The sequence below is a fragment of the Arvicanthis niloticus genome, chromosome 3, assembly GCF_011762505.2.
Source record: "Arvicanthis niloticus isolate mArvNil1 chromosome 3, mArvNil1.pat.X, whole genome shotgun sequence".
NCBI classification, from domain to species: Eukaryota; Metazoa; Chordata; class Mammalia; order Rodentia; family Muridae; genus Arvicanthis; species Arvicanthis niloticus.
Genome location: NC_047660.1, coordinates 51,785,332 through 51,857,420, shown reverse-complemented (window position 1 = coordinate 51,857,420; position 72,089 = coordinate 51,785,332). Strand labels below are relative to the sequence as shown.

The window sequence follows — 72,089 nt, the reverse complement described above, 5'->3', positions numbered from 1 at the left end:
ACTATAAACACTGTCGAAAATCCATAGCTAGGGAAGTCATAGGCCTTAGGGGAGAGCCTATTGATACAATTTTCTTTCTTTCTTTCTTTTTTTTTTTTTTTTTTTTTTTTGTTTTTTCGAGACAGGGTTTCTCTGTGTAGTCTTGGCTGTCCTGGAACTCACTCTGTAGACCAGGCTGGCCTCAAACTCAGAAATCCACCTGCCTCTGCCTCCCAAGTGCTGGGATTAAAGGTGTGTGCCACCAACGCCCGGCCGATACAATTTTCTAAATAGTCATTTTGTCAAACTGCCTTCTAAATATATATGCTTATATCCCTAGATATGTGCTATTCTCAAGCCTGGTCAGAGAATTGTCTCCGTCAGAGAAAAAGTCACTGAGAATGTTCAGACCTGAATGAGACTTCCACAACAACCCCACCCCCACCCCACCTCCAAAAGGCTGAGGAAAATTTGCAGAAGAGGAGGAAGGAAACATGTAAGAGCCAGAGGATGGGGAAGAATGTTATGAAATACTGTTCATCGGTGAGAGTATGACTATTGCACACATGAACTCAGAGCAGCTGTGGTTACATACACAAGCCTGAATAAAGTCAAAGAAATTACAAATTCCACTATGGAGATCAAAGAGGCCCCTTAGGCTCTACCCCTAGCCCGGAAGACTCTGGCTGTTGTAGGCTGCTTGTGGAGAGAGTCACATTTTATTTTAAAACTAAGCAGTCTTTAATGAAAGTCGTATATGAAATACCTCTGCTCCTGCATCTTCTCCATCATTTCTTCCCAGTATTTGTCCTTCTCCTTTCCTATTTGTCGGGACTTGGCTTTCCTTTCCAGGATCTTCTTGTGTTCCTTGTCTAGCTTTAGCCTGGTGGTACCCACCTTGCTGGGGTGGATGCCCACGTGGAGAGTTGCGCCATTAACCCTTTTCTCACTGGGCTCGTTTAATGTAGATGATCTATTTCTTCCTGGACACTTGGGCCACTTTGCCATTTGCTGGCCTTTGTAGTGTTCTCGGACAACATGAACGTCATCATCCTTTTGAATGAGCACAGACTGGACATTATACTTTAGTCTCAGCTCTTTGAAAACAGGAAGACGTGATCTTCCTCTGAATGTGTGGAGGTGCACTGAAATGCCGTTTGGCATTCTTGCTTTGGCCAGAAGTCACAGAGGGACTGAATTTCATTTTGGCAGCTGTGATCCAGCAATGGCTGCATAAGGAAAGACGAGAGTCACATTTCTTTAAGAATGTGTCCACTGGTAGGTTGAGTATACCCCAGTGGATGAGCTCATGCTCTTGTGCATATAAAAAGCATATAAACTGAATCCAGTGGGTTAAAAAGAAAACAGGGGGAAACGAATTTGGGAGGAGTTGGAGGTGGGAAATGAGGGATGGATACAATCAAGATACATTGTATATATGTACGAAAACTTCAAATGATAAATATTGTTTTAAAAATGACTATGAAGCTTGCCACATTAATGGACTCTTCTTATCAGGAAAGATTATTTCTCTGGTATGCCACGCTATTTGAGAGCAATTTCCTCACAGAATTTCTTTCAGAGTTGGGGGCACTTCCCTCAAACCCTGTCTAAGTATGTAATGTTCTACATCTCTTGCTGTCATGTCAACCAAGCCCATAGCAGTTCCACAAGGAAGAGACACCTTCTCTGCCTGTCCATAAGAAGCACCTCATCAGCTACTAAAGCTCTTTAATGAGGTTATAGCAACAATTTAATCATCTCTCCAGACTCATTTCTAACCGTAGGTATCTTCAGTTATTTTCTCCAATAAAGCTTTGAACCCCTCAAAGTCACCTATAAGGGTTAAAATTAACTCAGCCAAACTCATCAATGTTGGTGATTTCACCTCCTCTCCTGCTGGTTAGATTAACTTTATGCAGTGTGTGTGTGTGTGTGTGTGTGTGTGTGTGTGTGTGTGTGTGTGTGTGTGAAATTAAAAGATATGATTTGATGATTAGCTTTAATTGTCAACTTGACACCTGGGAATCACCTGGAAGAGAGTCCCAATAAAGGATTGTCCACATTGAGTCGTCCTAGGGACATGTCTGTGGAGGATTGTGTTAAATAAATTAATTGATGTGGGATGATTCAGCCCACTGTGGGCAGCACCATTCCCTAAGGAGGGGCTTCTGAACTACATAAGACTTCAGAAATTAAGCTGAACACAAATAAGTAATCAAACATTCATATACATCTCTGCTCTTGACTATGGGTGTGATGTGACCAGCTGTTTGAAGTCCCACAATAATGCACTGAAATCTGGATTTGCAAGCCAAGTAAGTAAGCTCTTTGTCTCCCAAGTTGTGTTTTGTCAAAAATGAAACCAGGACAGCCTGTGTATTCTACTAATAGTTCTTTGTGGTTATGGTTGCAAGCCATAACATGTGTTAAAGTTATAGCCATTTAACTTCAACGGAATACAAAAGTTCTATTCCCATTTGCTCCATCTACTGCCCTATCTTATGATATCTTTATATAATGTATACTCACTAACATAGATTTATATTTTGTTTTGTCATTTAAGTTCATTCATACAAGAATTAAAAGTGTGTGTACCAAAATTACCACACTACAATTTACTATATGTGTGTATAAGTTTATTCTCCCTCTAGAATTTGATTTGTGGGACTGTCTATCTTCCTGCATTTCTTCTTGCCAAAAGACTTCCTCCAGCATTTACTGTTGGGAAGATCTTGCAGTAATTAACTCCTTTAGTTTTTGTTTACCCAAAGAAGCTTTAAGTTCTTTATTTTTGAAGGACATCTCTGGCTTGATTTCTAACACTTGTGAATAACATCCCACCCTATCTGGCCTTCTAGGTATCTGTTTTATGCTTTATCAAAGCTCACTTGTATGCAATAAGCTGTTGCCTTCTTGCCTTTAAAAAAAAAAAATCCCAGTTTTTGTCTTGGAACTTTAACTATCCAGTTTTCCTACTTTGTTCTCGATGAAGTTCTTAGGTTTTTTGGATCTGCATGTCCAATTTTCCCTTTTTTAATTGAAGAAATTTCTGGCCATTATTTTATCAAATATGTTCTCTGTTCCTTTCTTATCCTTCCAGAACTTTACTAATAATACACTGCACTGAATTGCTTAGTAGTAGTACCTTACCAGCCCCAGCACCCTACCAGCCCCAGCACTTTACCAGCCCCAGCACCCTGCCAGCCCCAGCACCCTACCAGCCACAGCACCCCGCCAGCCACAGCACCCTACAAGCTCCTTAATTCTGTTTGTTCTTTCTTCCTTTCTCCTTTTTTGCTGCTGAGACACAATGGTTTTAGTCCATCTATGTGAAGTTCCTGATCGTTCCTCTTCCTGACCCAGTCAAGTACTGGGACCCTTTTTCCAGAGACCTTCTTAGTTCAATTATGTTTCTTAATTACAATTTGTGTTTGTTTGTTTGTTTGTTTGTTTGTATAGATTTTCCCTGTCCCTTGGTTAGTTTTCTCCTTTTGTTCATGCATGCTTCACCCAATGAGATTACTTCTCTGTGTTCTCTTTTAATATGGGCTATTTCTTTACTGTTATTTAAAAAATATATATTTGTTAGGTGGCTCATCCATCTGCATCTCTCCTGGGTCAGGCTCTGTGGTTTAACTTCTGTCTTTTCATTATGCCATGATGCCCTGTTCCTTTGTGTGCCTGATCACGATGTCAGTGGTGATAATGAGTTTAGACTTTAGGCATTTGGAAAAATGATAGTCCACCCCTCTTGGACTTTATCAACTGGCTTTCTGCAGCAGGGGGTTGGGTTGGGGTAGGGTTGGGGATGGGATCACGTGTGCTTTAGGGCCTCTCAAATTCCCTTAGCATGCTTCTTGAAAGCCTTTAATCTCTTGTGACTGAGGGCATCTGCCTGTGCAAATGCAATCACAGTGTGCCACTGGGAACACACAGCTTTCGGTGACTAGATACAGTCCCCAGAATGGACAAAACACTGAACACAGTTCCCTTTTTGTTTCTGCTCAAAGACAGGTTACCTGGTAGAGGATGTTTCCTCTCAGTGGCATGGTCCTGGGTTAGAGGATGTGGGAAGCAGGAGGCACAGATGAGTGTGCCAAAAGCTGCTAACTTTCTGGTATTTGTACCTAGAATCCCTTCCCGATTTGATGGGCTTATATGAGGATGCCGAGACCTTAACTGATCTCCAGAATTCTAAATGAGTAATTTTCTCTCAGCTTGGTGTCTCTATGGAAGAAACCTTCACTTTCAGTGTGGTATTGTTTAATACTGAGAATAAAATATTACATTTCCTATGAGAAGTGAGTCTCCATTTCATGGGTATTTCTTCATCTTTCACCCATCACACCCAAAAACCCCAGCTTGGATCTCTCTCACATTTATGACATCTACCCTTACAGTTCCCTTTGACAGGCTGCATCTCTCCTTTAGACTAAAGGACACCAGAGAGAGAAGTCCGGTAGAAACTTGTGAGTCACTATGTTTCAGCTGAAAAGCAAATGACTGGACTAATGAATGGGTGAATGAATGAATGAATGAATGAATGAGTGAATGAATGAAAAGGTCTTCAAATAAAAGGACAAGAAATGTAATGAACCAAAGACAAGGAGTCAAGAATAGGTAATTCAAGGCCCTAAGGGGAAGTGATAAAGACCCAGAGAAATTCAACAGAGGGTCACAAAGGAGAAGGGAAAATCACAATTCTATTTACATCTGACAAGGCCTGTGAGTGCCGTAATTCACACATTTTTATTTTAATTGACATGGAAATATGAGCACTGCTGCTCTGGAGTGCTTTAAAAATCAAATCTACAGCAAGCAAGTGGCTTACTAGAAGATTACTCACCTGGGAAATGCTAAAACATGTTGACATAAAACAATAAACTTATTGGACTTTCACAGAGTCACATGAACAACTGTGTACTGACCACCCGTCCTCAGAACTGGAGTCCTGTTTTATTTCCCATTTCCTGGTGCTGAGAACTGAAACTTATTTAAGAAATACTGCAGGGAAAGCGGGAGGGAGAAGAAAACACCCACGGTGTCCTTTGCCTTGTTGCTGGGCATCGGTGATGGAACTATGTCCCAGCTTTCATGGCCATCTGAGCAGTTACCCAGATCTTTGACAGTTTGCCGTAACTATGCTACTTACTTGCTTACTTCCTAAGCATTTAGCTTACTAAGCCTTGAGTGGCAGATTTCTTAATAGCTGGGAAAGGAGAGATTTGGAGGTAGACGTGTGGAGGATGGTGTCTTGGTTTAACAATGGCACGTTTTAGCACCAGTGGCCAGCATTGTGACACTGCTTTCAAAAAGGCCCGAGTTATTAGCCTGATGCATGGAAAAGGTGACATAAACACAGGGAAGCAAAAGCCATCACTCCGAGTCTAACAAAACACCAGGGACAAAGAGCAGAGCTAGAAACAAGCACCCTAAGGCTCTGGAGCTAATAACATCTCTAAAAGGTCTTCATTGCTGTTGTTTCAAATTTGGCTAACATTTGGCCTCTCTTATTAGAACGGAAATGTTATCTACAGTTGCTATCCCCTTCCTTATTTCAAAATGTTGTTTTTAAAGCATGATATGAATACATTAGAGACTCTTTCGGTTCTTATAGAGGGAAAGTTCAAATGCAGGCGTCTACATAATAAAGCCTACCCAGATATAACAAATGGGGCTGTCAGACTGATTCTCACTTGAGACACCAACTGTAGCTAATATTCCTGGATATGCAGATGTTTTCTGTCTCTTTCTCTCAGACCAAGAAAAAAAAAGGCATTTAATGGGAATAATGATAAATTGGTATTAATATGAAAAGACTCTGCCGCACCGTGACAAAGAACCCTACAGGTCAAGGTTGGAAGCGCATGTGAGCAGCCGAGTCCTCACCTCTGTGCAGGGCGGTCTCGGGGAATTTATGAGCTGAACTATTCACTCTGTCTGAAGACCACACAACATTCTTTTTGCAAAGAGAAAAATAAGACCCTGGGCTGGACTAAAACTTTTGTTGGGAGAGACAGGATCCCCTGCGGTGTCTGAAACACACTCCACTGTGCTGACACACATAGAAATTAAGGGCTTTGTAAAGAATCAGTGTGCTCACACAAGTCTGTCCAAGGGCTAAAAAATATAAAGCAAATCCCGCCCATTCTTTAGTCCCCGTGCTGGAGCCCACATCTGCGCTCAGCAGGTTACACTGTCCCTGGACCCACCTCTGCTCTCCCTCCTGGGATTCCATTCCCAGTCACTCCACATTTGTTTCTATTTAGGCTTCCCCAGCCCCTCCCCTTCTTGTGCACTTGTGTGGATGCCCTCAACCTGTGGAGAGATGGAAAGAAACCCTGAACATAGTTTCTTCTACATAAAGGAAGAAATGATAGAAGGTAAAGACTAATTGTCTGATGAGGCTTCTCCCTGATGACGTGCTACGTCCCTGAGAACACTGCAGAGACCCTTACTTGAGTGGCTTGGTAGTCATCAAATGCTCTGTGCAGGTCTTAGGACCTGGAGTCTGCAAACGTGGAGAAAGCCTCTTATTGAGCTTCGGAGAATTTACTTTAGACAAACACGTTATTTCCATGACTGGACAGGTTTCGGGGGGGGGGGGAGAGTAGTGAATTTCCCTGAAATTGCATGCTATGATATCCAGTCTGCACTTGAATACACCAAGCCGACTCAGCCTCACTGACTCTGTACCTAATAAGACTAGAAGTCAGAAACTCACAGAAAAGTGATGAGAGTCTTCACCCACCGGGCTCTGAGTGGCTGCACACTTTTCCGTTGAGATGATTTAGGCAGTCAGCCTCCAGATTATACTGATTGTGTTACAGAACTCAACACGAGACAACCCCTCCTCTTTCTCCACGTTGATTTCCTTTTTAAGTCAGGATGATATAGCATAGGTGTTTGCTATTATCAAAGGTCACCAAATCTCTGCAATACCAAGCTGGATTTCCTGTAACTTGGAAGCCAGATGCAATGGTGGGTTGCTAGAGAGGACCTGTTAGCTGAGGAGCACTGTAAGGTGTAAGGGTGACAAGGGACTAAAAGCTGAGCTTGTAGCTGATCATATGGACACTTAGCCCACAGGAACTACACTGCTCTTCACAGTCTCTGACAAACCTGAACAGTCACTTGAACGTACATCCAGATTACAAGATTGCAGAATCAAATTAGACTTCACATAAAAAGTGGGTGACCAATGGCACTGCCTTCTTCACAATGCATTTACACCATAATTGAGCAAGGACTTAATTTTTGTTTGTGACCCTTGTCTCCAAATGCAGGTTTCTGACAGCAATCTGTTATTTACACTGATCGGTGATAACCATGTATGGAAGCCCTCAATATCTGTGCCTAGCAAAACAACAAGAGCAAAATGCTCACGAACATTCACAACATTACCCTCTTTCTGGTCTTTCCAATCTTCTCATACTGTACATAGTCCATGCTATTGAAAAAATAAAAATTAATGTTGACAGAACTGTAGAAGCCGTGTAGATGTTTGGTATGACACAAAGACTAAATAAAGATGATGTCGGGACAGCAGGTACAGGGGGCACTGATTTAAGAGTCTCATTCATCCCCATAACAAGCTCTCCAGATCTTGACACACCATCATAGTTTATCAATAAGACAACGACCCAAAGAAAAGTAAAATATATCCTGGAAACAATATAAAAAAAAAAAACAAACAAACCAAAAACTTCACCCTTATATAGGGATGGGTCTTCTCTACATCTAAATGTGCACCAAGTAAAACATGGCTCTGTGTGTGTGTGTGTGTGTGTGTGTGTGTGTGTGTGTGTGTGTGTAGCCATGAAACAGAAGCATTCTTCAAGGCTAGATCAACACTCCTGCAACTCATTTGTCAAAAGACACATGTTCACTGACTCCAGGAAACACCGGTTCTGGGTGAAGAAAGACATTCATTTCCAGATCTTAGGAAAGGTCACTTGAAAACTCATGAGCCAGAAGGAACAGGCGGGTAAACAAGAGACCCAATTGTCTTAACTTCTGATGTTTATCCTATGAGCAACTCTCAGATTCTACAAAATCCTCAATACTTATTTCTGAACATCCCAAGAAATGAAATGAACTCTTAGTTAATAGTCAGAGTAGGAAACTGGAGGTTGGGATTGGAGAGATGGTTCAGTTGTTAAGGGTGCTTACTCCTCTTACAGAGGACCCTAGTTTGACTCCCAGAACCCACACGGGAGGCATAGTTATCTGCAACTGCAGCTCTAGGGATCAGATGCCCTCTCCTGGCTTCTGTGTGCAGCTGCGCAAATGTGGCATACACTCTTACCAACACACCTACACACACATGAATAAAAATATAACAAAATAAATCTCCAAACAGAAATAGATTGTTCAAAATCCCAATTTAGAGGCTGTTTAGACATTAAGGTGTAGTTTGCTTATTTAATTGGCATTTGCTGGACACCTGTTGAATGAAGAGTCCTGTAAAAGCACAATAAGATGGTTAAACCTTTCCTTCCAATGGGGTGACAATCTGGTGGGACAGCTGGGGAGCTTCAGGAAGAACATGCACAGGTGAGCTTAGCGATATCTGGGTTCCAAGCCTTTCCTGGCTCAGAAGCATCAGGCCAATTCCCACTCAGAACCTCGCTTATGTCTGCTGTGAACAGAATTAAGACTGTTTGCATTTCTTCACAGGTTTACCACAAGGAGTAAATGAGGTGCTAGCTGAAGAACAGTTTATTAAGGGCTCGGGAGATAGCTTTGTTGTGAAGTGATTGCCTTGCTAGCATGAAAACCTGAGTTTGAGCCCCACCCCCACAAAAAAAAACTTATAAAAAGTAGAGGGGTGGCATGAAACCCTAATTCCAGAACCTGGGAGTCAAAGGCAGGCAGATCTCTGAGCATGAGGTTAGATTAGTCTATATAACAAGTTACAGGCAACACTGTGAACATCTGTCTCAATAAACTAACTGAAAGGGACAAGAGGAAAGCTGGATGTGGTGACTCTAGAGCTGACGAGAGAAAGATAATCCCTGGGGTTGGCCAGACATCCTATGCAAATCAGCTTGGTTCAGGCCTGTGAGAGACACTGTCTCAAAAAGACAAGGCAAGAAGCATGTGAGGAACAATACTTGAAGTTATCCCCTAGCTTCCACGTGCACACATATGTACCCATCCAAACATGCACACAGTGGGGGGAGGGAATGAGGGAGGGAGGGAGACAGAGACAGAGACAGAGACACAGAGAGATGGAGGCAGAGAGACACAGTTTACCAAATGATACAAACAAAAGATGATGCTACCATTGTTGCTGATATAAAGCCTTCAGTTTTAAGACTCTTTAAAAGACACTGCCAATGGGTTTTAGGTTTTCTTATGGCCGCTGTCTTTGACTCTAGGTGCATCTGAATGTGAGACAGCTGAGTGCCATGAAGCAGGAATAAATAGTGTTTTACCTGAGACCATTTTCCCTCCTGACTAGTGTGAGTTTGAGAACCCGCCCGTCTTTGGCCCTCAGCTTCTCTTTCATGAACATGTCTTTCATTTCATGAGTTACGGAACTTACAAGTCATCTGCTTAGGTCCCTGGAGAAACTTCAACAAGATGTTTGGAGGAAAGAAAATGTTTGTGTCATTTTCTTCTCAATGTCTCTTTCTGAAAACTGAAATGATTCGTCTCAAGGACATCACACTAAAGTAGTGACTGTTTACACAACTCAAAGAAAATTTTAGCAGGGGTGAATAGGCTTATTAATTCAGTGGTTTATTGAAATTCCACAAACATCCTATGTCACTTACATGCTTGACTGTTTTTTTCTGGACATTTGGTTTTGCTTTTTCTTAAATAAAATTAAGGATTAGGCTACATTAAGGCAATTCCATTTAAACTTTGCTTTATTTTTTTTCTATTTTGGGTTTTTTTTTTTTTTTTTTTTTTTTTAGACAGGGTATCTCTATTTAGCCCTGGCTGTCCTGGAACTCAGTATATAGACCAAGCTGGCCTTGGACTCACAGAGATCCACCTGCCTCTGCCCCCTGAGTACTGAGGATTACAGGCGTGTACCACTATGTCCAACTTCAACTTTTCAACTGTTATAAGTCTTTGTTCCTGGAACAGTCCATTCTTTGTTTGAACTCATCAAGCAATGTGGTACCCTGAAAAAAATAGACAGGTGCCCGTGACTTTCATTTGTACAGTAGTCCCTTCTTAACCATAATCTCAGCTATCACGGTCAGCCAGAGTCTGGAAATACTAAGTAGAAGATTCCAGAAATAAGCAATACATACATTTTAAATTGTAAGTGTTTTAGAGCTTAAGAAATCTCACATCATTCTGCTCTATCTTGCCTGATATGTGAGTGATCCCTTTGTTGAACATCTGCATGCTGTATACACTGTTTGATTATAATCATCTCTCAGTTCTTTGGGTTACCATGTTGATTGTTCATGATGCAGTGTTTATATTCAAGCAATCTTTTTCCCCCAAAACCACAAAAGCAGTGGTACAAAGCAGATGCCAGAAAATGAAATGTATAAGGATGACTAACCAGTGTGGAACAATGGTGGGCATACAAAAAAATATATAAAAATAAAAAGATAACAAGTACCGATGTATTGATGCTATGTGCTATTTTAGGCATCTACCGAAGGACTCAGAACAAATCCTGCAAGGGTATGGAAGATGACTGCATTCTTCAGCAGGGCATTTCAGACGCAGTCCTTGACTCTCATCTTTTCTCTTCATAGCCCTCACATTATAGGGCAAAAAAAAAAAAAGTCAGCATAACCACTGTATTCCTGTTACAGCACACACTCTCTTGTGTCTGTGCGTCATCTTTATGTTCTCTGCCTGATTTAATGTACTCCTTTGTAGGTACAGTTGAGTGTCCTGAAGAAGTGTCACATGTCTTCACTGCACTAAGCAGGTAGAATCCTGGAGGTCATTCTTGTCCTGCTTTTCTCTGACTCAGAGGTGACTCACTCCTTACATAGAGAAATGTTTCCATCAATGGAAAAGGAAAGCCATTACTTTTAATGAGTGAGGTCAAAGACATCTTAAGTTCAAAAAAAAAAAAAATGTGTTAAAGAGGGTAGGGAAGTGGATGGAAAGACTGATAAGAAGTCCTGTTGTTTCTGGGGTTCAAGGACAGTCTCTCTGAGCCCAACAGGGCACTGATCCGGAACCTGCCTGGTGCAGGTCAGAGTGGAGAGGAGGACTTGTGTGTACAGACCCAACTGGCTAGTCCCTTGAGGCTGCCAGACAAACCAGTTAGAAGAGTTAGACTAGCTCGATTTGGGGAAGGGAGTGAGCTGGATTTTCCCTCCCCATAGGAGCCACTGTGGTCTGTGCCCGTATTCAATAGTGGCACCATGTGGCAACAAGGAGTAACCGCAGAGCAAGGACAATGGCAGCCAATGGACAACCTGTAGGCAGTAGACATCAGGAGGATCTTTACTGGAGGAACTCTGGAAGGTTCTGCAGGGAGGAAAAGGGTTCTCAGGAGAGTGATTTTGACCTTCTGATGAAGTCAGTAGGAGGTGGGGACAGAAAGGGAGGGACAATTTAATCCAATTAACTGATTGTGGAAGAGTCTTTATGACTCTTTATAGGCTCCTGAAGGACAGGGCCCATTCTTATCCTCGTGCTTGAGGCAAGTGCATTAAATGAAAAAAAAAAAAAAATATTTACTTTGAATTTATTTTGAAGACATTAGACCATGGAGGAAAAGGGGGAAAGGAATCACTTTCAGAGAGTGCTGTCCCCAATATCATTCACTTGTCTTGGACTATGGATGGCTGTTTTGCCTTTCCTTGAATGCACACACACATACACATACACACACACACACACGCACGCACACACACACACAGAGAGAGAGAGAGAGAGAGAGAGAGAGAGAAGAGAGAAGAGAGACGAGAGACGAGAGACGAGAGAAGAGAGAAGAGAGAAGAGAGAAGAGAGAAGAGAGAAGAGAGAAGAGAGAAATGTTGGCTAGTTGGCTGCCATGGTTATTTTCCATGAAGGGCTGGGAGCTAAACTAACCTTGTTGCATTCTTCAGTGTTTACTCAAGATGTACTTGTCATCTTCTGAAGATCTTTCCTGATAGGTCACCCCTGACCTGCTAAAAGTTCCCAAGCAGTTTCCCAGTGAGACCTCCTTCAGGCTGGTCCTCAGCAGCTGCCGACCTTCACTCCTGCATATAACTCAGCAGGAACGACCGGCCCATCCTTCATCCACTATAGAGACGCTACAATGTGCAGATCACATCCTTCCCAAGAGTTAACTTTCACTCAAGATGCCATGGTTTTAGAACATAATCCCTTCTTTTCCCTGCATTTTGTACATGTGAGCATCAACTGATGGCCTCAGTATCGGGAAAAACCATTTCTAGAAGACGAGGGGAGTGGGGCTTGAATTATAGAACATATCGTCATCCCCTCTTGCATGATAAATAGCTGTTATGGTCATTTATCGTTCCCACGTTCCAAAGTCTAAAACTGCTTTACAGATGTTCTGTAGCCCAGCCTCCCAACATCTGTGCAAGGAAGCCTGGGTGCACAGTTACCAGCTCCATTTTGCAGATGAGAATAGTTACGGGAGGCCCAAGGGGCACCGACTTGACATTTTTAGGACATTGTGATTATACTTTATTAGCCTTTACTCATAGCACGCGGGAGCAGCAGGTAAGCAGCATGTGTCAGTGTCCGGCACAAGTCATTCTATAAAGTCAAAAGTGCTGGAAACAGAACCCAAGAGTTAAGGACTTCTTAGCTCAAGTTGCATTCATTATTTTCCTAACTGAAGGGGCACGCACATAATCACAGGGATGTAGATAAACCCAGGAACGCAATCGCATCCACAGTGGCACAAGCCTAGACAATGCAGCCACGTGATTGTTTTCTCTTTTTCTTTTTTTCTATTTCCAAGGAGCAAAGCAACCCGCTCTGCCTCTCTGGGTTCTTGGGATGCTGACCTCAATCCAGGGCGCTGCTTGAAAGACATTGTCCCTTCAGGGGGCCCATTTGTCTTCTGGGCCTCTGAGGTCTCTAAGGACTGTGAAGTAGGACTGTACTCTTGCTACATATTACTGGGGTCTATCCAACTAGGATTCAGGGGGGAAAGGTAATATAACGTTACTCTGAGGCTCCATATCAACACTTCAAAGTTAGTTAGACTTTCTCTTTTTTTTCCCCTCTCTCTAAATGAAGTCTATTACCTTGAGGTATCTCCTGAGATGCTGTTATCCGCTGTCTAGATGAGCACTGAGCACTTAAAGGGCTGGCTTGGGTTGCACTGTGCAGGTGGTTGGAAAACCACATTAACCTGTGTCCCGAGGTGAAATAGCGAAGTTGCCCTGGAAGCATTGGGGAGAGCGCCCCATTTCTAATTATTTCCCTCTGCCCTCCTCCTTGAGGTGCTCAGTGCTCCCACTGCACACCACCTGGAAAACCAACTGGAGAAACATTTTCTAGGAGGCTGCCTTCCTCCGATGCCCTACATCATGAACCTGTCCAGTCCAGGCCATCTTTGCAAGGCGGGCCCACTTATAGCCACAGGGGAAGATGGAAGGTCCCACCGCAGACTGGAGAAACTTCCCAGGCACTTGGTCACTCTTCTCTTACCCTGATTCTGGATCTCAAGTCAGACTTCAGCAGTGCAGTAAGAGCTTAGGCTCTGGGCCTGTGCCACTACTCTCTAAGGGTCAGTATAGGTCTGGAATCAAAGAAGCCACTTGCTTTCTCCCATACCTATAGTCTGCTGTTAGAGTTTGAGTGCTGACCGTCACCCTGAGACAGTAGAACCATTAGGAGACAGACTGGAGGAGGAGGTTCTTTGGCCACTGGGAGTGTGCTCTTGAGGGAGATTATGGAGCCTCAGCCCCTTCCTCTTCTTGTTCCCTAGAAATGAGGTGAGTGGTAGTGCCATAGCAACCATGGACCTGGGCCTCTAAAACCATAAGCCCAAGTCAGCCTTTTCTCTATAGGCTCACTCTCTCTAGCTTGTTAGAACAATGACAGAAGGCTAAGACCCCTGCCCTGGGGCCAGGTACCACTATGTGAGGCAGAGCTCTCATGGCTAACCCATAATCTAAACAAAAATCTTAGCTAAATTCAGACACCTTCTACACAACATGAAAACACTGTGTTCTTTCACTCGGGAGCCCAGCTGGGCGACTTTACAGGGCTGTCCTTAGAAACCCCACTCACAGCTGTTTTTATTAAGTTCTAAATGTAAATCCTTAAGGATCAAATCCTTAGAATAGCTTCATTTCCGTTGTTTTGTTTTTTAACCATCTCTGGTGACTTAATCGATCTTTAATCTATCTTTTTTAGTTTTCACTCCTTTAATATTTCTTCCTAACTCATCTTAAAATCTTCTCTCCCTCTCCCACCCCTTTTCTTGAGAATTTCATTCATGAGCACTGTGTTTACACATGCCCACCCTCCCTCTCTCCTCCAAGTCCTGCAGGGCTCCCCACCCCTCACTACAGAATGCTCACTCCTGATCAACATTTTCTAGCAGAGAAAGGCATTAGGGTTTTTTTTGAAGTAACACTGGGGTGGGGGTGGGGATGGGGGATCCGTCTTTATTTCCAGCCTTGGTTTCTGCCTCCCCCTCCATCTTCCAAATGCCCGCTCTGCACCCTGATCTCTGCTGGGATAAGCTTGGTTTAACCCAAAGAACAGGCTGAGTAGTCCTCCAGGGGAATGCTGGCTCCTGCTAGCGAGGACGAGGACACAGAAACTTGCTACCTGGCTCTGTTAGGTATTAGCCAAGCCTCCTGTCATTTGTGGTAATCAAAAGGAAATAGTTTTCTGCTCTCCAGTGCAACAGGATTTTTAATGGAAGCCAACAATGGTTTCATCACTGCACCCTGAAGCACACATTTCAGAAAAATTCCCTCTTGTTCTTTGTGAGTTGCAAAACAAACACCAAAGGTCAAGGGCTTCATTTTCTGGCAATCTTAGCACCCAGGGCCTGTTGGACGGTACTTATTCACTAGGCTTTGGGTGAGTGGGAGACTTCCTAACTTGGAACCTGTGAGTAGACAGCTTTGAGTTCTTATGACATGCTGTTAAAAATGTTTCTATACTTTAACAGAAAAAAGGAAAAGAAAGAAAAAACAGAAAGCAATTTAATGAACATGCTTTATGCCTAATGAGAAAAACTTTTCTGGTCCACAGCTGTCACCAGGAATCCCCTCATATCATGTTCATAATGAGAAGCCATTCGTGTCACATGGGTCCAAATGGATGTCTCCCATCCCTGATAGCCCCTCTCACCACATCATTGTCCCCTGGGTATTGCCTCTGGTGATCCAGTGGGGCACAAAAGTTCTAGGTCATTAGTCATGCGAAGACTCTACTTTTCCTAAGGTGCATAAAATGATGGCTTGGAAATGTTTTGCTAAAACTTCTTCATGACAACATCTGGCATCTTGGTAACAACAAACAAGCAAAGATCTCTGTATAGCCTTGATGGGTTGTCTGGCACTCTACCATAAAACAAAGAGGTACCTGGAATCTTTTTGTGCAAGAAATTGTACTGGAAAACATGGGCTTCCTGGGGTTCTGTGATAGAGATGTACTTGATTCTATCCAAAAAGCTGGTCAACTAAGAGCTAAAAGCACTCCCCACTGGTTAGCAGGTTAATGCAACAGTCTTCTTTTCTACCTCAGCCTACAGGAGCAAAGCTGGGTAGAGAGCTGGAGGCAGACATATCTGGCCATGGAGAGCTGAGGCTTGGCTCCAGGAATCCCTGGTAAGAGATGTTGACCTGTCTCGAAGGTAAAAGCTGTCCTGCAGGATGAGTTCTAACACTCCCTACCCCAGCATTTGCCCAGTGGGTCTGGCTTTCAATGGGCCCCTGTTTCTGGGTGTAGGCAAAAGTAAGAGAGGAGAGAAGGTCAGTGGGAAATGGAGGGAAAGAAACAGAAAAGGGTGCATATGAGGAACCCTAGACTCAGCGCTTCCCAGAAGTCAGCATACTATACTTCCCACCTTCCACAATTCCTATCATCAAGGGCCGAAGTATATGGAACCAGTGTTTTAACTCCTCCTCTCATCTGAGATGCTCCAAAGCACTCTGAGCCTGCAACACCCTCCCACCTCCTCTCCATCTGACCCTTTTCCTCTTAGCTCTTATTTTTCTTCACTACCCCTGCCTCTAACATTTAATTTTCCAAAAGCAAGAGAAAAACCCTGCAAAGACGAGGAAGGAACCCCTTCCAAACTCTGGTCTATGCCATGAAGCCTGAAGAATTTTTGAGGCATGAAGTAATTAACTGCTCACCACCTCTGGGTGTTAAGAGACATATGCTACTGGCGTCTCCTGTTTTATAACCAGCATGGTGAAGGCAAGCCCAAGTTTAGAGACTTCTTCCCTGGTACCAGAGTCAATAAACAAGAAACACACACTCCCTCTGGCCCTTCCTGTTCACTTCTAATCGAGTCATTTACTGTCAAATGCTTGCTTGCTTTGTTTCTTTCTAATCCCCTCACCATTAACATGGGAGCCTGGAGTATGTTGGCTTCTTAACAGCTTACAGGACCACAATCACTTAGGAACTGTAGAAAGCAGCATGGTGTCCTCATAAGGGACAATGGGAGGTCACCAAGCATGAGAGCCCAGTGACATCCTGCCAGGCACCATCTCTCCTTGATCCCATCACCCAGATCACTGGGTCTGCTCTGAGATGATGACTGATCTTTATTTGAGGTCTATTGTTTAGGGTCAGTTTCTGGTCTGATGGAGGGGGGAATTAACTTCCAAGGTTGTGAGTGGCCCTCATTTTTGTACTGAGCAATCTCCCCTGTGCTTCTTTTATTCCTGTCTCCTCTAACCCAAGCTCCTAAGCAAGCTAAAGTCTAGTTCAGAACAAAAATAAAAAGGTAGGATTTGGTATAGACCAGCCTGTCAAATTCTGACTCCATCATTCCCTGTAGCTTTAGAACTTGAAGATGTATCCTGGTACTTCTCTAAGATCCTCTTTCCTACTTTATATGGGGATGACAATTCCTAGTCCAAAAGATTGGTCCAGGGATGGGCCTGGAAAGTTCTGAGCAGCCCTGACACATGCTGACACAGTATAGGCATGCACTGCTCCCTCTCACTTCCCACTTCCCACAATTAGTTGAAGTGTCAGTAGTACAAAACTTAGTTAACGTGGTCCAGAATCTCTTTTGTTCTTTCTGCCAACTAACAATATTCTTCAAGATAATAATGTTATTTTAAAGATGGAAGGAAGGAGAGAAAGGGGGTGGGGAAGAAAGAGAGGGAAAGAGAGAGAGAGAGAGAGAGAGAGAGAGAGAGGAGAGAGAGAGAGAGGAGAGAGAGAGGGGAGAGAGAGAGAGAGAGAGAGAGAGAGAGAGATAGAAAGAGAGAGAGAGTTGGGAAGGGACAATGTACAGAAGGATTAAAGGAAGAGGGGTGGTTCACAATAGCCAAGTTATAGAACCAGCCTAGGTGCCCATCAAGAAATGAATTTAGAAGGAGAAATGTATCTATGGGGCTGTAGAGCTGGCTCAACAGTTAGGAACACTGGCTGCTCTTCCCAAGGACCTCAGTTGACTCCCAGCACCCGCATGGCAACAAACAACCATCTATAACCCTAATTCCAAGGGATCCTAGGCCCTTTTCTGGCCTCTGAGGGCACCAGGCACATATGTGGTGTACAGTCATATGTGTAGGCAAGACATCCATACACACAAAATAATACAAATGTATAGACATGAAAATGAAATTTTAAAAAATGGCTACATGCACACTGAAGTTTCATTCAGCCACAGTGGAGTAGGTCATTGGGTTGAGCAGAACAAGCTGGGAAAATGTTGTATGGTTTCTCTTGCCTGCAGCATCTCTATGTCAATAGATACAACAGGACATGGAGATGGGGGGGGGTGCTGCTTAGCGAGAGGAAGAAGCCAGTAGGAAGGGAGACCAAGAGGTGGTAATGGAGGGGTGAATATGATCAGAGTTCATGTTATACATATGTGAAATACCCCAGTAAGTTCATACAACTGATATGGCATAATAATATGGAGTGAAGAAGTGCAGGGAGGGGGAAGGAGGGAGGGGAGGAAGGGAGAGAGGGAGATGGCCGCCGACTGCTCACTCTGTAGCAATGCAGCATGCTAAGAGTGGATACGGATTTAAAAATCAACCTGTTTTAAAATCTTGTTCCCCAATACATGCTAGCTACCTCGGTGACCTTAGGCGAGCTCCTAGCTTCTCTTCGGCTCCCGAATCTTTTAAATAAGTTTATAATAAGAACCTCTGTCTTGTGGGATTATTTTAAGGATTCAATGTAATAATGGCCATGAAGGTGTCTGGCACACAGGGTCTGGCCCTTGACAAATGCAAAAAAAAAAAAAAAAAAAAAAAAAAAAAATCACAATAAAAGAAAAAAAAGCTGATTGAATTTAAATGTCAATCCTAAGATTATTCGCCGGAGCCCTCCTAGGGAGCCTAACTCAGTTTCCTCATCTGAAGTAATGAGGAAGGCTGCGCCCGCCCACGATGTGAAGCGGGAATGTCCTAGAGGGATGGGAAAGCTTCGTTCTCCAGGTGCAATATTAAGTTGTTCTTATTAGAATAAGCTCCCGGAGCTGCATGGGGACAGAACCAAATCCAATCCCCCTTCAGCAGGGCAAGAAGCAATCGCTGTTCCCCCAGCAAGAGCATTGCATAATTCAGCAACATGGAGATGCCAGCCTCGTTCTGATCCTTCCCTTCCAGCAATGGCTCCTGCTCACAGGTTCCCGAACCATACATATACTCCCCAGAAGGGAAGGTAGAAACAACCTAAACCAGGACGGCACGAGCATAACAATGTATGGCCATGTCACACCATACATTTTCCCCATCCTTTCTATAATAACACTGGGATTAAAGATGTTGAGTATATGGTTAGTGAAGTGGGGTCTCTCTCTCTCTCTCTCTCTCTCTCTCTCTCTCTCTCTCTCTCTGTGTGTGTGTGTGTGTGTGTGTGTGTGTGTGTGTAGGCATGTGGAGGTCATAGGTCAACCTTAGGGTCATTTCTTAGGACATTGTCCATCTTGATTTTTTGACACAGGACATTTCATTGGCCTAGAGCTCTCTGGTTTGGCTAAGCTGACCAGCCGGTGGAGATCAGGGGTCCTTTGGTCTCTGCTCCCCAGTGCTGAGATTACAGGCTCATCCTGCCATTTCTGGCTTTGTATGTGAGTGCTGAGGGGACAAGCTCAGGTAATGTGCTACTTTACCCACTGATCTGTCTCCCCAGGCCACCCCCCCCCCCATTTTGTTAACAAAAGAGATGAGGCCAGTCTTGAACAGTACAGGGTGACAGTAATTCCAGTCTGAACCCAAAAAGCCTTTATTTTCATTATCTAAATTGTTACCGTCTCCCTAGAGCAAGCTTCCCAGTTATGGCAATGCCATAAAAATTTAAATGCATATATTTAAGTTTAAAAAGACACTTGGTTGAGCTAAAGAAATGTATAGAGTGTAGTCTGCATCCTGTGAAAGCTGGGCCAGCAAAATGGCTCAGCTGGAAAAGGTGCTTTGCTGCCTCACAGAACTACTACTTCAATCTGGGGAAAGGACCCAGTCTCACAAGTCGCCCTCTGACCTCCACATGTGGGCCTTAGCATGTCGTGTGTGAGCATGCATACGTGCATGCATGCTCACACACGCATGCGCATGCATGCACACACACTAATAGTTTATTTTTAATTGCATATGAATCATCTGAGTGAGTAGAAAAGCAGGCTTTAATCAAGGTTGATTAAAATGACGATCTCTCTTTAAAAAAAAAAAAAAAATTGTGAACGTTGTAAACGAAGGTTGACCATCACAGCTCACGGTCTGTGAGGACAGACAGAAGTTCACAGAAGTGGCCCAAGGAACTAGAGAGAGAAGCCCCAGAGGAAGCTGGGAGGATTAAGCAACTGCTAGCTGGGCTCCTAAGAGCAGAGCTCTTGGTCATGTGACTGTAGGAGGGGGGTTGGGGAACAAAGAGAGCTGCAGTTACCTGCAAGCCTCCTGGGACCGGAGCAGCCTCAGGTGCCTGAGGAGAGTGCAGAGTATCTGGAAAGATGAAAGACCTGGATAAATATAAAGACCTGGAGGCTGGGTTTCAGACAAGCCCTACGTGAAGGCAATAAGTAGGAAGAGACAGTGCCCCGGGCACCGTGGGGAGAGCTCTGAATCAGGAGTCAAGAGACTTTTTTTTGGTTCTGACTCTGCTGTCTGTGTGGCCCAGGACAAGACTCTTCCTGGGGTTCAACCATCTCACCTTAAATTGCCCCTTCCAGGCACCCATATTCTGTTCTTTAATGCAGACATTAGCAAAATTTCCTGTTCAGTTTATCTGAAATACAGTTTCAACGGGACAGTATGTTTTCCTCCAAAAATCCTTTTCTCTCACTATATCTCCCTCTGATGAGAACTGGGTGTACTCATAGAAACACACACACACAATCACAATCACATCTAGCATAATGATCATTTGACTGTTAATATAATCACAGGCCAATGTTGGCTATAAATACCAAGTGCAAACGGGGTCAGAGTCTCTGGTGGACATTGAGGAATGTGCCTTGTGGGTGGTACAGGAGCCGCTTTTCCAGGGAAGGGCAGGAAAATTAACCACCCATCTACCTCTGAGGCTCACAAACTCTTCCCGCCCAGATGTACAAGCCCCACTTCCTTTCTGAGGAATTCAACCAGCCTCTTGGCTGAGTTCTCTGGCCTTCAATGTTGGGGACCATTATGCCACATAAAATCTCAATGCTTCTCTCTGCAGAAGTTCATAGGCTGAAAGGCCAAGTCCCAATTATTGCCTTGGTAAAGGGAGGCTTTTATGAGACTCATCCAAAAAAGTCTGGGTCCGTGTGCAAGAAACAGCAGGGTGATGGTGGGTGTTGGGGTGACCTACTGGAAAGGAAGAACATAAACATAAAACAGTTAGCTGAACATCAACTGTTACCCGTGCATAAAAAATGTTTAAGAGGATCTGGTCTCAGATACCTGTGGTCCAGCTCATAGGACTAGCTGTCGTGAAGGGACCACAGAAACAGATAACACAAGACAGGGGCCTCTGTGTGCACTGACTCCAGATGAACTGACTGTGTAAACCCTTGCCTTTCTTCAACTACTAAATGATTAATGACATTTATTTACATGGCAATTACATTGTATTATAAGTCACCTAGTAATAATTTGCCATACCTGAGAGGGCCGTGGCTATGCAAGAGGATCTGAGTTCAAGTCCCCAGCACCTACCTAAGAAATTGAGATGGTCACGTGTGCGTGAAGGGAGGTGGAAAGTGGTGGATCTCAGAAGCTCAGTGGCCATGTAGCCTAGCCTAAATGGTGAATTTCCAGTCCTATGAGAGAATTCCCTGCTCTGGCCTCCACAAGCGTGCTAACAGTTTCAGGCACCCATACACTCACATGTGTACAACAGATGTACACATGCTAAACAAACAAATAAAAAAGCTATACTGGAGGATATGTGTAAGCATCATGTGACTACTATATAATTTTAAAGGTGCTATCCCCGATTTTGGTATTTAAGGTGTCCTGAAATTATATACTAGGGACAGCTATGTAATTGGACTCAAAAATATATGATTGCCATTTAAGAGGACCTGTCCTTGCACTTCCTTAACCCAACCCATTCCTTCTATAGACCTCAGGTGAAGCTCTCTTTCTGGAACACAAATTCAACCATGACACTTCCCTGCTGGCTATACCAGCTCTACCCACAGAATGGATCTGTACTGTGAGGCACAGGTCGCCCAGAATGTGGCCTCTGATTATCTCTGAGGGTGAAGTTTGTGTCATTCTCTTTCTTCTCTGGTCTTCTGTGTGTGACCTGAAGTGTGCACGGTCACCAAAGTGTTAGGGGCCATCTGAGCATTCCTTTCCCAGCATCCTTCTCTCTTAGGCATCTGTATCTGGGAGTCTCTCAGCCTGGATCATTTACACAGGCAGTCCAAAAGCTGAGGAGTGCTCATCCTTCATGTTTCAGCTTTAAGCCTTGCTGCTGGGGCCTCTTCTGTTCCGGCAGCTTCCTGCCTTGAATATCACAGCCTTCGGGAGATGTACAGTGTCTATTCAACTGGCCATGGCCAACATTGTCCTTCAGGACCCAAGGGGTCAGGAGCCACAATTGTCTTAATTAACACCACAATCCCCATTCCAACACAATGCAGATTGTAAGTGCCCCTTTAGTCTGGCTGAATGAATGAACCTGTGCTATGGTGAGTCGGAGAAAATGAAGACTAATAAGGGCCACAATGCAATGTAAGGAGGAGGCACTACTTGATTTCTGGTGAGTGGGACTTTGAAAAGAGGCAGAATGGATTAAATTATAGTCAGTGGTAAAAGTATAAAGGAGCCATAATAAACCCATGGATGTTTAACAAATGGTGTGAATACTAATGAGTAAATTAATTAATAAACTAGAAACGAATAAATGAACGGCTTTCTCGATGAAATGTATAACAAATGGCTGGAACCAGAAGCATTTTTCTAAAACTACAAATAGTTTGTCAACATCCCCGAGCATATGGTAATTGAGTGTGTGTGTGAGTGTGGGATGATGATTGACAAGTCACAGACAGCCCTTCTTTTTCTCTGTTCCATGTCATTTTAAACTTCTTCCCGCCCTACCTTCGCCTATGTGTATTGCTATTATTTTTCAGAACTCCAGGAAAGGCTAGAGAAATGGTGTCTCTGTAGAAAAGATGCTTACCACACAACCATGAAGGCCTGAATTCAGATTCCCCAGAATCCACCTGAACACCAGGCCTCCATAGTGGCTGTGATCCCAAAACTCAGGAGGCAGAGACAGAAATCCTCGAGGCAAGCTAACTAGCTAACCTGCTGATGAGGGAGTTCTGGGTTCAACTGAGAGACTCTGCCTAAATAAATACGGAGAGTAGTCAAGGGAAACATGTCAACTTTGGGCCTCTAAACACATATACTCATACATCTGCACACACAAATGTACCCACATACGTATGGACTTGCATACATCCCACCATACCACATAAACATACATACAGGTGCCAGTAAAAAAGTCCATGGATTGCCGGGCAGTGGTGGCGCACGCCTTTAATCTCAGCACTTGGGAGGCAGAGGCAGGTGGATTTCTGAGTTCAAGGCCAGCCTGGTCTACTGAGTGAGTTCCAGGACAGCCAGGGCTACACAGAGAAACCCTGTCTCGGAAGAAAGAAAGAAAGAAAGAAAAAGAAAGAAAGAAAGAAAGAAAGAAAGAAAGAAAGAAATGAAGAAAGAAAGGAAAGAAAGAGAAAGTCCATGGATCTAAACCCTGACACACATGCCAATAATCCCAGCATATAAAACATAAAGAAAAGAAAATCTATAGTTCAGGGCCAGCCTGGGTTACATGAGAGCTTGACCAAAAACTTTTAAAGGTGCCCAGAAGTAGGAAACTACCTCCTAGTGACTTCCAGATTTTATATTTGTTCTTTTCTCCACATACTTCTCACCTGAACACAGGAAGGGTCTTGCTACAAAGACTATGTCCAGTGCCAAACAGACCTACATTTACGCCAGGCTCAAGACCAGTTTTCCAAAGGGATAGCTGCTAAGGCTTGCCCTCTTCTCAAATGTTGTGCATTATCCTGGAACTTTTTTTCATTTGCAATTCTCCTGACTTGAAGTCCTGATTAATAGGGGACACAGAGCCCCGTTAAGAAAAATTCAATACATTATGCTCCAGTCTAATCTAGCCTACGCAGCTCTGTTGCAAAGCCACATTGCAGCGGCTGCACTCCTCTGGGGCTGGAGGGGCCAGGGAAGGGAGAAGTGGGGGGAAAGAAATTCCACTTCCTGGCAGCTCCTCAACAGTAACTCCAGCTCCTTCCCTCTACACGCCTGTATGAGTGCAAAACACACACACACACACATACACATGAGAATACTCATACATGTGTGTGCTTGCACACACACACACACATACAAGAAAGCACACATATCTTCCTGAGAAAATGGATAATATGTAGATTTGAGAAAAATGAAATCTCCCTCACTTTCATTTCACCCCAAGTGCCTTGGGTTTGAGTCTAACTTCCCCCCTCCACCCCCAATAAGCAATGATAGGCTTTTTTCTTCCTTTCCTTCTTTCCTTCCCTCTGTCATTTAATTTCAGCTTGATCTAACAAGGTCTTACTATACAGCTGTAGCTGCCCTGGAACTCACCATGTAAGCCAAGTTCAACTCGAAGCCATCCTCCTGCCTCCAGCTCCCAAGTGCTGGCAATGTGGGGATGAACTTTTATGTCCAACAATAGTTTCATTGTTTCAGCTAGAGAGTGGGAAAGGAGAGGGTTTTGGTTTGGTTTGGTTTGGTTTGGTTTGGGTTTTGGTTTAAGCAAAAGCAGGGCAAGAGATGCCATCATGGTGATGCCCAAGCCTGCTTAGAGCTGACAGACTGGCTAGCACTGTATTCCAGTTTCACCTTGGTCAGCCATGGCACCAGCTACCCCAGCTTCCACGAAATCAGATGCCAATGGACAAGTCCAGAAACCTTCCAACTTGTAAGCTGGAAAATCAGAAGGAACCTGAATTCCAGCTTACAGTTGCCAAGAAACTCTATATGGTGCAGGTGCAGGGCAGGTTTTTTTTTTCTTCCTCTTTTAAATTCAGACTCATTAAAATATGTATTTTGCAAGGGGATTAAATTCAAACATCTGGGAAAGGGAAGGAAAAGTCTACAACTCCAAAATATTTCTTTACTTGGCTTTGGATTTCGATTGTTTCATTTCTTTTAAGTTGGGGATAAGAGGCTACTCACTCGTGAGATGACAGAGGGGCACGGAGAGGGCTAGAAAATCACTTGGAAGGGTCCCTGACTTCATCAGCAGCCATAATTGTGGGAAAAGAACCCGAAGATGCCAAACAACAGGAAATTACCAGAAGAATCTGTCAGCACAATCAGCTGCTATTTTCATTGTTCTTTGGCAAATTTATACGCAGTCGGGAGCACCTGGGCTGGCCTGGAGCCCAGGTTTGACTAATTGCCAGGGGAGAGGAGTCGTCATTTGTCTTCGATGGGGTTTCCTCCATTCGCTCCTCAAAACATGTGGTTTCGCTTTTCCCCTCTCTCCGCAGGAAATGGCAGGACAGTGAGACGCAAAATAAATGAGTTCACTTCCAAGAGGTTGCGTCCTAAGAGGCCACTCCAAAAATAACTGTCTTGTGAGACGCTGTTAATAACCAAGGTTCTATATGCTGTCCTCAGAAAACAGCGTTTCAAAGGCATGGTGATTCCCACCCCCACCCGCTTCCCTGGCAAAACACAGTGCACATTAAAAATAAAAGCGTGAGGAATGAGAGAAGAAATCAAGCCCAGTGTCTTCTAGAGGAGTGGAATGTCACCCCTCACAGGTTTGCAAAGCTCCTGTCCAGAGAGCAAAACTGTCTCCAAGGCCCATTCTCCAGTAGGCAAAGGATGCAGCTGGGATAGCAAATCCCAGCCCGATCGATCGCAGCTCTTGCTCAATGCCCAGCACTGACTTCCTTGCCTTAAACTCTACTCATAAACTTTCGTGGGGGGAGCCCGGAGGTTCCTTGAAGGCATGGACGAGGCCCATGCCATGCCCACTTGTCGCACTGTTGCTTGTTGCGTGGCAGAGAGTTAGTGTTGGATCAGAAAAGGTTGTATAAAGAGTGTAGAGGTATCTGCACTAATTGCCTGGCGAGTAACTTGCTGTCCAGAGCGGGGTGTAGATAATCTGAAATATCTTGAACTTTGAGAGAGCACATTTTTTACAAGAACCACCTGCCGGAGTGACAGCCTTCTTTTCTAACTTTGCTCCATTCTTTTTATGAGTTAGCATACCAAAGAATGTGTACGTGTACGCGCGCGCACACACACACCTCAATCTCACACCCCCTCCCATCATTTAAGCAATAGCTCTAGCCAAGATACTCTACTTGCGTAGCGAAGTAGCTAAGTCATGTTTTATATCCTTTCCTGAAACCAATCAAGCTTTCTAACTTAATTGCCTAGTATTTGCAATGTGCTGATTGGGACATGTCACGGTGACAGTATGTTTCATATTGAAACGTACATCCGCCTTTGGTATATTTTCACCTGCGACGTGTTCCGTCCCTCCGGTGATTTAGGGGTTCTGGCAACGTGTCAACAAAGCGTCGACTGCTTTTCCTTTCTTCCTTTCTCTCTTTTTAAAGCATGTAGAGCACCCGGCACATCATAACTACCTTCGACGAAGCCAGCAACATTTGGGTTTGATTTGGTTTCTGTCGCAGGCCCCTTTCTCAAAGTTGAGCTGAGCTGTAATTCTAAACTGACCCACCTTCCCCCCTCGCAAAGGTGAAAAAATGTTATGGAGCGTTTTACAACCCACAGCCCATCATTTATGCTGAAACTCTGGGAGAATCCAGACTTGGCTTATTTTCCCTAAATCAGAGATGTTTTGACATGTTTATTTGTTTAATTTGTTTATTTTGACTAGCTCTGATTATAATTGGCAGCAGCGGGTAGAATTAACATTAGACAGTGTCTTACACTTGTCTGTTACAATAGGGGAGAAAGAATGTGAAGAGAAACCTACCCGGTGCTTAACAATAGTGAGCAGGCAGGGACATACATGGGGTTTCTTTCATGGCAAGAATTGCAACCCAGCTTTACATAGATTATCTCAATTTTTTTTCTTGGATTTAACAAAAAATGCCCCTCCAGTAACATACTTAGATGAAAGTTTCTAAAAATAAAAATCAAGACAAAAAAACTATTTAACCCTGGGACTTGTTTTCTGGGATTTTTGTTTTTTTCTGTGGCTCTTTAGAAATAAAATCGCAGTAACTGTTCAATAATATTGCGGTAACATCAGAATGATCACCCCATATCTAATGTCATTGTGTGGTTGAAAAATGCACTTTCTGAATTCTTTGTCTAAGAATACCCAAACTGTGGGATTTACATTTAAAACACAGGAGTTTATTATACTCTGGAAGTTTCTCCTGCTCTATTTGCTGTGACAATGGCCAAATCCCATTAACTTGCATCTTTATGCTTCCAAAGGTCCACATGAAGTCTGTTTCCTAGGAATGATCTATACCCCACATACAAGTGACATATAACCAACCCACTCTGGGGGGTGGGGGAATCTATATACATTGCCCAGCCAAATCACATGTCAGTAGGTGGCCGTGGTTTTTTTCAGAGTATTAATTTGAAATCAGTGGGGAGACTCACTCACCCCGCCCCTTATCCTCCACCCCAACCCTGAAGACTGTGCTATGAGGTCCACTGGAGAGGGTGTCTGACTATGGCTCCTGTATGGAATCCATTCCTCGGCATATTCTACTGTGAATTATACTGAGAGTACAAACAAGCCTTTGTCACATTTATTATCCTGTAAATATTTGCCCCCATCCCACCCTCGCTCACAGTATTGTTGATTGCTGTGTGCAGTCCTGACTTTGAACACCATATGCCCTCTAATGAGGGCCAAGTCCAAGATGCCATATCTATGCCAAGCAGCCCAGAGGTTTCCTGCTATGGAGTACTTGCCTGGGGAAGCCTGGAGTCTCTAGGCAACTTGTCCTCCAGCTTGTTTTTCATTTTAGCTTAAATGAGTCTGGTATAGGGCAAGAAAAATGACTGCAAGATCAGGAGAGCTGGTAACCATTTCTTTGCCTGGTCATTTTTGGGCCTGGTTGTATTAACAGCCCTGGGATGGTAGTACTGAACAGGTTAAGGGGGTTCTTTGAGAACTCTGAAAATGTATTGGGTTTCCCCCAACTTAAGAAGCACAAGACTTGCTGAGCTACTGGGCATTGGAAATCAGTCATTGGTGGCAGCTTTAAAAAAAAAAAATACTATATGAAAAAAGAACAGTCCAAAGTTCTGCTTTTCTCAAACTGTTGATTTCCCAGGAGGCAAAGGTGATGCCTAATAGAACAGAGCAGCAGAATGTGGTGGTGGTGGCACTGCCAGGCACGGTCCCCACCCTATGTGCCTTCCCCTAGGGTAGAACTCTTCTGCCTGACAAGTTGCCAGGCTAAGGCTCCATGAGATGAGAGAGAAACTATGCTGAGGGACACAGACTCACTACTCCTTCCCCACCCTTCCCGCCCTCCCACCCCCTACTCCCCCAACCCCCCCCCAACACACACACACACACACACACACACACACACGCAAGCACGCACGCGCCAGCAGTAGACTTCCAGAATTTGCTAGGTATAGAATTCAGGCTGAGACTCAGAGAACAGAACCTGGAATCTCCCATCTCTTGTCTTGGTAAGCCTGGGAATGAAAAGCCAGTCCCATCAAGGAGAGTCAGCTGGGTCTCCAGACGTGTACTAAGCAACTAGACGGAAAGGTCTGCTACGCAGCGTTCATTTACTGCTTAATTCAAAGCACGGCCATGTCTGTCCCCTGAGCACTGGGCTAATTGGGACTTTACCATAGACAAGGCCCTGTGTTGTTTCTGTCAACATCTTGGGAGAACTAGCAGGACATAAAGATAAAGGATATAGCCTTACAGCATCCGGGGAGCAGGGGTGATGGGGTGGGGGGGTGGGAGATGCTTCTTTTTCCAATCTGAGAAGGGGTTGAGGGAGAAGCCCGGCAACAAGAATGGCAAAAGGAAGTCACTTTCTCCGATCTTCCTTTAATTTACTGCCGTCAGACTTGTAACCCGCAGTCAGGAATGGAATGCTGAGGTCTGTCTCTGGTTTCCACTCTGCCCCTGCCTTACTGTGTAACTTTCAATTAAACACTTGCTTTATATCTTCTTCATAGTCTCTGGTAGTTTTAGTACCCAAATGATGGTGGGCTCCTCAGAAGACAAATGTATCCTACTGCCAACTAGCTATTATTTTATTTCTACCTTCTAAAGGGAGAGCTTAAATTGTTCATGGGAAATGGGTTGGCTTTCTTTTTCTTTTGGTTAAACTCAGTAATGAAGCATGGGCTGTAAGTGTTTTCAAGCTCTTTGGATATACGGGGTTATATAAATACAAAGCAATATTATTGAAATGAAACTTCTTCAGGGCGTTTGCCAAGGGACCTGGTGTTAGGAATATTTTACATGAGAAGATTAAATGAGGAAGTGTCTAATGAAGTCTTGCTGCCGGCAGCTCCATCAGGGCCCGTTCTTAGTCCCGCTGGGGAGCGTGGTGATTTAGAAGAACAACCACATAGTGGCTAACTTGAAGAAGAGTCTAAGAACCATTTTACTGCCTGCCAGTGTGATTCTGTGGCTTCAGACATTCCCCAAACTCATTGCACTAAAAATGATAAAAAACGGAGCCCAAGAATCCTTCAGGATGAGGATACCTTAAACATATTCAAGTTAGAAAAAACAAAAACAAACCCTGACCCCTTCAGATTGTCCACCAGGTAAAACCCTCTGGCTTTGAGAAACCGGATCCCATTGTTTAAGAAGAAATTCTTGGGGCTGGGGCTATAGCTCAGCCCATAGAGTGCTTGCCTGGCATGCACAATGGCCCGGGTTTGACCTCCAGTACTGCATTAAAAACCAGGCATGGTGATGTACATCTGCAATCCCAGCACTCCGGAAGCAAAAGCAAAAGATTGAGAAGTTCAAGGTCATCCTCAACTATATAGTAAGTTAGCAGCTAGCCTGGATATTTGAGACCCTGTCTCAATGGGGAGTGGGGGGAGAGAAAGGGGAGGAGAAGGAAGGGAGGGACAAAAGAAAAGGGGCAAAGAGAAGAAAATCAGGTAGTGTGTTGCCTAGTCTCTTGAAGATACCTTATATGCACAAACTCCAGGGAGGGGAGAGTCGTGAGCCATGATCAGGATCAAAGTCAAGGGCTTGCTACAGTCCTGGAAAGGTGGACCTGGGTTCCAATTCTCCCATCCCATCCCTCTACCCTGGAATCTTCTCACACACTGCCAAGGATGGAAAGGACATGCCTTTGATGCTGCACTACGGTGTTGCTTTATAAAGAGAGGGAGAGAATAACAACAATGCTAAAAAATAAAAGTAAGTATTTACTAAAGCAGCTTATAGATACGTAAGCCTATAAATTGTGCAAAAAATAGTAGTTGAGCTGATGTGTGTATTAGACACTAGGTTCAGAGACATGAAGCCTTTCTTTTAACACTGCACAGGCGACTCTGGTTAAGTCGCCTTGTACTTCCTGAAATACTTGGAGAATCAGAAATGTGAGCAGAGCCCTCCTGACAGGGTCCTAGCTTCATGGGTCAAACAGGTCCAGTGATGGTTGGGACTGTGCCACGTCCTATACCATCATACAGTATTATCTTTCCTGGGTACAAAAGCAAAAGCTCAGATCGCTCATTAGACCAGCGAGAAGCTGAGAATGGGCTCAGAAGTGGCTTGTGTCCCCAACACTGCCATCCGGGAACTGTTTTCAGCCGCAATAAGTGAGTGCAGATTGGCTCTAAATATACAAGCAGTTTCTTATTTAATCCAAAGATAGCCCTGCATTCTGTCATCTCTCCTGAGAAGGTCCCTCTCTCGTCTTTTCAATATGCTCTCAGCCCCGAAGTATCTTCTTTTGTTTGGCTTGTTATATAAGGTTATATAAATATGAACTGATACTGCTTGATTCAATGTGAACTTACATTCAATTCAAAAGACATCCCCAGAGAAGTCCACTCCTCAGTTCTGATTTCTTCGGACCTCCCAGCTGTATCTTCTAAAGACTCCCACTGCAGTATTCAGGGGCCTTGTCTGTCTTCCTCCTGGTTCTGCCAGGACTGCTTCACAGGCCAGGCAGGCTCTGCACTGTCCTGGACCCCTCTGTGGAGCCTCGAGGTACAGGCATAAACAGTGAGCAGCTGATCCTGGGTGAGGTGGTTTAGGAATCCCAGGGAAGCCTGTGCAGCCCTGTTCGAATTCTCAGCTAAGCACAGACAATAGGAGAGGTTTGGGGACTTTCTGAGTCTCAAAAGAGGTTTCATCAGCCATAAGGATCCCTTCTCTAGGGTCAGCCCAAGGACCCCCCAACTTACCAATGGTTAACATCTAGTTCTGCCAGTGCCCTGCACTCAACCAAGGCACTGAAGGTACTCAAGCAGAGAGCCAAGCAGATGGCCCTGGACCTGAGGCTCCGGGCTTCTAACCAGAGTGGGTGACCTTCATCGTGACTTCCTGTCATCTTCCACCCCACCCATCTTTCTGGACTTGTTCCCCTAAGCTCTCTTTCCCCTTCTCTCCCACGTGACAGGCAAGCTTGCAACAGCAGCTCTTTGCTCAGTGAACTCAAAAGGCACTCCTGACTCTTTTGGTAGCATTATGGCTACCACAGAAGTCCCGTTTTCTGGTCTCTCTTCTTTGTTCCATATCTTCTCACCAATTCTTTGAAGCACCAGCTTTCCCAGGTATGGTGTTGAGTGGACATGGCAGGTTCCTCCTCCCACTGTGTGAAAAGCCATGTGAACAACGTTGTTATCCCTTCCCTGTCCAGCCCCATCAGCGTTCTGTTATCCTCTTGATACTTAGACCTGTCAGAGACTTGCTCAGAGTGGGAGGCTCAGCATAAAATCTGGCCAAATTCAAGTCTTACTGTTGGCTTCAATTTCATACCCAGCTAGTGCAGCTACTTGCTCACTATTTGAGAGAGAGAGAGAGAGAGAGAGAGAGAGAGAGAGAGAGGCAGAGACAGAGAGAAGTTATTTTCAAAGCAATACATTTGATCAAAAGAAAGAAAAGGAAATTTGGCTTTATAATTTCCTTGGGAAACAAAAGACAGTGCAGTCATCTTTTGGTATCCACGGAAACTGGTGCCTGGAACCCTAGACACCCAAGTCTGTTGATGCTGAAATTCCTCTATAAAATGGTGCAGTGTCTGAGCATCACCTCTGTGCAACCTTCATGTAGAGTAACTCATCTCTGGGTTATTTCTAACATCTAACAACACAATGGAAATAGTATGAAAGTAGCTATGATCCCATGTTCTTTAGGCAAAGATGACAAGGTAAAAAAAAATCTATATGTGTTGAATATATGCATACATATATATATATGAATTATTTTTTTAATATTTTACATGTTCTACTGGGTAGATATGAGGATGTAGAACCTATGAATTCAGTGCACCAGCCATAAGCTTATAGTCCTAGTAAATAAAAAAAAATACAAACATGTTGAATGTGAAAGCATTGGCTAACTATGGAAAAGGAGTACTGAGGCAACCAAGAATCAAGTTCTTCTTGGGTGATAGTCTTGTTTCACTAGAAAGACAGGGGACATTCCCCTTTAGCAAGAGGGAAAGATATTTCAACTACAGGGACCAAGGCATAGATAGCTCTCTGTTGCCATCCAGTGGGGCAGTGATGTAAGATAACAAGATTCTTGGCTGAGCCGATCCAGTGCATAGAATCCCAATTTGCATAAAATCATGCTATCTACTCCAAAGAATGAGTAAAGCTTCCAGAACGCACCCCCTTCCAGCCCTCCCGCCTCCCTCATTAGCTGCTTTTGTTTGTCTTTGAGATAAAGGGATCTTGGCTGGCCTCTCCTTGTTGACTGAAAAATTCAGTGCTCAAAAAGAACAGCTTTTGTGGTACTTGGGCCAAACCTACAGTTCCCTAATTGGTTTAAAAGACGGGGAAGCAGGGTGTGGAGACAGAATAAATGTGAACCAGAGAAACACAGAGAGAGAGAGGGAGAGTACACAGTGCTGGCGGGTGAGTGCCAAATGGTAAATAAGTTCTCTTTATAGACTCATTTGGCCTCGACACTGCAAAGGCTTCTCTAATTGAGGGAGGAAGCAGACTTAAGGGCAGTCTTAAGTGACAGACAGTTCTTCCTGCAGATTGGTAAGATCTGTGGCTGATCTGTAAAGAGATAACAGGGGTTCTCCTGTGCCCTTGAAATCTGAGGGTTAGTTAACCAGGAGGAAGCATTTAGATCTAATTATCCTGGAATTTTCCTTAAGTACACACTGGGCTTTCCTTCAATGGGCTCGCATCTGGGGCCCTTACTCTGATCAACCCAAACAAGGCCAGTGGTCAGGTTGGTCACCAGTGGTCAGAAGTCAATGACACAGACCACATGGCACTCCGGTGAGTCCAGGATACACTACAGGCAGCTTCAAACTGTGAACCTCTGGGCCAGATTGTATGGGAGTTCACAAGTATCCAGTTCAAATATCTTTAAAACTGAGGTTTACGTCCCACAGAAAGTTAAAGGGACTATCAAATGTCTCATATGTCAAAACTGAACGTATCAGAACGTCAATAAGCTAACCTGTGCTGTCTGGACTCTTTGCAAACTCTGCCCTCTGCACAGCTCCTCGTATAACACTGCACGTGTGTGTTCCCTCTGCGTGAGCTGATTGCTCACTGTGACTCAGAAGAAAAGCCACACAAAAACCATGGAAGAGAAGCTGCCCTCCACAAGCAAAGAGCCGCCCCCTCTCTCAGCACAAGCCCAAGTCCATTTGCAACAATCAGGAAAGTTATGTCGAGAGTGGAGATAACATTACATCTGCAGCCACAGTCGTGTATATATTACACATCTTGGGTGCTTTCTTATTTCACTTATCATTTAGTGATAAAGATTATTAACAGATATTAAATTTATTAGTTCGTAATTCATCTTCATTTCTTTTTAACTCAACTCTCTCTTTTGGGCTCTGCCCCAGTGCATTTGAGGAGTATCCAGAGATTGCAAGATGAGCTATTTATTTTAAATCATTATCATTTGCAAAATGCTTATCTGTAAGAATCAGAATGTGCTCAGTTCTCTTCTGCTAGAGCAAAACATAAAACTTGGTGAGGTGGTGAACTCCTCTAATCCCGGTGCTTGGGAAGGGAAGATCTGGAGTTGGAGGTTATCCTCGGCTACAAAGTAGGTTCAAGGCCAGCCTAGGTTACACAAGTTCCTGTTTCAAAAACCGAAAGAAGGTCCTATAGTACTAAATCCAGAATAAATATTATAGATTTACTATATATGTTAGTAATATCATATATATGATATTGACATTGTATCATATATATTATATATGATTACTATTACATCATATATAATATATGATATAATAAATATAATCATATACATGCTTAACATCAGATTTTATTTTATTTTATTTTATTTTATTTTCTATTGATTAAAAAGACAACTGAGCAGAATCTTTGTAGGTTATCATGGACTGAATTATGTCTCTCCAAAGTGTTAGCCCTCAGTAGCTTAAGTACATTGAGTGAGAAAAGGTGGGCTAAAATTGAAAAGAGGTTGGAGGGCCCTGGTCCCATTGGAGTGGTATCCCTTTAAAAAGCCATGAGGACACAGACATAGAGAGATGGCCACAGGAAGACCAGGAGGGGAAGGTGACCACCTACAAGCCAGATCCTAAGGCCTCCAAAGAAAACAGCCCCGCTGGCAGCAGCCTGGTATCAGATGCACAGCCTCCAGAACACAAGAACATAAACAGCATCAGTGGAAGGCACGCAGCATGTGGTGTTTTGTTATTACATCCTGAGAAACTGAAGGCAGAGTCCAGATCAGTTAGAGCTGAAATTTCCCACCATACCGCATCCTGCCTTCCCAGCCTGAGTTTTCTGCTGTTGTATTTTGTTTTCAGTAGCTTATCAAGATATTAATTCCCACAGCACAGAATTTGCTTGCTGTGGGTGTAGAGTTTAATGATTTCAGTATATTTACAGAGCATTGTACAATCCTGACCACAGTACCACATAATCTTGAGAAGGGTACTTAAGCCCTCCGGGCCTCAGCTTGTCACCTATGAAATGGGGCTAATACCTTCCACAGGCATTTGTTTTTTGAAAGATGTAGCAGAATTCACATGATGTATCTATTTCCTTTCTTTATAATTCTTTGGGCTAAGAGTCCTTTGAGACTAATGCTAAGCCTCAAATCTTTAATGAACATATACCTGGCTCTCCAGTCAAGGCTCCAGTCTTTACAAAACTTCTCACACACACACACACACACACACACACACACACACACACACACACACACACACCTTCTCTTCCTTCCTACTTTCTGCTCCATTCCTAAGGTTTCAGAGTCAGCTTTGGGTTCCCAGCTGACGTTTTCCCCGCATAACAGATGGCTGCATGGTCTGGCTTCCTGGCATGCTTGTCCTATGTAATTCCTACCCCTTGAATGTACTGGCTGCACCTACTGGCTCACTTCTAATAAATGGAACCCAGGAGAAGTGACAGGATGCCATTGCTGAGATTAGGTGACAGAAGGCCATTGGCTTTCCTGTGACTTGTTCTCACTTGCTCACTTATTTGCTCTGAGAGAAGCCAGCTGCCATATTAGGTACTGTCCTCAAGAGAGCCATGCAGCAAGGCTTCTCCTCAGCAGCAGCAGCTTGGATGACTTGGCCATAGATAGAAGCCTCCCCAGTAGACCACAGACATACACCTCAGTTAGAGCCAGCTTGAGACTCAAGCCAGAGGCCACAGTTAAGCTATCTGAGAATGGTTGAGTCCTAGACTGTGAGTCATGGGCTGCTGAGTAGAGGCAATCTGTTACACAGCAATAGATAGCCTGCACCCACCTCAGTATAGAATGAAGAAAGGATTGAAGCCGGACTGACCAGTCCTTGCACAGTTCAGAGCCCAGCACCTTGTCAATGATTAAGAAACTCACCAAACCCAACCTGTGAGAATTTCCTACCATCTTTGTCTCTTTAAAGGCTCACTACCTTCCAGACCCTGAAATTCAGTTCAGGCTACATCATGACCTCAGCTCTCTGATGGCCCAAATGAGTTATGATTCTGCAGATGACCCCAATTTTGTACATCATTAGCATAAAAGCAGTGTTCTCTTATGGGTCTCTGACTTTTAAATGAACATGAAAGTTTGGACTAGGTTTGTACTCGTGTGTGTGTGTGTGTGTGTGTGTGTGTGTGTGTGTGTATACTTGTGGGTGTGCAACTCTGCATTTGAGTGTGTGCAGCCACATTTTGACATTGTGTGTCTTCTTCAATCCTTCCCTGAATTAACTTTAAGACAGTGCCTCTCACTGAATCTGGACCTCATCGATTTGTCTAGACTGACTAACCATTGAGCCCCAGAGATCCTCCTGTCCACACATCCTCAGCACTGGAATTACAAGACTTATATTTCGACACCCAGCTTTTTCCCCACACTGGTGCTTGAAGATCAACTCAGGTCCTGGGCATGGCGGTCTACCATTTCACCAGCTAAGCCATTCTCTGGACCCTGAATCTGCATTTTGATCCTTCTGATTCATTCTGCTCATCTGTGAACCAGCTTCCATATCTATTCAAGAAGTTTCTAGATGATGATGCATATGACAGTGACTGAAATTGTCAGACTGACTTCTTAAAATCATATGTGTGTTACTCTGGGTTCCTTTGGAAGGCTCCAATGTCATGCTAGGCTCTTGGCAGATGAGGAACTGACCAGTTAGGTCTTAGGGAGGCTAAGGAGAACTGAGGTGACTCATGATTTGTAATTTCTTTGATTCTCCCATATCCAACACATACAAAAAAGCTACAAGAATAGACACACAGGCCTGTCAATCTCAGTCTTTATGCTGTCAGCCAATGGCATTTGTTCTAAGATGTAGACTTACTAGAAGGCTTCTCTGTGTGAGGATTCTAGAGGTGGCCTTCGTGCTGAGCTGGCCAAGTCTGAGGATTGCACACCAAGAGAAGCTGCAACCAAATGAAGAGAGGCTCTCCCAAGAGGAAAGTCACACAAGGACAGGGGAAGAGAAGGTGAGGGACACCCCTGGTGATGTTACATCCCCCTTCTGATTCCTAAAATGCTGATTCCTAACTCAGGAGCCTTTGGCCCTTTGCCATGTGTGTGAGTCTGTATACCAGGTTGGTTAGAGGTCGGGGTCCAGGCCTCACAGTTGATAAAACCAGAATTGGAACAGTAAGGAACTGTTCAAACAAGTTCAATAGGATGTAGTCAGGCAGGATGCTTTCAGATGCAGGCTTCAGGGGACCCAGGAAAGGCACCTTGAGCTTAACTCTTGTCAGTAAGCACTTGGCTGTAAATCAGCAACTTCTTAGGAGCTGGAGAGAGAAGATTCTAGCCACATTGCCATGCAACAGGGTAGCATGAGACTGTATTGGGGCGGGGGTGGGGGGATTGTTTTGGTTTTAGATTTTATTTTTACTTTTTGGATGTGAGTGTTTACTGGGATGTATGTCTGTATACAACACTTTTTCAGTGCTAACAGAGGAAAGCAGAGGGTATCAGATCCCCCTGAACTGGAATTACAGGTAGTTTTAAGTAGTGGGAATTGAACCAGGGCCCTCTGGAAGAGCAACCAGTGCTTCTAACCACTCAGCCATCCCTCCAGCCCCTGGCTTGTTTCCAGGCAAGTCTGTAAAAATCAATTGGTAGAATATTATATCCAGTGAAGCGACTTGGAATCCGTGCAGGTGGCTGCAGTCTCCCAAGGACAGTCCAGCGCTTTGGACAATGTCATTGACTGGACTGCTGTATTACAGAAGTCAGCTCCGGGAGTACTTAGTGCAGTGGCACTGTGTGAGAGGGGAAAGTGGGGACATTGGAAAGGCGCTAAGATTGGAGTGCCACCATACTCTCTCACCCAATCTCTAGTAGGTGTAAGGGTAAAGTGTCACCTCACATTTGGAGCCATGAGACGCTAACAGCTCCCATGGGGATAGAGCCAGTTGCCTTGGCCATGGCCTCATTAGTGCCAAGTTGTCGCCAGATGAATCAATCATAGAAAGTAACACTTGTCCATACCGTATGCGTTCTCCCAAGACGCTTAACCCCAGTTTGAAAAGGAAGTTATATTAATAGCAATCAGCCAGATTTTGACCGAAATTCTCTACCCTCCTTTGCTCCACTCAAATTCTCAACCCCTTACTCCTTACAATTAGGAGGATTTTGTGATTCACAAAAGTAAAGCCAATACTGAGTCCTTGTATGACACCACTCTCCTGCTCTCTCCCACCGCACCCCACCCACTACCTTTCTTTTGCTAACCCTTGAATGTTATGAACGTATGAAAGGGGTATATTGTTTTGCCCTTCAGCTGCCAGCACTGCACAGGAGCGAGGAAATCCCTTAACTCCAAACACACGCATACAGAAACTCCCTGATGCTGTGGATACACAAGCAGACATGCAAGCATCCATGTGTACACACTACACATATACTCTAGAGACACATTCTGCTGACAAAGCAGGGTGTTGCACTTGTGAAATGTGTCAGTGAATAAGGTGCTTGCAACCAAGCCTAACAACCCGAGTTTGATCCCCAGAACCCGTGTGAAGGTTGGAAAAAAAAAAGAACCAAATCCACAGAATTGTCCTCTGACCTCCACATGTGCCTCCACACAAATGATAAATAAAAATTTAAGGGAGCAGTGTGTTATGCCCCCAACTCTTTAGGAGATCTTTCATTTCATGTGCTTTTTCCATTTATTTTGTTTTGTTTTTTTTGTTTTGTGTGCATGAATGTTTTGGCTGTATGTATATATGTCTCTGCACCATATGTGCACCTGTGCCTTCAGAGGTCAGAAGAGGGCATTGGATCCTGGAACTAGAGTTACTAGGAGTTGTAGGCTCCATGTGGGTGCTAAGACTTGAACTCAGATCCTCTGGAAGAGCAGCCACTGCTCTGAACCACTCCAGGCCCTGCCTTGTCCATTTCTATATACTGTTCCTCTCTTTGATTTCCTAAGGATGTGAATCTACGGTGCTGATGGGAAACAAGCCTTTTAGACAACCCCAGCACTATCTTCTAGGCCTGCACTTGCCTTCCTTCCCCTTCCTACTACCTGAGTACTCACCTCCCATCTGACAAACAAACAAACCTTCCCTTTTGGACAGCAGAACCCTCCTTGGGGTTTCACAGTCAACTGTAGCTACAAAGGTTATGTTTCACGTTAATGGTGCACACCCAGTTCCTAATTTTGCACAGCATTATGGGTAGCACAGGTAGTGACTCTTGCATCTAGGTTAAGTGTGGAAAACCTGTGCACCTATAGCAGGATCACTGCTACAGTTTACCCTGCAGAGGTGTGTGGGGGCCTCACTATAGCTCAGTGTACAGTAGACATGAATATGATAGGGTTGAGAGTTCATAGAGAGGCTAGAGCGATGGCTCTATCATGTGCTTGCCATGCCAAACATGAAGACCTGAGTTCAATATCCAGTACAAACACAAAAAAGCCAGGCCTCTGTAATTCCAGTGCCAGAGAGAGCAGAGACAGGAGAATACCTGGGGCCCGATGGACAGCAAATCTAGTTGAATATTCAAGCTACGGGTTGGCTGAGAGATGTTGTCTGAAGTGGGAATTTCTGGTTTTGTTGGAGACTCAATTGTGTCATGTGGTGTTTTGCAGGAGTGGATGCTTAAGAGGACATGTGATGTTTGCAAAGAGTGTAAGTATCACCCAACTGAGAGTGGATGGCACTCTGGCAGTGGTTCTCCTTGTTGGTCTTCATTGGGCTTTGCTGATGCTGGTCTCTGCTGATGACACCATTGCATTGGTTCACCTTGCTTTCTTCGCTAATCTTCTCTTGTCATGACTTTGTAGAGAGAAGTGCAACCAAGAGCTTCTGGTAGTATTCCAGCTGCTTCTTGCCACTTCAGCAGACTTGTGTGGATTGGCAGAGCCTCATGGTTTCTTTTGAATCAAGCTGCTGCTGCTGATTCATGTTTGGTGTTTTTCTAGTGGACTGGACTACAATGAAGATTGGAATTGCCCCAAGGAACTAGTTGTAAATGGGTTCATGCCCCACCTTGTCCTGTTAGCCATTTTCCTTCCCTATCTTTGGTTGGTGGATTATAAGGGAGGTTGAAGCATTTAAGAACGCTTATTAAAGTAGATTTTGAAAAATATACAATTGTCTCAAAATATAAGGTCCAGCAAGATGACTCAACAAGTAAAGACACTTGTTATGTAAACCTGGCAACCAGGGTTCGATCCCCAGAACCCATTTAAAGGTAGAAGAGAAGTGACTTCACAAAGTTGTTCTCTGATGTCCACATGTACCCCACACACACAACACAAATTATTGTGTACACATACACAGTAATAATTAATAAAAGTTTTTAAAATGTGGGGAATAATTGAGAAAGACACCTGACATCAACCTATGGGCACCCACACACACATGTGCACATGTCTGCACGCATATGCTTGTGCGCACACACATACATACACACACACACACAGACACACAGACACACACACACACACGTGCACACAGGGAGTTTTAGAAAAAAAAAAAAACTGTAATTCTCCCCCCCCTTCTACTGTAGAGATCTGCATGAAGCATGAAAATATAAAGAGAGTGTATTGACCTTAACAGAGACAGTGGCTGAGGCTCAAACAATCAATTGACTTGGGAAGTGGTAGTTACTAGGGACTTTGGAAAGACCCTGACAATTGGTAACGTTTTTGGATTCAAATTCTAATCTAGGCCCTGAGGCTGCTTTGTCTTTTAACCCTGTGTTTAGGGACTTTCTTACACCTTATTCTGTTTACTCTCCATGATTAATCTGTGTTAGCCGCGATCCAGGTGGCAAAAGCATATTGCTTGCCCTTTTGTTCTTCGAGTATTGTGTTCAGTGTAAAAACTACAATAAAGACACATTTAAAAACAGAAGTAATATTTTGAGGCATAGCATATGTGTTTTTCTACCATGTTTGTCTGTGTATGTATAATTTATACCAACATAACTTTAAAGGTGCTTTTTTTCTTAGCAAGACTAGTGAATTTTTCCATAATATGAAATATATCCCTTTCTGTAATAAGCCATGCTTATAAGAAGTTTAATGACATGTCATGTACCATGGTGTGTTTAACCAACTCTTTATTGTAGGAGACATAAAATGTTTCCAACTTTCAGTTATCAGAAAACTGCTTTGATCGGCTTTCTGACTGCTCAGTCTTCGCACATCTTTATGAGTAGTCTTCTTGGATTGATAACTGCAAGTCAAATTTCTGGTCACAGAACACATGACATTTTAATGCTTTTCTTCTTGTTGCCAAATAGCACTCTAGAAAAGTTATAACAACTTGCAAAACCACAAATGATATTTTAAAAATTACTCATTTCCCTATGACACTGCCAGCATTTTTATCTTTGACGGTTTTTTGAATGAAAAATTGGCTTTTATTTTTTTAATGTGCAATTATTTTTACATTTATCAAGAAAGTTAAACATGGTTTTCATTGATTTACTGAAGTTGTTATGTAAAATGTTCCTTTCTTTTGTTTTCTATTAAGCTGTTCATTTTTGTCATGATTCCTTTTTTTTAATGTATGTGTGTGTTTGTATGTGTACATATATGTGTCCATGTTGACATTGGATGTCTTGCTCAATCACTCTCCGTTTACTTTTGTGACAGGGTCTCTCACTGAATCAGGAGCTCACAAGGGTTGGGGGAGAGGCCTGTGAGCCTTGTCTCCACCCTCCCTGAGCTGAGATTACAAATACTGGGGACTGAGCTCAGACCCTCATATTTTCGTAACAAGCACTTTGCCCACTGAGCCATCTGTTTCCCCAGCCCCCATTTTCTTGATTTCCAAATGATTCTCCATTTACCTTTTGTAGTGATTTAAATAAAAATGGCCCACATAGGCTCATATATTTGAATACTTGGTTGCCAGAAAGTGGAGCATGGATAAGGAGGTGTGGCCTCATTGGAGCTTTCTCTCTCTCTCTCTCTCTCTCTCTCTCTCTCTCTCTCTATCAGGTTGATCAGGAAGTAGCTCTCCTCAGCTACTTCTTCAGCACCACTCTTGCCTGCTAACATACTCCCTGCCATGATGATAATGGACTGAGCCTCGGAAACTGTAAACCAGGCCCCAGTTAAATGCTTTCTTTTATAAGAGTTGTGTTGGTCGTGGTAAATCTTCACAGGAATAGAGCAGTAACTAAGATACTTTTTAATATTATTTATTATTTAATATAAATACTTGTTTTCATGGTAGGTTTGATGGAATCACATTATTCTACCTTTTAGGATTTTGTTTTGTTTTGTTTTTCAAGACAGGGTTTCTCTGTGTAGTTCTGGTTGTCCTGGAACTTCCCCTACAGACCAGGCTGGCTTTGAACTCAGAGATACTCCTACTTCTGCCTCCTGCATGCTAGGATCAAAGATGTGCGCCATCACTACCCAGCCCTTTTAGGATTTTTGTACCTTTTTATACACCTATAAAATCCTTACAAGATGACTTGAGAATGACTTAATTATCCCCTAGAATTGTAATCTTCACATTTCAGTCATAACTTTGAGTGTGCCTGAAGTAGGCCTCAACCTCTATCCCATGGCTGGTGGCCCTCTGTAATCATTATTCCCACAGACTTTAGAATGCTAGTTTCCTCACACATCTAGTTCCCAGGCCTCTCAACATCCAAGATCCTCCTCTGCTCTGAGACAATTTATCCCTTCCCTACTAAAAGAATAATTCAACACGTGTGCTTAGATTCCTTGCAAAGCAAGGGGTCAAAATAATTAACTATGGATATCACTGTAGACTTGTTTTTGTCTTTGTTTTAATCAAAGAATATCATTTCACAGGAATCTCTTGTAAAGTAATGGATGGACTTTGACTCTGTTTTTGTTGCTGTAATCCATTAGCAACTAGGGGGAGGGGTTCCTGCTAAAAGCCTTGCTCTGCCTTTGTTAACTCTGTGATACAGGGAGGACATGTCAGGAGTGTGGCAAGAACATCAGTGCTGAGCATCTGTGTGCAGAAGCAGAAGGTAGGACACTGCCCATCGGGCCATCCCATCTGCTGTTGCTGCTTTTACCATGGGAGAGTAAGAATCCACTGCCACCACTGGGTAGTGTAAATAGGCCTTTGACCCCCCACACCAAAGGCCTCTCTATCACTCACTGCTCTGAATCTGTTTCTGGTCAGCTCCATTGGCTTGAATGTAGCTCTAATGAGACTGAGGTCATGGGTTCAGTACCAGTGTGGTCTAATTACCAATAAGTCAACTGTTTGGGGGCCTTAGCTTGTCCTTCCAAACCAAGCCAGCCATTCTGCATATGCTTAGCTTTGGTCGCACGTGGGGACAAATGGGGCACCCAGAGATAAATCAGTACAAATCTCCAACCATAGCGGGATGAGCACTCCAAGCCCAGCGGTTGACAGGTCAGTGGCAGGGTTTGGACCTAAGCGACAAGCACTCATTCTTACACTGGCACAAGGGTCATCAGTAATTGGCACACGCCCCCCTCTCGTTCTGAGGAGAGACTGCCAAGCTTTCCTCTCAAAGGGCTTATTATTCTAATTTAGAGGCGAGGCGAAGAGGAGGAGGGGGTCCTAAGCCCTTACAGAGATGTTTTCAGTTATCAGGGATTTTTAGGGGAACTGGATGAAAATAATTAAAAGAAGAGGTAATACTCTTGTTTAAAAAAAAATTACATCATGAGGTAAACAATATGTTAAAATAATTTGAAAAATAAGTCATAGAAAAAAATAGCCAGTGTCAACACAGTTTGTGATTCTGTTTTCAGACCAATGATATTTTCGTGTCTATTTTTAAATTATGTGCAGGTAACATTTTATATAAATAAAATGAAGTAAATAAATAAAATGAAAAATAAATATCTAGCATCTCTCATAAACCTATCATTTGAAATGTCCCCACGGAAACTTCTAGTCCTGACCCACAGAAACATCGAATGTTGAGTCCCTCCTAAGCTGAGGTCCCCAATCTGACAGGAGCCCCACAATGAAACTCCCCCAGGAAGTAAGAGACCCTGGACCCTCTCAAAACCACTCTCACTTCTCACACTCGAGAATTTCCAAATAGCATGCATTCACCACACTATCATTTGGAAAACATCAAGAGAGCGACCTTTCTGCCTGCCTAACGAGAATGCCGAGGGATGGGGTGCTTCCCTCAGGAACGTACTGTAATTTCTCATGGAAACACTTTGTGAAAAGCCAGTCGTATATCGTAGCCCCTAAGTATGAAACCACGGGTCCCTCTAACCACACAAAACAGCTGTGCCCTCTGCAAAAGGTCATCTGCTGCAGTCATGTTTCTCTTTACTTGTAAAGGAATGTCAGTCCATGTTTTATGCACTCCTTCTGACAGGGTACTGTTTATTGTATCACCAACCTGCCATAACTTCAGAACGAGGAAACTGCCATTACGCGGAGAGTATATATCTTTCTGACTCGCAGGAAAGATGAAAATTAAGAACGGCCCCTTTTTGGAGTGGCCTAAGTATTCTTTGACAGTCTCCTACAATATTTCAAATATTTTGGATTCATAAAACCTGATGCTTGACTCTCTGAACCCGCTGGAGCCCAGGTCAGAGTGACAGAGATCGAAAGGACAGCTGATAGCTCTGCCCTCGGCAGGTGATCTGACCAAGGATTTTAAACCAGTTTGTTTGGTGCCCCCAAGGGCTCCAGGGCATACGTAAAGAAACAGGACATTAGGAAGTAATAATGGATAATGTTTAGCAGGTGCCTGTCTTGTGCCTGGCAAGGGACATGCATTATCTCAATTTGTCCTCACATCTATGGAAAAGCCACTCCGCAGCTCCATGACACAGATAAGGAGAATAAGATAATCAATGGACTTGTCGTGAGGGCACCGCCCCATTGCTGGGATGCAAGGGCATCTTAAGATTCAAAATCTGGGGAAATACATTAGTCCTTGCAAGCACAGAGGCACAGAGACCCGAATTCCATCCCCAGAAGTGATGTGAGACAAAACAAAGGAAAACAAAAAAGTTGAATGGAGTGGTGGTGGCTGATGTCATGTGCTTTAATCCAGAACCAGGAGTGGATTCCTGAGGCTCACTGGCAGCCTAACCAATTTGGCAAGTTCAAAGCCAGTGAGAGACCCTCTCTCTAAAAAGCAGGTTTGGGGGGAGGGGGGAGGCATCTGAGGAATGACGGCTGAGGTAGTCCTCTGGCCTCTACATGCATGCGTGTGCATGCACACAAGTGAACACACACACACACACACACACACACACACAGAGAGAGAGAGAGAGAGAGAGAGAGAGAGAGAGAGAGAGAGAGAGAGAGTTCAAATCCAAAGGCTTTGCTCCAAGCCAGACATGTAGTTCATATGACTCATAGGTCACATGTCACTTTAGGGTCCATCCAACTGCAACATTTAGTGTCTTCACCATCCTTATGTGCTTATGTGCTTATGCCGCTAATACTGTCTAAATCATCAGGGAGACAGCAAGCATCCTAGTCCTAGGAACACAAGTACACAAAAAATAACCTATTTGAAATCAGATCTGCGTGACCTTTAAACTCCACACTCCCGTGCCAAAGTTCTTCGCCTGGAGAACTGGAAGCCATGAGAATGTGAACTATTTTCAGACCTCTGCTTTAATTCTTGATTGTCGAGGATGGGGGGGGGGGGGGTGCGCGTTAGGGATGAAATCACTTGAGAGATCTGTTTAAAATCCTTGTCAAAGTCTGTTTCACTGTGTTTTTATACTCTAGGCCAGGTGAAATTTTAGGAATGTCAGTATGTTTCAGCAAACAGTCTAGATCTGGAGCAGGCTGACGAGGAACATGTGGCCACCACGGAACACGAAACTTGTTTCTGTGAGTTAGTGCAGAGGTTCCCAGCAGGTTGGGCAGTCTAGCCCTGGCCTCCTGCCAATTAGAATTCGATATTCAAGTGGAAGGAGAAATGCTAGGGGTCAAACCATGTGACAAGGAAGGGGTCCAGGGAGTTAGGGGAGAGGAAGCTAAAAAGTAATAAGTATGCATGGAAATGCCGTAAAGAATTTCAGAGTGGGCAGCAAAGTAACTGTCAGTTTTCCTCTGCTTAGAGGGCACTAGTATTCAAAACCTGGGGAAATACTTTGGTCCTCACAAGCACATACGCCATGCAAAACAAAACAGATGTGGCAGTGGTGTGAGACAGAGACACAAATGGACTTCTCTTCACACACACACACACACACACACACACACACACACCCCTTTCTCTGCTCTTCTTCCACCTCCTCAATACACTCAGGACACTGCGTAGGACAGAGCCTGGGTGGGAAGCACGGGGTGGCAGGCTGTCTTCTCATCTTTCTGCTGATGCTCCTGAGTTCTGTGACCTTATTCAAGTCACTCATCCTATGCCTTTCCACCTCAGATTTCACACACACACACACACACACACACACACACACACACACGCATGCACATATGCCTGCAGGCACAAACACACGCATGCATAAACACATATACCAGCAGCACACACAAATGGTCATATTTCATCCAGGAGCTTGAGGGTGTTGGACCAAATGGCTGCTACAGTCCTTTTGGGGTCTGGAATGTTGTGACACAATACCTTTCCCATCTCTTCTTCCTTTACTTCCTATTCTATGTCTCTCTGACATGAAAGCAGGGCAAACATTCACGCATATGTGTGTGGAATCTCTCTGTGTCTGTCCCCCTCCCTCTGCCCCCTTCTCTCCCTGTCTCCTTGAGCTTCCCTCTGCTTCCGTTTGTGTTTTGAAGCAGGATCTCACCCAGGCTATCTTTGGACTAACTTGGCCTCTGGAATGTTGGGTTTAGAGGTGAGTACCACCACACTCAGCTTCTCTTTCCCCTCCCTCCCCCACTCAACACTGTAGCACTTTTCTTTGGCCTGTGGAGGGCACTGTTTCAGAGGCTAAGGAGCCAGCCGCTCTGAGCCTCTTTAAGTGCCAGCATTCTGCCAGGCATGGTGAATACAAGGGCACAGGGGAACTCAGATACTGGTTTCTACGAGTTTGCAAACTGTGGATCTCAAGAGAAACAAAGGAGCCTTTCCAAGGACTGCCTAAATGAATCGCTTGCATGTTTGAAAGGTGACAGTCTCAGGGGGAGCTTCAAGCAATAAACCAAAGCAGCAACTGTCAGAGATACGAAGACCCAAGAGGATTCCAGGGGCCTGCAAAGACAGTGGTGCATGCCAACTCTGTGTGTCCAGTCACTTCATCTTCCTCCTGGAGAGGACCACCAGTGCTATCTGGTAGAGCTTGCCGGGTCTACAGAAATATTTAGTGTCTATGCAATCCACAATGGACCCAACGGCCATGTGGTGACTGAGCACTTGAAACATGTTGTATCTGACACACCAGCCTTCATAATTCTCTAATCATTTATGTTTAAATAATCACATGAGGCTGCCGGGCATCGCAAGGAGCAGTGTAGACAGAGAACATTAGAAAGATGCTCACGAGGCAGCAGATGCTCTAAAGAGGATAGAACATGTTACATAGAATAGAAATCAGATAATATTCTATTCGATATTGAGGGACTTAAAGGCAACAAAATCTGAATCATGGAATTCTTTTAATTGTTTTTGTTTTATGATGTATATGTGTATGGTATGTGTGTGAATGTGTGTGTGCATGTGTGTGTGTGTGTGCAAGTATACATGACTACATATACAGTCACCTCAGTGTCTGTGTTTGCCCTTCACCTCTCTTGTTCACTGATACATGCTCTGGCCCATGGACTTCCAGAACTCTATGTAAGATCTTCTGTAGGTTTTAGCTCAGAAGTGGGAGAATATATATATATATATATTTATTTACTTATGTGACTAGTCATTTTGTCTACATGTATCTATGTGCACCATATGTGTGCCTGGTGCCTGTGGAGGTCAGAAAAGGGCATCTGATTCCCTTTTAACTTGAGTTACAGGCTGCTGTGAGCTGCTATGTGGGTCCTGGGAATCAAACCTGGGTCCTCCAGAAGAGCAGCCAGTGCTTTCAGGTGCTGAGCTATCTCCCCAGCCCAGGAGAGTCCTTTCTGAAGATAGATAACAAGTTTTTTTTTTTTTAAAGGAAGTGTTTTGCTTGGGGTTGAATGCTAATTGGTCATGGATAAAAATAGCTTCCATTTGATTTTTCTCCCTTTCGTCTTACCTCAAAGTGACAGATCTTCCTATGAGAAAAGAAAGGGGGAGCGTTCTGAGAGAAAAGGAAAAGTTAGCTGCCTTCACTCTCAATGAGTTCAAGTTTCCACCTGGGTCGTGTAGAAATGATCAGATTGAAAATTTATACATCCTTTTTGTTCAACTATGAGAGAGGGGTCTCAGTGGAGTGGAGAGGGCTCTATATGCCTCAGTCTTCAAGAAAAGGTAAAAAGAAAAGATTCTATGAAGATGAATGGGGCTAATATCCTCTCCAGAGCACTGTCTAAGAGGACGTTTGGAGCGGGCTCAGCCCATAAAGTGTTTGGTGCTCAAGCAAGAGGAACTAAGTTCAATCCCCCAGAACCCTAGTAAAGAGCCTGTAGTTCCACCACTGGGGAGTAGAGATAGGAGAATTCCCTGGGCTTGCTGATCAACCACCCTGACCTAGTCAGAGAGCTTGAGACCAATGAGAAAGCTTGTCCCAAAAGTAAACAAGAGAGAAGGCTCTTGAGGTGCAATACTGAGGTTGACGGGCCCCCACCCGCCTGTATCTACATGTGCTTCAAGAAAACATTTGATAGAGCCTTTCATTTCAGCATTCTAGACAAAATTTAGAAATCTGAGCTAAATGCTGATGTTGTTAGGTGGACTCGTAAGCCTTTGGATGGCTCAGAGAAGTGATTAATTGATGACTGTCAACCTGAGGGGAGGTTTTCACACCGTGCCATAGAACTGTCTGTCCTTGGCCTTCTTCACTACACATTCCCCTGATTTAGGTGGGGACAGTGATGACGTGTTCTCTAAATCAGCACATGACAGGCAACTAGGAGGGACAGAGAACAGATGTTAGGCCCTGAATCTGCTTGTAAGGTCGGAGACAATGGGCCAGCTTTGCAAATTTTGCAACGTGGAGTTCTTCTCTATTCCATGTGGAGAAATAAAGTTGAGCTCCTGGAAAGATCAGCCAATGGTGCAGGAACTCTGTCACGGAACTCTGCTCTCAGGGTACAATAGAACTGCTGTCACCTTAATCAGGGTAGCTGGGACTACCCACATTTACAAAACTGGGCCTGCGGATGTACCCTCATACAAGAAAGGAGTGGGAAGTCACTAGACCTAAGACTCCACCCACTCAGGCCCCTCTGACCTCCTCTCCCAGCTCCTCTCCCATGTATATAACCATGTTGTGTTACATGTGGTCTTGGGAGATGTACACTTATGAAGGCAGAAGGAAAGTTAACTGAAGGGGGGACTATCTATGCCATCTCATGTAGTATGAGATATTTCAGTGGCACAGGTATTTTGGTATCATCATGCTTCTGAAAAAAAAAATGCCCTATAAACTCACTCACTGGTTTGCCAAGCTGCGCTTGGATGGTATTGCTCCTGTGGTCTGCCTTGGGTGCTTTTTTCTGGGAGTGAGTAGATAGATGTCTACTCACATCTCCACAGGAAAAGTTAACACAACTAAAGCCTGCTCCAGTGACTCCACTCCACAGCCAGACATGGGCACTACTGTAGCCAACCATCCAAATACCTGAAGGCAGAGGCAGGAAGATCTCAGAAAGTCCAAAACCAGCCTGTCTATACTGTCTATACCAAGCCAGCGAGGGCTACACAGTGAGATCCTGTCCCCCAAAACCACCACCAACAACAACAACAACAACAACAAAAAAACATTAGCTACCACAGTTTCCTGCAATCAGTGCACCAGAAACAATTTGACTCCTGGTCTTGACCTGTCCCTTGCTTCTTGTTAGGACAGACCATACTGACTCCACAGCACCTCTTCTTTGTCCTCCATTTTCCTGAAAGGAATCTCTAAGTCTAAACCTGTAGCTAGTTACACCCACAGTATTTAGCCTCCTTCCTGGAAAATGTAATTCCTTCAGTTTGCCTTGGAGAGACCTAGCAGGCCTTCTGTCCCAGTCTGGAAGGTCTCAGACTTGTTGTAATAGATGTCTCTGTCCAATGCACTCTGCATGATCTCTTATGGCAAGGTTGCAGGCCCTTCACACTGTGACACTGTCAGGGACAGCTTTGCTTATACACTGAAGGCCTAAAATCAGCCATAGGCCTAAAGTCGGCCTGCTAGCACAAAGTCTTGGGCCTCTGTGGAAAAACACTGAACAGATGGCTAGAAGCTATTGTAAACAAACAGCTTTGGTAGATAGTTGCCAGGCTCTAGTCATAGACCTTGTAGATAGGTGACCTTGGTGGATGGTACCAACTTAGATTAGCACAAGTGAATCATAGGCGGAGTCATAGTGTCCTGTCCCCTGAACCTTCACCCAGCTGACACACTGTTCTGGAAGATTTCTGTATTCCCCCTGAACACCTACGCTCCTGTGTCATCCCCTTCCCCACATCCTGCCTTTTTATGTATATAAGCCCTGTGTGAAAAAAGTAAAATGGGTGATTTGATCAGCCTATAGACAGATTGCCATTTTTTGTGTCTTTGCCTCTTCCCCCCCACCCCGCCGCTCTCTTTCAGGTGACCTCCCCGGACCCCTGTTTAATGCCCTGCTGGACAAGAGATAACACTAAGACTCCTGTAAGACAGAATAGCATTTGAAGGGATCAAAACCATGTAACACAGACACTCAAAGAGCAGTACGCCATGTTCAGCTTATTATGAACAGGAATGTCATGAGCTCTTGGGCTTGTTGTCCAGGACAGTGAATCTATCATTGTTTTAGTGACTTTTCCGTTACTGTGATGCAACAGACGATGATGCAACCATGACCAAGGCAAACTTGTAGAAGGAGGGGTTTATGTGGCTTATAGTTCCAGAGGGAGAGGAGTCCATCGTAATGGGCTGGAGCAGGGTGCTGAGAGCTCACCTCTTGAATTACAAGCACAAACAAGAGAGAGTGAACTGGAAGTGGGAGAGGGTTTTTTTTTTTTCTTGCTAAGCCCACCCCTAGTGATAAACTTCCTCCAGCCATAATTCCCAAACCTCTTCAAACAGCATTATCACCTGGGAACCAAGTGTTCCAATTTGTCAGTGACCCCACATGCCCTACCCCATCCACCCACCCAAGACGCACAGCTGCTGGGAAGACAATTGGCATGAAATAAAGAATGAAACTCCAAGCAGGACCTTTTTTGCAGGCACTGGGTCATGTCTTCCAGGGACTGGCCTTGTAGTTTATTTCCCTTACACACTTAAACACAGTAGAATTTGTGACCTTTAACCTTTACAATAAGAATGAATTCTATTGACTAATAAACAGAGTTCAGGGCTAGGACATAGAGGAAGAATCTGTGATAAGCATGAGGATAGATTTTGCTTGTGGAGGATGCAGAGTACTTGGGGACGCCCTTCATAGAGATGTGTTCTATTCACCGAGAGACAAAGCTCAGGATGTTGGGGGGATTCAGCTGGAGGCTGGCTCCTAATGGAATAGCAGAGGGTTACCAGGTTGTTTGACCACATCACTCCAGCATGCCAGGTGACCAGATATCATTCATTTCTTTCCCTTGAAGAAGATAGGGCCTTGTGATTGACAATCCTGGTTTTCCCAATACTTCTAAGCTGTTCTTACTATACAAATCCATGAGCTTATGGGGAATAGTCTGTCATACCCCCACAATCATTGAGGAAACAACTATCTCATTTCCTCTGTACTTATTAGCTTCTGCGAGGTACCATGTAGGGAAACAGTAATAAAATTAAACTCCTTGGAGAAGAAGGGCTAGCTGAATTAAGAGGCTTAAAAACAAGCTAATAGGTCTGGGGGGTGTAGATCCCTTAGCAGAGTGTCTGCCTACCAAGTACAAACCTTGGAGTCCATGCTGAGTACTGTATATAAACTGAGTATGGTACTTGGGAGCTGAACACAGGAGGATCGGCAGTTTGAAGAAGTCAGTTTTATCTATATAGCAAGTTTGAGGCCAGCCTGGGACACATGAGACCTTGTCTCTGAAAGAAATCAAAAATAAAAACCAGTGAAATCACACAAAGCCCGACAAGTTTGGATCTTTAGCTTTCTAACGTCCCCGCCATTATCTACAAGTTTGCGGGCTTGCTGTGAAGAAGTTGGCGTTATTCTATTAGATAAGGCTGGAAGCTATAGAAGTCCCATTTCATACAATCATTACCAATTACAACCATCTGAGACTGGGTAGAACAACCTTAGGACATTCTGAAGTCCCTGTTATTAAAGAAGCTATCAAAGAAACTGTTCCCTGTAATGTTATAAAGAGTACATGGCACCAACTAGGAAATCTTTCAGGCCCTTTAAACTGCAAACTTACAATGTTATAGCTATACATCTGATTTAACTACAGTTATTTCCCCTTCTTCTCATCTACCCTTTAGAAAATATATTATGAAGAAGATACAGTCTCTTTTTAAGTTTGCAAGGCCAGCTAGAGAAAAATTGAGGAAGACCAGAATAATTCTTCTTTGAAGATACAGCTGGTAAGCATCTTCTGGGGTGTCCAAAATTCTCCTCTTCCTTTCTAACAACCCTAACCCCCACCCTAGGTCCCTCGGGTTCTGTGAAGTATGACTTCAACCCTGTACTGTTATCAGACTCGGTATGACAGATCATTTTGTCTTCCAAGCCTTCCCCCTTCACAGATGGGAAGCAGTCCAGGGCACTGTGGCCAATCTGGTGGAGGGGGCCTCTCTTAGTCAAGTCCCTGAAACCCACATAATGACCTGATGGGCTCCAGCTAGTCCCAGGATGAGAAGGAAAACCAAAGAAAGAAGAGATAGTGAAGCGAAGTCTGTGAGATGCTCACACATGCCTCGTTCTGTGCCAGCCCACAGCTGCCCTGCTGCTGGCCTCTCCCCCATCCCTGGGTCTAGGTCTCTGATGTAGCAGCTCTAAGGGATCTTTCTGCCTCTAGCTCACCCCTGGTTGTCTTTCTCAGATGAGCAAACTGTCAGTACAGTGGTAGGTCCCTCGAGAATCACATGATCCCTTGTTAGAAAAACTCATTCAACTCTCAGACTGGAAGGTGGATTTTTTAATGTAATATTTACATTAATTCTTTGACAATTTCATACATGTACACAGTATATTTTGATCATATTCACCTCCCACTTTTCCAGCTAATTCCTTTTATATCCACCTACCACTCTTGACACCCCCCCCCCCAATTTTGTGTCCCCTTTTCTATTTTGAGTAACCCACCATGTCCAACTTGTGTTACTAGTATACTCACTGGTATACTGGAGTGTGGCTGACCTTTCAGGATCCCATTCTTTAAAGAAAATTGACTGTGTTTGTCCCAGAAGCTGTCAACTGTCAAGAGCTACTCAGCTAGGGCTGGGACTCACGAGACCCCTCCCTGCACCATACTGGGATGTTGATTGGCTTGAGCAATGTGGTGTGAGGCCAACCATGGCTGCTGTGAGTTCATGATGCAGAGGTCTGCCATATCTTGTAGAGATTCTTTTTAAAGTTTTCATCATTATTATCACTATTTCCTAAACACACACATGCACACACATATATATCATATACATATATATATAATATACATACACATAAATATTATATACATAAGCACATACACATATATACATACACACACATATACATGCCAGTCATAGAGCACATTCTAGAGAGAACCTATAATTTATGATGGTGATGAAGCCCAGTCACAGTGGATCCTTACACATAAAGACTTTGACTGTAGTTTTAAGTTTTCCAAAGTATCAGCACTTAAGTACCATGGTTCAGGCCACAGGATCTGAAACATGAGAAGAAAGTGTGGGCAGAAGCATGGAAGAGAGCCCTGAGATGGAAGTCATTGTCTCATGGACAAAGAGAGTTTCCTTCCCTGGAAGTAACTGGAATTCAACAGCTACCTCTCTGAGCCTTGGTTTTCCGGATTCTCAGCCAACAACAGATTATGGACAGTATATTTGGGAGGAGGGGATAGGAGAAGGAGAAAAAAGAGGAAGAGGGCAAGGGGGAGGTGTTAAAGGAGGACCAGAGTCTACAAAGGTTGAACAATGATTAGGAGAATACACAAAGTTAATAAAAGCCAATGGGCTGAGGCCATTTAACACTGGAGCAATCAGCTCTTCACAGCCCAATGGGCTCCAAGGGCCCAAAGCAATGACGACATCCACAATAAAGACATCAAAGCATTCTTTGAAAAATTAGATAACCACCCAGATTCTTAGTCACCAAAATCAGAAAAGATCCAAGTATTTTTAAAAATATGTTAGGAAGATGTTTTACATGCTTTCTTGTTTTATAATTTTTCTGCTTAGAGAGAAAACGCATCAGAGAGCAGGGTACATGACTCAGTAGCTCAGGTGCCTAGCCTGGACCAACTCCTGGCTTTATGCTAGTGCATACTTGTAATCCTAGCAAGGTAAAGACATAGAATCGGGAGTTCAGAGTCCTCCTTGGCTATCTAGAGAATCTGAAGCTAGCTTTGGTTATATGAGGTGCTGTCTCAAAAATAAATTAAGATAATCAAACAGATTTTAAAGAAACAGTATCCCTCCGGTTGTCTAGAAGAATCACCAACATAGAGGTGCACACTCCCTTATGATGGATGATGGATGAATATACCAGAGAGATCCAGAACATTTAAATCTCCACTTTCTATGCAGTCCTGTCTTAAGGAGAGAGAAACACAAAGAGGGATGTTTCTCTGTATCAATTGCTATACTCTAGCACAATTAGTCCAAGTTTTTAAAAAATTCATATTAGTCTCATTGTCCAGAGACTAATCAAAGCACAGACATTTATCCTGTCGGATGAGGAGGGTGAATGCCCTCTGAGGTGGGTTGGGAAGTGAGCACAGCTCAAGGAATGTGCTCTAACTGGAGCAAAGGCAACCTGGTTTAACAAGGTCCCTCTTGGAGGAAGGATAAACATTACAAAACGATAGAAGATGGGCCAGGAAAGCCCCATCCTCTGTCCTAAAGCTGCCACTTCTTCTGGACATGTCACACCAGTTCTTTGTAAGGGAACTTGGCCACCCATTGCCCCTAAGTGATGGAAGATAGTCCTTCAGCAAGAGAAAGCCTGTCACTGAACGAGAAATGGGCACCTTGTCTAACATTAGTCAATGGGTAGTTAATTACTAGCCAGTGAAGTAGACTGGCATCAAATATTGCACTCAGCAGGTAGTGGACCAGGCAAATCTTTCTCCTGTGTCAGAATTGGAGTTGGAAACTGTGTGATTTTTGTACTGTCGCTATGACCAAAATGTCTGAGAAAACAAAGGAGGAAAGATTTTGCTTTTGAGGTATCATTTTTGAGGTCCATCGTTGTCAGGAGGGGCTGACATAGTTTATACTATGGCAGTTAGAAAGCAACGAAAAGGGAACATGAGGCTGGAAAGACGGCTCAGTGGTTAAGAGCACTGGCTGCTCTTCCAGAGAACCCCGTTCATTTCCCAGCACCCACATGGTAGCTCACAACTGTCTGTAAGTCCAAGATCTGATGCCCTTACACAGACACACATGCGGGCAAAACACCAATGCACAAAAAGTAAAAATAAATAAATTATTTTTAAAAATAAAACAAAAGAAAAGACCAGAGCAAGCTATAGCCCCACCCCCCCCAGGACATACTTTCTCCTCCAATTAGGTCCCACCTCTCACTGCTTCTCAATAAAGCTATCATATTAACACTCTGTCTACAGTGATTGATCCATTGATTAGGTCACAACCCTTGCAATCTACTTGTCTCAGGAAACACTATCGCAGACATTCTCAGAGGTGGACTTTATAATCTAGGTGTTTCTCAATCTAATCAAGTTAACAATATCAATCATTATGAAAGTTGTGGAGATAACTTCCTGCCCTCACCCAACCTCAGAGACATGGTCTTCAGTAAGTAAATGCCATGGTCATGATTGCTAAGGTCTTATATTCCCTGATCAATGGAGGGGGTAGGCCAGGAAACCCCAGATCTGGGGGGAAAAAACACTTCCAGGCAGACAATGCCAAGGCTAAATGGTAGAAGAGAAATAAAATAAGCAGAAAAGAGAAGACAGGACAAGCTGTGGAGGGAAAAACAATGTCAACAGAAACCTGGCAAGTGAAGCATAATCTGTGTGAGTGGATGCAGAACTCGGGGAAAACAAGAAAGAAGTTCAGAGAGACAGGAAGGGATTGTAAACACAGAGTAGGGCTAGCCTTTACCCTTGGGGAAAAGCTAAACCATTAAAGACTGTTAAGCAGAAAAGGGATATAACTTTTATTTTCATTTTTCTTAAAGACAAAATTTCAGAATAAAGATGGGAAAGAAACAACCATGGGTCAGGACACCTCGTGCAGAACCCTGAAGCGGGACAGTGTGACATGACAGACAGATGGAGGTGGGCACAAGAAGGAAGGAGGAGGCCTGAACTAGGAGTAGAATCCAAAAGAGATCTATCACTGACTGGATTTGAAGCCAGAGAGGGGTCAAAGGTCAGTTCTAAAGTCAGTCATTCAAAGGACAATAAGTCATTCTGAGATAAAGAGCAAAGTAAGACAGATGTGAGGGGTGGACAATAATTCAGATTGACTTGGTGTCTTAGAACCTGTGGAGCTTCATGGAGCTAGCTCAGCAGGCCAGTGAGTGAGTCACCAGACTGTCTGGACAGGGCTACTAGACTGTGCGGAGCATGTACCACTGAGTGCTCCTTCCTGTAGACTGTACTTCCGCAGCCACCTTCGGAGGACCCCCAGCTCTACTCTTGTTATCTGTCCAGAGTGCTCTCAGTTCACATCCTCTCAAAGAGGAGAATTCTCTAGTCATAGACTGTTAGAACCATTTATTCAGCAAAATTTAGCACATTAGTGTGTTCCAGAGACACTGGAGTGTGTAAGGAATGGGGCATGGTAGCCCACTGAGCTCTGAGTTAAGGATTTTTATATTCCTTTAGAAAGAAAAAGAAGGAAGAAAAGAAAGAAGGCAGGAAAGAAGGAAAAGCTTCTTGTGGTCCCGCCCCTCTTGTGATGTCATTGTTATGTTTCTCCCCTTGGCTATTACCTCACTTTTTTTTTTTTTTTGGTCCGACCCCACTGTGAATCCTGCAGAAACAAGACATCTCTCTATGACTGTAGGCTCCCTTCTCATCAGGATGTCTGTTAGGACACATGATGGCCAGAGAGAAAGTGACTTGGCACCTCATGGTCTGATACAGTGGGAACCTAATTGCACCTGAGGATATCTCACCACACTCAAGGGAGGATTTGAATCTGAAGACACGGCTACCAGGATAAACAATCTAAGCCCTGCCTATGTGTTCACAATATGTCTATTCACAAGAGGGCTGGAGCTATGTAACACCTCCTCCCTCCTGCTCACATCTTCCCCAGTGCCTACTCTTAAAACCCTGATGCAACCCAGGTTCACTCAACAGCAAATCTGATTTGGGGGGCGACAATTCTAAGTTGAATTACATCACCTTCTCCTTAAAACTTCGCTATGGCTGCCTAACGTGATGGGGAAATTCACCTCTATTTCACCCTCTGCTCTGCAGGTCTACAGTAGGCTCTGGCTCTGCCGGGCTTTGTCTCATTACACACCTCAGCTTTATTTCCATCCTGATCATTGGTACAGGACCCCAAGGACCCTGGCAGCCTGCCTCCTCTTTCTGGAAAGCACTTCCTGGCCAGGACAACCTGGCTGGCTTTTGATACCCATAACTCAGTTCTAGCACTGTGCAGGATCCTGACACAAAAAGAAAACAATGCTCTCTGATATACATTTTTAACTATCTTTCACAGGCTTAAGATTTTTCTAGAACTTTCAAGTAGCTGACAAATTGAAAATTATTTCAAAACTCAGGCCATCACCTTCAAGTCTTTGTTTTAACTTATAATCAGAGCAGAATCCATTTTCCTCTCTAGACCTTAACAGAAGCAAACATATCAATGGCCTCTCCACAATCCATCTCTTCACTCAACTCATTCTTATTTACATGAATTGTTTATACTTGACATCTTTTGACCGAGCGTATGTTTTAAAGTCATTTTTTAAATGAACTTGAACTTACTGATCCTTTTCATTTAACATGTTAATGTTAGGGGCATTGATTTTTCTTTATAAAATTGTTGTTAATGTAGCAACAGACTACTGGGATTTTGGTGTCCACTCAAGGATACCAGCTCACTCACCAGCTTTCTGTAGTTCTGACTCTGCTCAGCTTAGAGCCCATCTCCTCACAGAAGCCTCCGGTGACCCTTTTGCCTACAATAGGCTTTCTGTTGGGGTGTAGCTTAGAGGTAGAGCACTCGCTTAGCATTCATGAAACCCTGGGTTTGATCACCAAAACCAAGCAGCTTTCCAGCCTTGCACCCATTCAATTCCTTTGCATCCCACTCCTCAGAGTTAGCATTAATAGCACATCTATGATTCTCAGTGATCTTACATTGCTTTTAAATTAGTTCTTGAGTCTTACACTCGAATCCCAAGTGGTAGCCCTGTGAGGACATGTCCAAACTCATGTGACACTTTGACCACAGCACCTAGAATAGGAGCTGATAACTAAGGTTCTCGTCTGAGCAGGAGTAATTAGCTCATAGGTGGTTCTTGAGCCTGTGGGCTCCAAAGGATGTTTGGTATGAACAAAAGAAAGGGAGGGGCAAATTTTGGATAGAGCAGGGACTGGAGAGATGGCTCAGTGGTTAAGAGTACTAGTGTTCTTCCAGAGGTCCTGAGTTCAATTCTCAGCAACCACACGGTGGCCCACAACCATCTGTAATGGGATCTAGTTCTCTCTTCTGTGTCTGAAGACAAAGCACTAATTTACATTAAATTAAAAAAATTTATAATTGGATGTAGCACTAACAAAAATAAAAGTCTGAGAAAGGTAACTGAAGAGAAGCTGAGAGTGAGGCTCGGTGGCGGATACTTGCCTGGTAAGAGTGAAGTCCTGAGTTCTATCCCCAGCATCACATAAAACCAGGGGTGGTAGGGCATGCAGTAATCCAAGCGCTTGGAATGAAGGGTGTGTCTTAGTTAGGGCTTCTATTGCTGTGACAAAATGCCAAGACCAAAAGCAACTTGGTGAGGAAAGGGTTTATTTCAGCCTACAGTTTGTGGTCCATCATCCAGAGAAGTTGGGGCAGGAACTCAGACAGGAACATGGAGGCAGGAGCTGATGCAGAGGCCACGGAGGGGTGCTGCTTGTTCTCCATGGCCTGCTCGCTCTGCTTTCTGATGCAGCCCAGGACCACTTGCCCAGGGGTGGCACCACTTGTCTTTGTCTCGACCCTGGTACATCAATCATTAATCAAGAAAATACCCCCAAACACTTGACTACAGCCCATATTTATGGAAAGATTCTTGATTAACGTTTCCTCTTCACAGATCTGTCTAGGTTTGTGTCAAGCTGACAAAAACTAGCTGGAATCAGCAGGAAGATCAGAAGTTCACAGTCATCCATGAATAGGCAGAGAGAGGTTGAAGATAGCCTAGATTATGAGACCCTTCTAAAGCTCGCATGCACACACACACACACACACACACACACACACACACACACACACGTTACTGAGAAGGCACAATTAGAGAAGCAAGATTATTATTAAAAAGGTATTTTTTTTGAAAAAGCAAAGGAAGAGACTGGTCCCGGGGAGTGGACATAGTCTCTGGTGATGATGCAGCCAAGCATCCATGTACATAGTCTCTGGTGATGATGCAGCCAAGCATCCATGTAAAGCAAAGAATGTCTCCGAAGAATGTCTTCTGCCATTATCTACAGAGGTCAGAGGTCACTCTCTACATCAGCATACATAGTTTCAGTGATCAATTGTGTATAGGAGCCAGATGGTAGGGACTGAAATTTAGATTGGAGCATGATGGGAGCCTTGGGTGGAAATAATGATAACAATGACTCAAGCCATGCGGTCGTTTCTAAGGGGACATCAGTCAAGAGAATATTGCTTTGAACTGCAGATTTGAAGATGTTTAAAACATAATGAAGAACAGTCAAGACAAAGAAAGGTAAATAATTAAGTAGTGAATCATTTGTATTTGATGAGGTGGAAACCAGAACTGCAGTGGAGAGCTTAGCTTTGAACAAGGTGTGCACTTATGCTACTGTAAAGGGTGGGAAGACAAGACAGTAAGAAGTGGGGAGTGAAAATTAATGGCACCCTTTCTGACTACTTCACTCTTTTCCCTGGGGAACTGGACATGAGTTTATCTGTTAAGAATGAGGATGGTGGAGCTATGGGATAATAGTTTGTCAAAGCAAAGCTTCATCCATCTTGTGTACCAGGAAGTATTTTTGACTACTTTTTGATTAACAAAAATCCATGATGACCAAAGCGCACAGAGGTCCCTGTGATCCGGGCAAGTAGATAATATGCAATGTTATGGGATAGTACAATAAGTTACATAGTGTAGCAAGCACGTGAAGCTCATCAGAAAGAAGATGACGAGTGCTGGGCGTGGGGAAGTAGAGAGCTGGCTACGACTTTACATAGATGGAAAACTAGGCTGTGTGTGGAGGCAAGAGTTGACTATTGTGATGGAGTTAGCCAGATAGGTACCTGGAAAGAGAATTTCAAAAGGAAAGGGTGGGGCAGCTGAGATGGCTCAGTAGGTGAAGGAATTTGCCATCAAGCCTGATGACCTACATTTGATCCCCAGAGTCTTCATGGTAGAATGAGAGAAGGGACTTGTCTTCTGACCTCCACATAGGGGTATTTCTCACACACACTCCCCCCTGTCTCTCTCTGTCTCTGTCTCTGTCTCTGTCTCTGTCTCTCTCTCTTACACACACACACACACACACACACACACACACACACACACACACAGATGCACAGGCACACATGCAACAGTTTTTTTAAAAAAAAAAAAAAAGAGGAAAGAATAACATGTTGGAGTCTGTGTGAGAAGAGAGAAATCCATTTCTTGATCCTTCTTGCTTCTAGAACTTCCAGAGCCTTCCTTGCTTCTGCCGCCTTCCTTGCCTTATGACCCCTCCTTAGATTTCTCCAGATCCTTGCTTCTGTCTTTATATCTCCTACTTTTATAGTCAAATCTTTCCCTACCTCCCAGAGTCTGAGGCAGGAGGATTTTGAGAACAAGACTACCCTTTAAACATATAGAGACCTGTTATGAAAGTTAACAAAATGAAAAAGAGCTGAAAGTAAACAAACAAACAAAAAACCACACACTATAATTAAGTATAGGTCCCCAGCCCCACCTTCAGGCATGTGCAAACTCAGAAGATAAGAACTATTCCTTTGAGGGTAGCTGCCAGGGGAAGGACCACACTGATGACATACATAAAACTTGTCTTAGCAAAGCCATGAAAACTGAGAGAAAAAAGGGATGAGACTGGGAGCCCATTTACTGTGGGTCTGTAGGTTAGGAAAGAGGGGTGTGTCAGGAAAGCAAAAGCAGAGACATGAGAGATGAGAGAAAGTTTGGGTGGGGGATGATGGATTTGCTGTTATCAAGTTTCCTGAAAAACAAGTGACAGCAGTGTCTTCTCGAGAGAGAAGAGTTATACTGTGTGTGGTCTTGAGTCACCTTAGGGCCAGGGAGATGGATGCTTTCTACTTTTTAGTCAGTCTAAGACCCCAGTCCCTTAAAAAGGGACTTTCCATCTCAATTAAAGTAATCTAGAAATTTCCTTCATGGATACATCCAGAGATTTGTTCCCACTAAACAAATTTAGATTTGCTAAATCTCACCAAACTGACATGATTAAACATCACACAGCTCAAGACAGTAACTTAAAACATTAGGAAATTTCTCCCTTGCCTCCTCCCTTCCTTCTCCCTTCCTTCCTTTCTCTTTCTTCCTTTTTTAATTTTTTTTTTTTTTAAAAATCAAGTGCATTGTATTTGAGCATAAACTTTGTAGATGACACCACCAAGTTGTAAATGGTTGGATAGCCCTTGCACAGTCTTTTTCACATTCTGCTGAGGACAGGACAACGCCAGCCATGATGGTGCTAGGATTCACACTCAAACCCACACTCATCACTCTAGTCTTATACTACCAGGGAAAAAAAATTTGGAGATAGAGCAGTGTCCAGTGGGGTACAGTGGTGAGAGTGGCGTGCAGGTGGAAGCAGATGTCCATGATGCAAGTAACAGACATCCTAATTTGTTACACACATCCTAATTTGTTACAGGGTGACTTCCTGACAGAGCTTGTCTTTTTGGCTTTAGTTTTTTCAAAGTTGAATGTGGAGGACGGGGCATCAAATGTATTTGAGTTTAAATTACTGAAAGTTTTATACTATCTGCTTTTAGTGGTGGTTTTTTTTTTTTTTTTTTTTTTTTTTTTTTTTTTTTTTTTTTTTAGAAAAAAAAACGTTAACACTGGGAAATTTTCCTCTGTTAGTTTGGTATTCCCACAAGAAATTTTTCTTCTAAAAAAATAATAATAGTGATAATAGTAACGATTTTTCTTATTTTTCTAAAGTGGACTCCTTGGACCACACCGACTAGAACAGTTGTAGAGAAAAAGATCAGGGGTTAGCTTGAGCCCTCTTGGGTTACGAACACTGACAGGGGACTTCAGAGAAACCTTCATCCAATTTTTGCCCCAAATTAAATCAAGAGCATTGATAATTAGTTTCTATCAAAGTCATCTAGGGGGAAATGAAAGAAACTGAAAAAGCCATAAGCCGTCTTTACTTCTTCATTAATATTTGCTCCCAGGTGCGGGTCAAATAAACCACACTCACACTTTTAAATGAGCTGCCTTAAAGTTGATGAATTGTTTTTCTCTTTGGGTTTCCACCACCCGTGGAGCTGGTTATTCCCAGGGGAGCTCCCTCTTTTACTTGAGGCTTTAGTCCAACAAAGAAAGCCAAGCTCCATTCCCTAGAAAGTGAACCCCATTTGTTTTCAAAGTTGTCCCCACTATATAGCCAATTCCAAAAGGGTTTCCTGAAGAAGTCCTCACAAACAAAATTCCTGGCTCTCACGGACAGGACATGAGGCTGATGGGGAGGGTGGCTTTCAGGAAGTCACAGGCTGGAGCCTGGAGGAGCTGCACACTCACAGCTGACGTGACCAGAACTCTATTGATTTCCCCTGTTTGAGGCTTCCTTCAATTCCATGCCACTCCAGGAGAACCCGTAAGGGAGAGAATCAGACAGGGTTTGAGGGCCCCTAGATGCTCACAATCTGGGCTCTGGAGGTCTACAGAGAATCCCACTGCTTAGTCAATTCAATGTTATGTGCATGAACAGAGGGTAGAGGCCAGGGACAGAACTGTAGAATTGGGGGCGATGCCCGAAAAACACAGAGGCAAGGGCGGTCCAGCTTCCAACAGTAGTTTTCCAGTACAGGAGCACTGTGGAGCACTAGAAAGTCTTGCTACACTACAGGAGAAGATCCCGTAGGAAATACTGATTTGGTCCCATCAGATAGATATGGTCAAGAACAGGAGCCTAAGGATCAAACCTTTCTTAAATAACAGCAGTTTCCTACAACAAAGGTCAAGGTCGTCTGTTGGAACACAACACCAAGGGACATAGTACAATGTTTTGTGCTCAATTAAAAAAAATTGCTGGACTGGTAAAGATGAAATATACAACAAAATGGGGACAACAAAAAAATTTTTTTTATAAAATTAATGCCTCCTAAGTTATAAAGATGAGAGCAACATTAGAGAAATGAAAAGAGTAAAGATGTGTATAACTGCCTGATAATACACACACACACACACACACACACACACACACACACTCAGGCATACTGAGTGGTAAATGCTTTTAATCTCAGAACTTGAGAGGAAAGATTTCTGTAAGTAGGCAAGCCCTGATCTACATGGCTAATTTCACCTAGGCCGAGCTACGTCATGAGATCCAGTTTCAAAACTAAAAACCAAAGCCCAGACCATAGCGATAACGATGAGACGGGGCAAGACGGCGTAAAGGTCCTTCATCTTTTATTCTTGCCGAGGCCACTTCAGGTACCGTTGGATCTCCTTGACGGAGAATCCGATGGAAAAATGACCCAGCTCTATTCTAGGAACCCAAGGTCAGGATGTCCTCGCTAACTAGCTTAGCCTTTGTTAACTGCTTGCTTGTGCAGAGCCTCCTCCAGATGACCACTTAGCTTCTGTTAAACTACTTCCTTCAAACTGCTTATGTAAAAAGTGCACCTCGCAGCTGCTGAGTGAGGTACCTGGATGACGTCTCTGCTCTTAACAGCAACAACAACAACAAACAACCCTGTGTTCTGGACACTCCGAGGTCCCTGAACACTTAGGTGTGGTCCAGTAGACTGCAATAAAGACTGGCTATACACTGTGTCTGAGTGGCCTTGTCTGGTGAGTACCCCATAACAGTAGCTTGGATTCAAACCTAGAACTCACACTCTGTCGTTTAAATGTTTAAAGATTTATTTAGTTTTCTGTGTATGAATGCTTTGCTCACCTATATATACCACACTTATGGAGTAACCAAAGCAGTCAGTAGAGGTCACTGGATCCCCTGGAATTGGAGTTGCAGATGGCTGTGAGCCGCCATGTGGGTGCTGGGAGTCAAACCTGGGTCCTCTGCAAAAACATGTGCTCTTATTCAATGCGCCACCTCTGCAGCCTCAGCAAACACACTCTTAATCCTAGTTTTATAGTACCAGGTGACAATCGCCTCTAATTTTCCCTCTGCTCAATTCTCTGGTCACTTAAATGCTTCTACTCATTCCAGTCTACTTCAACACTCACTGTTGGCACACCGTATTTTACCGATGAGTCTCGAGCGCCTATGTAAGCACCACATTGTAGAGAGAGACTACTGGCTTCGCTGACTCTGGACTGACTTACGGCATCTGTGTTTTCCTTAAGCCTGGCAAATAGAGTTCTAAGAGATGTCAGTCAAATGAATGGTTATCTAACTTTTAACTGGAAAGTCTCTTGGTGGCTGGTAGTGGACTGGGAACAACTTGGGTTCCACACAGCTTTCCTGTGCTCTTACTACGGAACATTCCTGTGTGACGCTGCAAAGCCACCATACTTTGGTGTAACAAATTGTGGACTTGTGTTAGTGAAGAAAATGGGAACTGGCTGTGGAGACAAGGAGCAGCCATGAAAAGGAGAGCCGTATCTGGCAGATGCAGGGCGGGCGCTGTCAATAAGGCAGCCAGGCATTGTAGATACAATTGATTCCATTTGAGTGGTCCCAGGAAGCAGATGCTGAGACAGAATCCAAAGCACTGGTGAGGTGTTCCAGCATCACTCCTTCCCAGGAAATGTAAGTCCTCAGCCACAGTACTGCCTGTGTCTCCTGGCTCTGACCCTTTGCTAGGTGACAGTCCCAGGACAGGTCATGAGGGCCTTAACCTTAAATCTCTCTCTGTCTTTAGGAGGCAGGTAATCCATCTCCTTTGTGACCTTGACAGGCCATGTTCTTCAGCATAGGATAATACCCAGAGGGGCTTCATATGTTGAGTTTGGAGAGTCCAGGAGGGGTGTGATCCTGTGTCCCCTCCATTAGCATTAGGTAAGGCTGGATCCTCACCACCTCCTAATGGCCTTAACAAGGGCCCTTATTTGTTTTGATGAGGTGACAATCTAATTCATGTATAGGAAAAGAGATTTGCTAAAAGAGAAATGACTCTGTTGCTAACTCTGCCTACAAAGAAGGCATTTTACGTGACTGCAGAAGAGTTTCATTTGCAAGCCTCTAACTTATTTGAAATCCATCTTTTCCACGACAACAAAAGTCTTAAACTTGTAAAAACGAGATTCTACTGAGCTAGTCTTCCCATAACTGAAGAATTTTTATTCTAAAATCCCTTCAAACCCCATCTTTTAAATCAAGCCTCCCCTAACGTTTCCAGCATCCCAAGATTAATTCTTTGGAAGGTCTCTTGTTCACCAAATCTGTATTTCTTCTTTCCCAACCAATGTGACAGCCATTCATGCAAGAAGAAACTATTTCTCACCAGCAGGCTCAGAGAGGGCTGCCTACCCACAGCAAGCCCCAGGAATCTCAGCTATATCATAATGTAATATGAGTGTGTACATTCTGGCCTATGTGTGATAGCATGCTCTGTGTTGTACTCCTGGGGTTAAAGGTATGTGCCACCACTCCCAGCTCAGGCAGCTTTAATACTAACAACCTTCAGAAGGGATCAATGTAGCTGACATATAATAGGTTGCTCTTCACAGCAGCGGGCTGAGGTAAGATAATGAGTCTGATCTCTGTCTCCTGCTTCCTCTAAGAGTAACTCATGCCTATAGTTTCCTTTCCTGCCTCCTTCATTCCCTAAAATGTCCCCCAATCACCTAACAAGGAGACAAGGGTCCCTCTGGCCAATATCTATTTTAACAGATAAAACATAACTTTGGCAGATAGAGGAACAAGTGAGCTGATACCAGTTGAATTAAAGCATCTATTAGCATATTAATTAGTATTAATACCTCTAGTGAGGTATGTAATTATCTACACCCTACATTATAAAATAGTGTCCAAAAAAGCCCCATTTGTTCTCTGAATAGGCAACTTTGAACATAATCCTGTTTCCTTTATATAAATGCCAATATTTATTCCAAAGAATGGTTGCTGTCTGTATTTTTCTGACATGAATAGCAAGCTAAGTGCTAGCTCCATCTCACAGGTGAGGAATGTTGGGAGAGAAAGCAAATGAAGCAAACCAAACTGTCCAGAGGCCAGAGCAGCCTTCCCTTCCACTAAGCAACACTGCCTTGCTAGTGCAGACTCATCTCCTACAGAAACAAACAGGCGAATAACTGGAAATGGGGACAGAAGGAGGAGGAGCAGGAGGAGGAGGGAGGGGAGGAGGAAGGAGAGAAGAGAGGGAGGGAAGAAGAGGAGGAGAAGGAAGGAGTGGAAGAATCGAGAAAGAGAAAGAGTGGAGGGAAGACGATGAGGAGGAAGAGGAAGAAGAGAGGAAGAGGAGAGCAAACTTTCCCCAAAGCCCACATTCTATCATACCACGAGGCCTAGGAGCTTGGACAGCAGAACACCTCAACTCTAGCCTGTTGGTAACATCTGATACTTTAACTACACAAAAGAATGAAAAAGAGGCAAAGGGCCGTTCTGACTGCGCCGTGTCTTCCAACCAGTGACTTCCTCACTGGATATGTAGTGTCCAGAGCCCTATATTCCCCCACCCTGGCTCCCCACCCTGCTAGTGCTGGGGAGGGCTCTGGGTAGGTGGAGCTGAGGAAGGAGAGGAGCCTCTCACCAGTTTCCAGTTCCTTCTTGCTTAATAATGCATCCCAGGCATTGTGTTTCGGGCTGGTACACTGACATGACTACGTGGGTTATTTCCAGGCCTGGCTATTACCAGTGAATTCAGTGACATTAATATGAGTGAATGCAGGAAAAGGGATGAAATAAAACATATCCTATTGAAGGAAATGAGGGCTCCTTAAGAAAGGAAAACACACAGAGGAAGGACACGGGCATATCAGGATACAAATAGGCCCCTGGGGAGCCGTGGATTCCACAGGCATGATGTTATTGAAGTACTTGATACTGGAGTAAGCACCTGCAGAGATGAATTACATCCTTGTTCAGACCACTAACGTTGGGTACTGACATCGCAGGAAGCGCTTATGGTATATTTCAAATCCCTTGCCCACTACATAAATATCCAATAAATCAATCAGTGATAAAGGACACCAGCTAAAAGGCTTAAAATGTAGAACAAGCCACCTCCCCTCCTCAGAGGAGCCTGCCACCTTTAATTTATTAGGGGTTTCCTAGTCACTCACACCTCCTGCCCTGGAAAGGCGAGATGAGTGATTAACACCTTCAGTCCTGGAAAGTAGGCGTTGGGCATGGCTTTGCTAACAGCTGTTTTTTGTTTTTTTTTTGTTTTTTTTTTTTAAGTCATCGTTTGTATATATTTATAGGGTGCATTACGATAATTTAATATGTATGCACAGTGCATTGTAATCAGAGTAGTAAGCACTTCTGGAAATTACTAATCCCCACCTTCCTCAACCCTCCCCCTTAGCTTAGTTGTAGAGTTACAAAGGAGGAAATCTTTGCTTCTGGGGAGACAGCTGGGGTCCATGTTTCCCCCTTTTAGTCATAGTAATATCTCATGTACACAGAGTAGATTTTCTTTTCTTTTCTTTTTTTTTTCCCATGAGACTCGCCTAGTGTTACACGGGAACATGGGATTCGAACTCGGAGAGTTGGTCACAGTCCGCCCTCTGGCCAGAGTGGATTTTCTTATGATTGCTCTGTAAGTGGGAAATCGGAGGCATTAAGGGAGTCTTCGTGCCTCTGATACAACAGATAACATGAAAGCTCTCACCAAACACAGCATTGATCTGGGATGAATCTGAAAGGAAAGTGACTGTTAGGAAACGTGCCCCAGTTGTGGTCCATCTTCGGGTGGCAAAACTGGACGTCTGTCTTCTTCCTCCGTCTCCCAAGCATTTTGTCCAAGGACATTGTGCTGAGCGACTGTGGAAGGTCTAAGCCCCCCAACTTCCAAGTATAATAGGAATTGAATGTGTTATCCTGGGCATGTCTGATGGGGTGTTTGGAGGTGAGATGAACATTTGACTAGGAAAAAGAGGAAGATCGGATGGTCCTTTTGGAGTGTGGGTGGGCTTCATCTAATCAGTTGAAAGCCTGAGAGTAAAACAAGGTCCCCATAGACAGGATCTTCGAATTTGCCCATCTCCAGCTGGGACACCAGTCTTCTTCCTCTGGACACAGACTGGAGCAGACATCACTGGCCCTTCTGGGTGCCACCTTTCTATCTACAAACATGGGGACATCTCACCCTCCATAGATCCAAGAACCACTTTATTCTAATAAACTTGTCTTGCACTCCTGTTCCTGTTACTTGTTTCTCTGGAAAGCCCTCCTTAATCCAGAGTCTAGTGTTTACACATTTTTCTCTCCCATTGTTTCTATATCTCCAAAGCAATTTTTTAAAACCATGCAATTTTAAGTAATACATAAAGAAAACCTAACAGAATTAATCCCACCAAGAGCATTAATTTTTCATTTCCAGTTTAATTTTGATATTTCTACAATCACATAAATCTCAAGACACTCCAAGACTATAGGCATCAATATCATTTATGTAAAAACACACAAAGCCTTGACTAGTTCCAAAGGCATATTTTTCATGTGTTTAATGTTATTGCATTGAAAATGAAATTAGTTTCAATTCTATGCCCATGCTACTCTTTAGTGATTTTTAAATTAAGAAAAGCAAAATTCTTTAAGTTTGTGCATAAGAAAAAGATATGCCAGAACAAAACCTTGTTGAATATTTTGTGATGGGAGACTCCTGGAGAATGACAGTGGCAAACACCATCAGATGCTGATCCAGTCCATCCTACAGTCCTCGCTGATGCTCTGGGTTGGGCACTACAGCCAACTCATTTTGGAGAAAATTAAGAGTGTCTGGAGGGTGGTCACTTGCAGAAGGACACAGAGGCAGGCCCTGGCAATGCTCATCTCTATGAAATGAGATGCTGTCTGCACGCTTGAAGAGTCACTGTCAAGCCAAGATGGATATCCAGGAAACCAACCCAAGAGTATATATGATTAAGCATTAAATCAGAGTGGTATTTTCGTTGACTTTCATCAATTACAGCAAGTCTCGTCTGACTTGTTCCATTTTCAGAACTGAAGTTCAAAGTTGGGAAATAATTCACCCACACAGTTAGTGGCAGACCCAGAAAGAAAGCCCTGAAATGATGGTCTGTGTTCCTAATGAGGCATAAACACAGACATAGCTCCAGCCTGAGAAGCTGTTTTGAGGAGGTCCAAGTGAAGGCTGTACCACCCCAGTCCTGCCTGCCCAGATGTTCAGGAACACAGACTAAAGTGATTCTAAGGGGAAAAGCTTTTGTTTGACTGCTTTTATGAAGCCTTTTGGAAATCAAATTCTCTTTATGGGCTTCAGCATCAGGGATGTCATCTCCATAGAACACCAAGAACTAAATGTTCTTTAATAAATATGGGCCAGTGAAGGACTGAGGTAGTAGGGGAAGATAAATTGTGTGTTGTAAGAGACAGGAAAAAAGAACAGAGAGGCAGGGGGGAAAGAAGCAAAGAAGCAAAAGGAAAAGAGAGGAAAAATCAGTTTTGTTTCATTCAGTGTTATTTTAGATGATGTCACAGTGTCTTAATTAGCTTGCTATTACTGTGAGAAAACACCATGATAAAAAGTAACTTAGGGAAGAAAGGGTTTAAATCAGCGTACAAGCTCTCAGCTAATCATGAGTCCATCATGAGGGAAGTCAGGGCAGAAAGTCCAGGCAGGGACTTGGAGGCAGGAACTGAATGAAGTAGGAGCCATCGAGGAACTGCTGCCTGGCTTGCTCCTCATCGATTGCTCCTCATCAATTGCTCAGCCTGTTTTCTTATACAGCCTACAGCCACCTGCTGAGGGTGATACTGTTCACCTGGGCTGACCTGCCTCATATCAATTATTAATCAGGAAAATGTCCTAAAGACTCGCCTAGAGGCAATCTGATAGAGACATTTTCTCAACTGGGGGTCTTCTTCCCAGATAGCTTTAGTTTGTGTTAAATTGACAAGGAGACAGAGAGAGAGAGAGGGGGAGAGAGGGGGGGGGGGGGGGAAGGAAGGAAGGAAGGAAGGAAGGAAGGAAGGAAGGAAGGAAGGAAGGAAGGAAGGAAGGAAAGGGAAAGGAAAGGGAAGGAAAAGAAAGGAAAGGAGACACATAGTACGAGAATCTTCTTTTCTTAATTCTATGTATTGTGTGGGTTTGTGTGTGTGAGTGTGGTGCCCATGGAGACCAAAGGTGATGTATCTCCCTGAAGCTAGAGTTCCAAGTGGTTGTTGAGCCCCTGATGTGGACACTGGGAGTACTCAAACTCAAGTCCTCTGAAAGAGCAATATGCACTCTTAACCCCTAAGCCATTTCTCCAAACACAAGGTAAGAGACTTTTCTGAGGCCCAGAGTTTATCCTAGGATCCTTGCTTACATTCCTTAAACAGAAACATCAATAACATTTCAAATGATGAAGTTGAGATTTACTTGCTCAGGGCCACTGAGATCTGCACCCAGTTCGGGGGATTGGGATGTAGTTTCCTTGGTAGAGTGCAAACAAAGCCTTGAATTTGGTCCTCAGCACAGCATAGTGGTAATCCCATAACTTGGGAGGTGAAGGCAGGAGGATCGGGAATTCAAAGTCATCCTCAGCTACAGAGCAAGTTCAAGACCAGCTTGGGATATAGAAGAGCCTGTTCCCCACAAAACAAAACACACACAAATTCAATTCAGTCTAAACCTACATCTGGAGGTCTGGATCTCCATACAGAAGCATTTCTACATTCAAGCTTCATAGACACAGACCCCCCCACCCCCATCCCCAATATTCCCAGGTGCCTTTCTCAGTTTGACCAACAAGTGGTTCCCAAGCTACTTGAAGTTCATCAAGTTCACAGGCTCTGAGTTAAAATTCTTTTCCCATTGAATTTTCATGTAACTGATAGCTAAGACTGCTGATCCAAGCACAGGATTATATTGAAGTAGAATTAATGTTGATTCCAGAAGAGTCCTGCCAGATTTCTACAGCACTTGAAACTCCCCAAAGGATGTATCAGCGCAATAAAACTGTGTTCCTACTGCTGTTCTCTGTCTTTAGGCACAAGAGGATTGGGCCAGATCAGTGGAAACGGAGAGAATCAGTTGGCAGCTCTGATTGCCCCCACTCTCTGAGCAGAAGCCAAGGTAGGCCAGCACCTCCAGGTCCGAGAACGGGAAGTCCCACTGCCCCGAGTGTCAACAGTACCATCAGCACTCCCTGGGGAAATAAACCTTTATTTCAAGTATGAACTTGACTCGAGGTATCTGAAGATAAGAATTGTTCTGCAGCCAGCGGTGGGACTCTGAGAAAGTAGTAAGACTGAAACAATTCTGCTCAGGTCTTCAGAATTAAGAGGAACCAGGAAAACCAACAGAACAAGCAGTTCAGGGTGTTGCAGCCAGGCAGGGGAGCTGGTGTGTACGGACTCAGGGCCAGGGCCCTTCTTGTTTTCCTTCCAGTTTAACGTTTTTATTTATTTTGCAGCACTGGAGATTTGAATCCAGGGTTTTATGCACATTAGGCAAGCACTTCAGCCTGAAATATGCTAGCCCATTTCAAGAATTGAGTGTGATCGTCAATTGACTAGGCAGCAAAAAGCATCACCAGTATCCATGTTGTTTTGGGAAGACTATCAGGACGGATTCCAAAGACCTGGGTTCAAATCCCATTTCTACCACTTCACTAAGGTCACAAAAGTCTTCAGGTCTTAATTGCTCTGATCTTTGAAATGGAGGGATTAATAAACCTGCCTCGGACGCTGTAGAGAGGAATGTGTAAGACTGTTTTCCCAAAGCATCTAGCATTGGGTGTGACACTACTACA

General features: G+C 43.8%; 1 long non-coding RNA gene and 1 pseudogene across 1 annotated transcript; one reads left to right on the top strand and one right to left on the bottom strand.

The window, feature by feature from the left end:
• Nucleotides 1–720: 720 nt before the first annotated feature.
• LOC117705585 (ribosomal protein uL24-like pseudogene) lies at nt 721–1,183 on the bottom strand (annotated as a pseudogene).
• Nucleotides 1,184–42,576: 41,393 nt separating this feature from the next.
• LOC143441581 (uncharacterized) lies at nt 42,577–71,445 on the top strand. The gene is made up of 3 exons (XR_013109142.1): nt 42,577–42,672; nt 52,130–52,231; nt 71,325–71,445. It is a non-coding gene; the product is annotated as an uncharacterized LOC143441581 (long non-coding RNA).
• Nucleotides 71,446–72,089: the final 644 nt, after the last annotated feature.